The sequence below is a fragment of the Artibeus jamaicensis genome, unplaced genomic scaffold, assembly GCF_021234435.1.
Source record: "Artibeus jamaicensis isolate MK-2021 breed Jamaican fruit bat unplaced genomic scaffold, CSHL_Jam_final contig_60, whole genome shotgun sequence".
Classification (NCBI taxonomy): domain Eukaryota; kingdom Metazoa; phylum Chordata; class Mammalia; order Chiroptera; family Phyllostomidae; genus Artibeus; species Artibeus jamaicensis.
In genome coordinates, this window is record NW_026521900.1 from 3,048,403 (window position 1) to 3,120,491 (window position 72,089).

General features: G+C 42.6%; 2 pseudogenes; both read left to right on the forward strand.

Annotated features, from left to right (window-relative positions):
* Positions 1 to 41,319: 41,319 nt before the first annotated feature.
* Positions 41,320 to 41,768, forward strand: LOC119063621 (60S ribosomal protein L29-like; annotated as a pseudogene).
* Positions 41,769 to 49,932: 8,164 nt separating this feature from the next.
* LOC119064139 (uncharacterized) lies at positions 49,933 to 49,969 on the forward strand (annotated as a pseudogene).
* The last annotated feature ends 22,120 nt before the right edge of the window (positions 49,970 to 72,089 follow it).

Consider the following 72,089-nt stretch of genomic DNA (forward strand, 5'->3'; position numbering starts at 1 on the left):
CCACAAGTGGCTGAGATGACATGTTTTTCCTGGGCAGGCTTCCTTCCAAAGGGGACCCAGAAAGGGCTGAGCTCCCTGGGACTGCATGCTTTGCCCCAACTCATCAATCAGATAAATCACCTGCTTTGTTTGGGTTCCTGGAGGTAATTCCTGAGATAAGGATGTGAGTGCAAGTAGAGCATTTGATAGGGCACTCCAGTAAACATGGAGAGGGCATGTGGCATGAGCCAAGAGTCACAGAGCCTGTCACATACTAGGTGCTTAGTAAACAATCACTGTCCAGTCTGCAGGTAGGTATAGGTGACCTCAGGATGGGGCAGTTTGGCTGCCCCATGATCCTGATGCTTGGGAGTAGGGACAGGTGATATTATTGGCAATGAAGATGCTGGCACTTTGGTGCCCACATCCCTGATCAACAGTGACATGGCAGTGGAGAGTTCCAGTCAAGATGAACGTATAGGGAAACATGGCTCACCTCCTCACACAATCACAGCAAAAATTACAACTAAACAATGAAACAATTATCACCTGGAGCCATCAGAAAATGGAGCTGTATAGAGATCTGATAACCAAGGAATTAAAGAAGTCGCATTTATTCAGACTGGTAGGAGGGGCATACATGCGGAGATGCAGAATGAGCCAATCCCACACCCACATGTGGTGGATAAAAATTGGGAGGGATATCTCAGGAGCAAGAGATCCCAGCCCCATTCCAGGGTTCCAGTGCCAAGAAGTAAGTTCCCATAACTTCTGGCTGTAAAAATCAGTGGTGGTTGGGGTGGCAGAAGAAACTGTGGGATCTCAGGCATTTCCTCCTTTTTAAAAGATTTTATTTATTTATTTTTAGAGAGGGGGAAAGGAGGAAGAAAGAGAGGGAGAGAAACATCAATGTGCGGTTGTCTCTCGCATGCCCCCTACTGGGGACCCGGCCCACAAACCAGGCATGTGCCCTGACTGGGAATCAAACTGGTGACTCTTTGGTTCACAGACCCATGCTCAATCCACTGAACTACACCAGCCAGGGCCAGCATTTCCCCTTAAAGGGCCCACGACAGACTTAGGACTTACTCTAACTCACTCCCTTTGGACTCCAGCACTGAGGCAGCAGCTTGAAACATAAGGGGAAAAACTGAAATGTCTAGCATCAGGGCAAGTGCCAGGAGAGAGCCTCATTCCGGACAAAACTCCAGAGGTCAGGCAGCAGCCATTGTCCCTCTTCTGAGCCCTCCCCCACACAGAGCCACAGAGCAGCAGCACCATATCTGAGACTCCATTAACCTGGTTCACACAGGTTGCCATGCACTGGTAATTACCTAAGGCTCCACCCCATCCAAGTTATAGGTGCACTTTTCTACATTAGGCCACACTACTAAGATAGCGAGTCAAAGTAGCCCTACCTAATACACAGAAACAAACACAGGGAGGCCACCAAAATGAGGAAACAAAGAAATATGGCCCAAATGAAAGAACAGAACAAAACTCCATAAAAAGAACAAAACAAAATGAAGATAAGCAATCTATCAGATGCAGAGTTCAGAACACATCCTGGTTATCAGGATGCCCAAGGAACTCATTGGGTACTTCAACAGCATAAAAAAGACCCAGGCAGAAATGAAGTTTGCATTACGTGAAATAAAGAAAAATTTACAGTGAACCAACAGTGGAGGGGATGAAGCTGAGAATCAAATCAATGATTTGGAACACAAAGAAGAACAAAGCATCCAATCAGAACAACAAGAAGAAAAAACAGTCCAAAAAATGAGGATAGGTTAAATAGCTTCTGGGACAACTTCGAACTGTACTAACATTCAAATGACAGGGGTGCTAGAAGGAGAAGAGAAAGAGCAAGAAATTGAAAACTTATTTGAAAAAATGTTGAAAGAAATTTTCTTAATTTGGTGAAGGAAATAGACATACAAGTCCAGGAAGCACAGAGAATCCCCAACATGACACATGCAAAAAGACCAACTCCGAAGTACATCAAAATAAAAATGCCAAGTGTTAAAGATAAAGAGAGAATCTTTTTTTTTTAAAAAATATTTTATTTATTTATTTATTTTTCGAGAGAGGGGAAGGGAAGGAGAAAGAGTGGGAGAGAAACATTAATGTGTGGTTGCCTGTCGTGAGTCCCCTGCTGGGAACTGGCCTAGCAACCCAGGCATGTGCCCTGACTGGGAACTGAACCTCGATACTCTAGTTCGCAGGCCCACGCTCAATCCACTGAGCTACGCCAGCCAGGGCAAGAGAGAATCTTAAAAGCAGTAAGAGAAAAGCAGATAGTTACCTACAAAGGAGTTCCCATAAGACTGTCAGCTGATTTCTCAAAAGAACTTTGCAGGTATGAATGGACTGGCAAGAAGTATTCAAAGCGATAAAAAGAAAGGACCTTCATCCAAGATTACTCTATCCAGCGAAGCTATCATTTGTGCTTTGATAAAGTGCTTCCCAGACAAGGTAAAGTTAAAAGAGTTTATTGCCAAGCCATTATTATATGAAATGTTAAAGAAACTTATTTAAGAAAAAGAAGAAAATCAAAACTATAAACATTAAAATGGCAATACATTCACAACTATCAACAACTGAATCTAGAAAACAAAGCAAACAAGCAGTATAGAAACAGAATCATAGATATGGAGATCATGAGAAGTGTTATCAGTTGGAGGAGGGAAGGGAGAGATTGGGGAAAATGTGCATGGATTAAGAAGTACAAATTAATAGGTACAGGATAGACAGGGGGTTGTTAAGAATAGTATAAGTGGACTTCCGCCAAGATGGAGGCATAGGTGGATATGTCGTGCCTTCTCACACAACCAAGTTTAGAGACAACTAAATATTAGCAACAGAAAACACAGCCAGAACACAGAAAATTGAACTTTTCGGAAGTCTGTTAACAACAAATTCTTCAGCCTGACCGGTAAGGGGCAAAACCAGCAGCTGGTGGAGCGGGGTTGCACAGGAAAACTCAGTCGGACGGACTCAGGCGTGCGGAATCCAGGCGCAGGGTTGGACCTAGTGAGCGATGGAGCGAGTGACCAAGCGAGCAACTGCGGGGGAAACAGCAAGGGAGCAGGGCTGCGGGTTCACTGTGGTCGCTATTTGTGCGCAGATAGACAAGCGAGGGAGTGGGCGATTGGACCAGAACCCAGCGGGTCCCCACAGCAAGTGGCAGGGAGGGCGCCGCCATTTCCCTGCTCTGACCCCACCTCCACATACAGCATCATAACCCAGCGACTCTGAGTGGCCCGGCACTGGTGAACCACCTAAGACGCTGCTCCTCACTCAGCGGCTCAAAACAGCAGAGGGGGTCGCCCTTTCCTGCTCTGACCACGCCCTCACATATAGCATCACAACCCAGCGACCTGGGAGTCCAAGGCTCTCTTCCTTACACTTAAAGGGCGCGAACAGACCAAAAATGGCTCAAGAAGATCTCAAAGCCCCAGAGCCTATAAATCTAAGCCATGAAGAAATAGCAAAACTCTCAGACACACAGTTTAAAACACTGGTCATCAGGATCCTCATAGAACTGGTTGATTATAGCCACAAATTAGACAAATATATGAAGGCGAAACTAATTGAAATTAATGGAATTGCACAGGAAACCAATAGCAATGAAAAGGAAACTGGGACTCAAATCAATGGAGTGGACCAGAAGAAAGCAAATAATGGCCAAACAGAAAAGAGTCAAGAAGCAAGAATTCAAAGAAATGAGGAGAGTTTTAGGGAACCTCCAGGACATCTTTAAACGCTCCAACATCCGAATTATAGGGGTACCAGAAGAGGGAAAGGCACAGCCACCAGTGGAAAACTTATTTGAACAAATAATAAAGGAGAATTTCCCCAATCTGGCAAAGGAAATAGACTTCCAGGAAATCCAGGAAGCTCAGAGTGTACCAAACAAGTTGGACCCAAGAAGGAACACACCAAGGCACATCATAATTACATTAGCCAAAATTAAAATGAAGGAGAGAATCCTAGAAGCAGCAAGAGATAAGGGGACAGTCACCTACAAAGGAGTCCCCATCAGACTGTCAGCAGATTTCTCAAAAGAGACCTTCCAGGCAAGAAGGGGCTGGAAAGAGGTATTCCAAGTCATGAAATACAAAGACCTACAACCAAGATTGTTCTATCCAGCAAAACTTTCATTTAGAATGGAAGGACAGATAAAGTGCTTCTCAGATAAGATCAAATTCAAGGAGTTCATCATCACCAAGCCCTTATTATATGAAATGTTAAAGGGACTTATCTAACTAAGAAAAAGAAGTTAAAGAAACATGAACAGTGAAAGGACAACAAACTCACAGTTATTAACAACCACACCTAAAACAAAAGCAAACTAAAAGGACAGCTAGATCAGGAGTGGAAACATAGAAATGAAGATCACGTGGAGGGTTAGCAACAGGGGAGTGGGAGAAGGAGAAGGGGGGAGAAGGTACAGAAAATAAGTAGCATAGATGGTAGGTAGAAAATAGATAGGGGGAGGGCAAGAATAGCATGGGAAATATAGACTCTAAAGGACTTGAGACACATGGTCATAAACTAAAGGGTGGGTAATGGTGGGGACGGGGGGTAGGGTGGAGGGGAATGAAGGGGGGAATAGAACAACTGTAACAGCATAATCAATAAAAAAATTTAAAAAATTATTCACAAAATTAAAAAAATAGTATAAGAAATGGAGAAGCTAGAGAACTAATGTGCATGACCCATGGACATGAAATAAGGCAGTAGTTGATGGAGGGAATAGGGAATACCAGGTGGAGGGGAGCAAAGGTGGAAAACTGGGGCAACTATAATACCATAACCAATTATATATATATTTCTTAAGTGAATGGCAAAGATGAGGGTGGGAAGGATAAAGGTGAGGTGATCATAAGGAAGCAGCTTCTATTTGTGACTCAAGGAGGAACTAGAAACACTAACATTAAATGCCTTGGAGACTCCACATTCCAAAGTTTACCTCTAGGTCCTAGGCCTACAGAGTTGACTGTGGTCCAAAATTAGTTTCCCCTCCACACCAGAGATTTTGTAGTGTAGGTAAAGTTTGTATATACACATGTGCACACAAGCATATGTAAATACAGGCACATGTAAACATATATGTACACATATATGTCTGTACACAACACAAACACCCATATTCACAATTAGGCAGCACATGCTCACACATACACAAATACACAGGCACATACAATCACATGTACACATAGTCATTCACCCACACAAACACATTTCTGCTGGTTTCTGTGATCCCATGAGGTAAGAAAGGTTTTAAAAGACAACCCTAGGAATGCAACTTCTTCAACAGCAAACAGCCTTTGTTGGTGTGATGGTCTCTACCCTCCCACACCAACTGGCCACACATCCTGCCCTCCAAACCCCAAGAGCTACTTCTGCCATTTCTGTCACAAATCCACAGCTCAGGAGGCATCCAAAGTGAGGGCCTCTCCCCTGGAACATGCCCTGGTGGCTCAGTAGCTGTGGCATATTCTTTTTCTCCAGGTCAGAGGTTCTCCCCTTATAAGGGAAAGGTGAGAACAAGGTTCAAGGCCAGGACTCTTCTGGGCTGGGCTGGGCTGGGCTGGGCTGGGCTGGGCTCCTGCTCTGAGGTCCAAGCCAGTGTTCACCAATCATGTCCACATTTAGTCATAGGACACTCAGAGATAAATGTGTTTGCCCACCAAAAATCACCAGGGCCAGTCCCCGTCCCTGCTACTGGACAGTGGCTGTGGCTTCAGTACAGTAGACTGGTGTCAGGCATACACCCACCTTATCCAATGGGCAGATCAGCCTTGCTCAGAAATGACCTGGGCCCTATTGCCAATTTGGCTTCAGAAAAGAAATGGGCATTCTGGGGGCTGGCCAAAGGGAAAGAGACAGATACTGGTCATTCAGAGAAAGGGAAGCAAAGATCACTTGCTTTTAGGACCCCCAAATCTAATGTCTTCTCATAAATGAGAATTGAAGGGACATTTTTTCTAGATCCAACTGCTCTAGGTTTCCTTTACTTGGCTGGCTGCACTGAGAGAGCAACTGTCTATTTCGTGGAGAGTGGAGATGGAGTCTAGAATGTGTCAGGCTGGGTCACCTCAGGAAAATTTCCATCAGGCTGGCAAGAAAGGAAGCCACCAGCTTGTGCACTGATTCAATACCCAGCTGCCTCCCAAGGCAGTGGCTCTGCTCCATAGCTTGCATTAAACTCAAACCTTTGGGAGGACTCTTCATCCATTAAAATGAACTTACAATCTGAAGACTTACCTCAAATTAGAAATAAGAAGATCAAAGATTTTTGAGTTCCATTTGTTAGTCCCATCATCAAAAAGCCCCCAGCAAGAGTTAAAAGTGAACTTAGTTTTGCCAGCAGAACATCTGGGTCAAAGTTGGGAACTGTTCGAGGCTGGGAATAAGCCAACAATAGATCATGAGTAACCCATCAAAAGCTCAGGTGGAGGCTTCTCATGGGGAACACCAAAACATGAAACAGTGTGTCAGTTTGTGAAACAAACAGTTGTGAAACAAAGCACCCCAAAACTTAGTGGCATCTATCTAGCTCATGCTCTACAATTAGCTCAGCAGGCTCCATCATGCAGAATGAGGGATAAGTGACAATGAGCATTTACTGAGCACCTAGTATGTGCCTCTTGGCCTGTGGGTTTTCTCTGGCCTCCAGGGCCTGGGTTAGGCTACAGATGAGCTGAAAGCCCCACAGGAGCATTCCTCAATCAAGGACTGAAGAAAGCTAGAAGATAACTAGGTGGCCCTTGTACCCATCAGGAGGCTATCTCCGAGGTGTGGGGTCCTCACTGTTCCCCAGTGATCCCCAGTAGAATTGAGCTCCAGGTGCCCCCAGTCGGGACCTGCTCATAAATGGCATTTCCTTTATTGCCTGCCTCCTATCCTGGCCAACAGCCCATGGTCAGCCAGGAAGCTCTGCTTCTGGAGATTGGCAGTCTGGTGGAGAAAAGGGATAACTGGGCCACAGCTGTTCTCCTCCAGCAGGCTGGTCTGGGCTTGTTCATCTGGCAGCCGAAGATTCCCAAAGCAGCAAGTGGCCTAGCACCATCATGTAAGCACTTTCCAAGACTCGATCTATCTTACATTTGTAACTTGCTAAAGCAAGTCCATGGCCAAGTCCAAAGTCAGAGTGGGAGAACACGACCAAAGGGCAGGGAAGAATTTGGGGCAATTATGTAATCCACCACAGGCAGCATTGCAGGTGTCACCACACAGCCTAGTGAGGAGGGTTTACTGGCACAGTCTTTCTCCAGCCACACCTCTGAGCAACCTATGGGCTTATACAGGACAGGGCTGTGTCACCTTTATATCCCAAGCCCCAATCTCAGCACCAGGTGGCCATGTCAAAATGGCTTGTCATGTGCATGGATAAACATGAAATACACATCACTTCTGGCAGCAAAGTGGGCAGCAAGGAGATTTTAGCCTCATTCTGACTCTCCAAAGACCTCTGTGGCCTGCAGGGGGCCTCATCAGGTGTCCTTGTTCCAGACCAGGGACACCCAGGGCTTGTGCCAACAAATGATTGCTTTCACCTCTCTCTTTTGAAAAATGGCCCATGTTTATGGATTCATAAAACTTAGGGAATGCATCACTGAGCCTATAATGCCATGAGAGGCTCATGTAGAGAATGACTTAAAAAGAAAATTCATCAAACTAATTACTTCTTCCCCCACCTCTGCCCCTACCCCACCCCTCTGTCTGCTTGGTCTGCTCAGAAAGATGTACAATCTCAAAGGCTGGGGCCTGCTTGTGTGGGAGGGGCATGAAAAACCCTTGGCCACAATCTTTCTCCAGCTTTCTGGGCAGACAACAATTTTTCCTGTTCATTCATCCATTCTATAGGCTGAGGGAAGGCCAGGGTACATACATAAGGAGTTGGGGGAGGGAGGGAGGGAACGGCGGGAAATATCAGGATATAGGAAGGCTCTCTGTCATCCATCTTTCTGAAGAAGATTCTATATGACCCTGTATGCTGCCTCATGCCATGGATCCCCTGGACCCACCTCTGGGTTCACCTGCAGCCATGGTGGACCATTCTTGAGCCTGCTGACTGCTTCCCTCATAAAATGACTGCCTCTCCTTTTCTGGCTCCTTGCTTGGGGCTTTCTGTGGATGCAAAGAAACCAAGCTCATTCAAGGTGGATAAAAGACTTAAATATAAGCTGTGACACCATTAAAGTCCTAGAGGAGAACATTGGCAAGAAAATCTCAGATATTTCACGCAGCAACATTTTTACCGATATGTCCCCTAGAGCAAGGAATATAAAAGAAAGAATAGATGAATGGGATCTCATCAAAATAAAAAGCTTCTGCATGGCTAAAGAAAACAGTATTAAATTAAAAAGACAACCAACTGTATGGGAAAACATATTTGCCAATGATACCTCAGACAAAGGTTTAATCTCCTAAATATACAAAGAACTTACACGACTCCACTCTAAGAAGACACCCAACCCAATTAAAAAATGGGAAAAGGACTTGAACAGACACTTCTCCAAAGAGGACATACAGAATATCCAGAGACACGTGAAGAGATGCTCAATATCGTTAGCTATCAGAGAGATGCAAATTAAAACCACAATGAGATACCACTTTACACCAGTCAGGATGGCTATCATAAACAAAGCAACAAACAACAAATGTTGGAGAGGTTGTGGGGAAAAGGGGACCTTAGTTCACTGTTGGTGGGATTGCAGACTGGTACAACCATTATGGAAAACAGTATGGAATTTTCTCAGAAAAATAAAAATCGACCTGCCTTTTGACCCAGCAATTCCACTGCTAGGATTATATCCCAAGAATCCTAAAACATCAATTTCAAAGAACCTATGCACCACAATGTTCATAGCAGCACAATTTACAATAGCCAAGAGTTGGAAGCAACCTAGGTACCTGTCAGTAAATGAATGGATCCAAAAATTGTGGTACATATACACAATGGAATTCTATGCAGCAGAGAGAAAGAAGGAGCTGCTACCCTTTGCAACAACATGGATGGAACTGGAAAGCATTATGCTGAGTGAAATAGGCCAGGCATTGAAGGACAAATACCATATGATCTCACCTTTAACAGGAAGCTAAACAACAAAACAAACAAGCAAGCAAAATAAAAACGAAGACACTGAAACAGAGAACAAGTGGGCAGCGACCAGAGGGGAGAGGGAAGGGAATTTAAGGGGAAAAATGGGGAGGGATTTTGAGGAACAAGTATGAAAGACACAGGGATGAGGACTTGGGGGGGAAATGGGAGGGAGGTGGGGATATGGGGCAGGGGGGGGGGGCTGGGATGGGAGAAATAGACAAAAAAAAACCACTGTACTTGAAAAATAACTAAATTTAAAAAATGATAAAAAAAAAAGAAAGAAACCAAGCTCAGTACTAGGGTTTGACACCCAGCCAGTGAGGGATGAAAGTCTGTGGAAAAATACTTCAGCTTCACATCTGTCGTGGGTTGAATAGTGACCTCAAAAAGATATATCTACCCAGAACCTATAAATGAGACCTTATCTGGAATAGTGATCTTTCTAGATATAATCAAGTTAGACATCTTGAGGTGGGATCATTTGGGATTATCCAAGTGGACCCTAAATCTGATAACAAGTGTCCTTAGACGAAGAGGAGACACAGAGGTGACATGAAGATGGAGGCAAATATTGAAATGATGCATCTGCAAGCCAAGGAACACCATGGATTGTCAACAGTCACCAGAAGCTGAGAGAGAGGCATCTAATGGATTCTCCCTCAAAGTCTCTAGAAGAACGCCACCTTGCTGACACCTGGATTTTAGACTTTCAGCTTCTAGACTTGTGAAGTAATACATTGTTGTTGTAAGTCACCAAGTGGGATGACTTTCAGATGTGTTCAAAACAGTTCCCCAGTGGGATCGAACCCCACTTCCCCACAGGGACAACCAGCTTATATACCTTAATCAGCTTTTCCCCTTCCTTGTCTCACTTCCCCGCTGCCCTACTTAGGTTTCCTGGGATCAACTCCAAGTAAATCACCTGCACCCAAGTTCTTATCTGCTTTTGAGAACAGCCAAACTAAGGGCCCATTCTTCCACACCACTCATTCCTTCATTAATTTATCCCATCATCATTTATAAGGGAGGAGGCACGGAGGGTAACTATAGTAGACCAAACAATTGGCCCCAAAAATATACTTATCTTAATTCTCAGAACTTGCAAGCGGCATCTTACATGGCAAAAGGGACTTAGCAGATATAACAATGTTAAGGATCTTGAGATAGCAAGATAGTTCTGCCTTATCCAAGTGAGCTAGATATAATCACCAGGATCTTTGTAAGAGAGAGTCAGGATGTCAGAGTAGTAGGAGTTTATGTGACCGCAGAATCAGAGGTTGGAGAAATGCAGCAAGCAGTGCCGACAGCCTCTAGAAACTGGAAGGAGCAAAGAACAGATTCTCTCTTGGAAGCTCCAGAAGGAACCAGTTCTGCCAACACCTTGATCACAGCCCCATAAGGCCCATTTCAGACTCCTGACCACCAGAACTGTAAGATGATATGTTTGTGTTGTTTTAGGTTACTAACTTCTGGTAATTTGTTATAGTAGCAATAGGAAATTCATACAGTGATTGAGAATACAGGTGTTGAAATTGGTCACCACCAGGTTGAAGTCTTGGTTCTACCACTCATTGTTATGGACCTTGGACAAGTTACTTGCCCTCTCTAAGCATCAGTTTCCTCAACTGTCAGATGAGGATAGTCATGGCGTAAATTCCTGATGCTGTTATTTTGTGCACCACAGGAGGCAGTATGGCAGGTCAGTATTCAAGTCCATTCTGATGATTCCCTGAAGAGTTACTATGAACCAGTCACTGTGTTCCACCTATTGGGATACAAGGTCAAATATGATATAATCCTTGCCTTTGGTAAACAAAATGCAATGCTGCTCTGTAAAAAGATCATAGCCTAGACGTATGGGTCAGAAAAGCAACCCATACATCTGTGAAAATTTCTGAGCCACTTTCCGCAATGGAACAAAGGTACCTTAGGCTAGAAATTCAGAACTGCAATTTCTCCACATCCCCTCCCCATTGGCACAAAGGCTCTGTAGTAATAATAGTCACAGTGGTAATAGCAGTGGTAATCGTAGTAACAGTTACTACCATCACAGTTCTAACCTCACCAATGCCCCAGCCCTTGGGCTCCAGTATGCTGGTGGATGCTCAGCCTCCCATTGCAGAAGCCCTCCTTGTTGTCCTAGAGTCATTCAGAATGGCAGCTATTTGGGGTTCCTGAACCCAATTTCAATGTTTGTGCATGAAGGGGTCCCCCACATCACCAACAAGCAATGTTCCAGTCACAAGCTGGGTGTCTTACAATTCAACTCAATTCTGACACTACCAGAAGACAACATCACATCCCACAGGTGAAGGGATGGGTCCTACAAGACTGCCCTCCCCTCCTCACTTTAGGTGCCAGTCATAGGCCCTGTGCTTCTGACCAATAGCTATAAATCAGAGGTTCCCACAACCCTTTCCTTCCTTGGGTTTGATGAATTCACCTGAGCAGCTCACAGAACTCAGATGAACATTTCGGTTATTAAATCAAGGATATCAAACTTATTTTCACCAGGAGCCACAACAGCCTCACAGTTGCCTTCAAAGGGCCAAAATAATTTTAGGATTGTATAGATGTAACTACTCCTTAACTGTAAAAGGAGTTGAAATTACATTTGGCCCTTTGAAGGCAACCTCAAGGCTGATGTGGCCCCCGGTAAAAATGAGTTTGATACCCCTGTATTAGATCATTGGCTTTTTATAAAAGGATATAAACTCAGAAACAGCCAAATGGAAGAGATGCACAGGACAAGGTATGAAGAAATGGCAGGAGCCAGGACTTCCCCAGGCACACCACTATCCTGAACTCACCAGGTATTGACCAACCCAGAAGTTCTCTGAACCCTGTCCTTTTGTGTTTTCATGGAGACTTCATTAAAGAGGCACGATTGATCAAATCATTGGCCTCTGGCAATTGATTCAACCTCCAGCCCCTCTTCCTTCCCCAGAGTTTGGGGGGTGGGACTGAAACTTTCAACCCTTTAATGGTATAGTTGGTTTTCCTGGCAACTAGTCCTCAAGGATAGGTTACCTAAGGGCTTTCCAAAAATCACCTCATTAACATAATAATAGACACGTTTATCATTCTATAGCAGGAAATTCCCAGGATTCTAGGAACTCTGTGTCAGGAACAATACCACAGTAGCCATGCTCATTGCAAAGACTGAGCTCTCTAAAGCTCTAGAAATTCTTCCCCAACTAGGGTAAGTCCTATATGTGGTATGGGGGGTACATAGAAGGTTCCAGATGGACATTAGAGCTGCTCGTTCTCTCTTCTTCCTTCTCTGTGTCAAACACCCAACTCTTCCCTCCCAGTGAGTCTGTGATGTGGCACTTTGGAGACGGGAGCTTGGAAACTACAGGGAACACACTGATACATCCCTTTGGTAAATGAAATGCAGTTGTTGTCTTAAGAGACAGATCAGCCCAGAACCATGAGTGAAACAACCTCACCATGTGAAAAAGGGTTCCCAAGCCCCAGGCCAGAGGGACATCTTCTGTCTAGAATCAGGGAAAGCACCATGCATGAAGTGGTATTCACACTGGGAACATGCAGGGATGGTAGTAGGGGGATTGGAGGGCAAAGCACAGAAACAGGCAGAGGCAGGGTGGGATTTGCAGAGTCCTGGAAGGAACTGTCTCAAGTAATCTCACTGTGTCTGGTCACAGAAGGAGGCCCCTTGTTATGGATCCAAAGTCTGTATGCGCAACTCAAAACATCAGAATTTGGAATCAGAAAAGTTTTATTGATTGAGAAGATGCCAATGAGAAGATAGGAGCCTTAGTAGTACCTCAAATCTCTCTTACCAAAGTAGAGAGTCCAGGCTTCGTTCACATCAAGTGAAGGGGAAATGGGAGGGGCAAGAATGTAATTGATCACCACATAGGACTCAGCACCAGCAGGGGTCCAAGGAACACTGTGCTGCTTGAGTTGAGTCTGGTCACAAGGTTCCTGCAAATCTTTGATAAACAATACGTACTCCCCTTATCTCTTCAAGCTGCTAGCCGAATTCCTCTAATGATTAACCTGTCTACATGCAAGACTAAGCAGAAACCATGGGAACAAAGGAGGCTTGGACAAGATGGAGTTAAAGAAACTGAACATTTCACTCTGTTACACCCTGAGCCCATCCCCAATCCTGGCCTTGCATGTCCAAAGTCCAAAAGCCTGGCCACACCACACCAAGGCAGCAGGGATCCTCAAAACACAATGGCCCAGACAATCCAGTGGCTAGGGGCTAGGAAGAGGGGAGCACCCCGGGCAGCCCACTTCATTTTGCTTGGGGCTGGTCTGGCTTGCCAGCCATGGAGATCTCCAGGAAGGGGGTGCAGTGACTAGAAAACAGAGAGAGGAGACTTAAGGTGTGCCTGCTATCTGTGATCTCTGCTCTTCAACTGGTGAGACAGTGTGTCCTCACAAGCTTTCTGAAGCAATGGTTCAAAAACTTTCAAATTGACTCAGCAATTATCCAAAGTCCTCATAGTTGAGCTCATCACAATGTAGTTTATAATAGTAAAAACTTGTAAATGACCTAAACCATAAGAGGTACACTTAATAAGTAATCAACTTTTCATATAGCAGAACACTGGGCAACCAACTCAGTGTGGATTGTTTTTCTTCAGGAAAATACTCTCAATCCATTGTTAAGTGAATAAGGCAATTTCTGAATTATTTCTATGGTATATGCTAATTTTGTTTAAATAAATATGTTTACATGTGTATTTGCAAAAGTGAAAGTTGATGAGATTAAGGGGGAGCAGAGTTTGCCTCGCCAAAATATATCTGTTAGAGACATTCTGTTAATAGGACCTTTCATAAAGGACATTTACACTGTACTGGAACTTTCCACCTGTTAAGGGTGTTTTCCTCACTGTCCCAGGCGGGCCTTCACTATCAATGGAGAAATCTTGGACTTAAATCTGCACAACAATCTTACCCTTGTTTACTGTGCTTTTCCTGGCCCTCACATAACTGACTTTCCACACCCAACATCTTTTGTCTTTAGCTGAAAGTGGTATTTAAGGTGATAACTTCCTTCATTTTGGCAAATTACTCAGTGTTCCTGAGTCTCTCCCATGTATACAGGAGGTATATACATTATTAAACTTTATTTTTCCCCTGCTAATGTCTCATGTCAATTTGATTGACCAGCCAGAAGAACTTAAAAAGGTGGGAGAAAAATTACTTTAGTGCTCCAACATTAACAGGTCATTATTAACATGTCATTAATATTATGTCATTTTAAAAGGCAAGGGTTTCTATCAGTATTTCTTCACCCAATGGCATTTGCATTCTCCTACCTGGGCCTTCAAGGGGGAAATGCCACAATGGGGACCCTGAGAGTCCTGGGTTGACAAGGTGTTTGGTCAGGATGGCCCACGGAGGCCATGAGACAGAGTTCCAGCTGTAGTGAAGGACAGTCATGGCAGTTACTATTGTCTGAGGGGCAAGACCAGGCTGAAAGAGCACACAAATCACACTGACCAGCTAAAATTTGGTTCTGCTCCCTTACAGCAGATGAGTGATTAATTTTATGGAGACAGCATTGCACATGTGCACTCGGAACCAAAGTCTTGCCCTTCACCACAGAACCAAGGATCAGGACATGGCAGGAACTTGAACACAGGAACCCTTTCAGAAGCAAAGGATCTGCTGTCGAGGAAGATCTGGTGCTAAAGCCCCTTGCCATAAATGGCAAGTTCCAAGGTCCACCAATTAAAACTCTACCCATCAGCACATCTACCCACCCGTTCCCCTAACTCCTTAAAACCCTGTGACTGTAAGCCACTGGGGAGTTGGATTTTAAGTGATGCAGCTTCCCATTCTCCTTCCTTAGCACTCTGCAAATAAAGCGACTCTAATTTCTCCACTGCAGTACTCGGTGTTCAGTGTTTGGCTCTGCTGTTCATGGGGTAGTGCGGGGGGTGGTGGTGTACAATCACAATCAACTATCTAGCCGTTTGGTTACAAGGCCATAAACTCAGAGGGAGGCTGGAGGGCAGAAGGTAGAGGCTGAAAGAAAGGGAGGGCAGGGCAGGGGGCCCAAGGCTGTAACCAGCAGTGAGGGACAGAGGTCTCCATATCTTGCCCAGGTCACTCAAGAGAGCTGAGGCCATCAAGCAACCACACAAGCCTGGGCACAAAAAGCTGCTTCATGCTGTTTGAGCTTGGCATCCTCGGTAACTCCAGAGTGACAAAAAAAAAGGAATTAACATCCACAATCTTCCGGTGGAAGCTGCTTGGAGCATGAAGCTGCATTTGTGAAAAATGGGCTCAATTTGATATTTGGAGAGCAATGAAATTGAAATCATTTCAAATTTTAAATGCCCAACATATTGACTCCCACCCTCTGATAGATCTTCCAAATTAGTTTTCAAGCTCTCCATGCCTAGCTCCAGGAGGGGATTCACATCTTTGCCAAAAATATTTCTCTCCTTGAGTTGGAAAACAAGAGGCTTGGGATTGGCGGGTCTCCCTGAACCCCAGCCCTGGGTGTGTTACCAAGCGCCTTCTGCACAGTGCTGGAGGAAGAGTGTGTTTTTCTTCTCTTAGGTAATGAATCTGATCTAATGGGGCTGTCTAAATACCCAGATACCATGGTGATAGGCACCCCGCAAACACAGAGATAAACAGGTAGAGAGATACATGTAGGCGAGCATAATTTGCTTCTAAGTGCCTTTTCACTAGTATAAATAAAGCAAGAATATAAAGTTTTTGGAGGCACTTGCAACACTAATGTAAGGAGGAAATTAAGCACTAATTACAGCATTAAGGATACATGAAAAAGCTCACCCTGTGTGTGTCTGTTTGTGTGTGTGTGTGTAGGGGGGGCAGGGGTGGGAGAGGTGAGAGAAAACTACTGGGCTCTTGTAACTGCATCCATCTCCCTGGAGAGCTCCACCCAGGAAGTCATTTGCAAATAGTCTGTGGCTTCCTGTGGTCTCTCTGCCAGAAGGCATTCCCCCAGCCCAGGGGTCATGCTATGGTGGGTTTAGGAGTCAGGGGCAGGCTAGGTGTTAATGCCCCAGGAATCAGGACCCACCCTCAACCAATGAGGAATGGATGTTGAAAGATAAATACCCCAACTTCCAGCCTCTCAGTAGAAGGATGATTCCCCTGTCTTCTTTGTAGTCCCTCAGAGGCCCCCTCAAGCATTGCACCCCAGGTGTCCACAGGGTAATCCACCCATTAACAGACCTGAGTTGGCTTTCCCCACTTCCTTTTCTCACTTCCCTATCCCCAACTAACAACTTGCACCTTCATCCTTGCCTCAGGGACCCCCTGCTTTGAGGGAACTCAAACCAAGACAGGCAGTCCTGCATCAGCCGACCAGTGAGTTTAGTTAGTCAGGAAGTACCCCCTGAAGCCTGCTGACAGTGTCGTAGAAGCACTGGGTTGGTTCTCAGAAGGGCCCCATGCTTAGTTTAATGCTCTGCTGTCCCCATCTGGAAATTCTTCATAAATTTATCTTGAACCTGTGTTTCATAAGTGGCATCTGGTGGGACAGCGGAGCATGCGTGTGAACAGCTCAGATACATTGGGTGGCAGCTCCGGCTCTGCGGACAGCACAGCCCAAGTGATTCCTGGCAACTCAGGACAGGCACACACCCATGCCTGGGGTAGTCAGGGCACCACAGAGCCCCAAGGCCCAGATTGGCTGTGGTGATGGCAGCAGAAGTAGCAGCCAAGACAGAGGAAAAGAGGAGCAGCTCCACATGAGGTTAACGCTGGGACCACAGTGGGAGATCAACTTGCCCATCAGTGCCTGGACCCCATCCCTGCGACATCTGCACAATTATTAAGTCTCCAGCCTGAGCGCTGGGACAGAAACTGCTGGAGCCCAGACAGTAAACTTTGTCAGTAAATTATTTAAAAATCAAAGCACTCACAGAGATGTTGCAACAAAGCATATCAGAGAGTTGGTAGAGCTTTTCAGAGTTAAGAATCTTAGGTTTTGAAAACCACAGCAACATTGCATGACAAATATCTACAGGCTTAGAAATAGAAATTAAATTTAAAGATCATCAAATTCAACTGAAAAGAACACTATTTTCTTCGGAAGCTTCAGATGAGCCAATTATTAACAACGAAGACAATTTTTGAAATTGATTTTTTTCTTTGTGATTGAAGATACAGTAATAGAATGCATAAATGGGCATTTTGATTACATATAAATCATGAAGCCACTTTCAATTTCCTCTACGACCTCCACAAGTTACAGGAAATGTCAGAAAAAATATTTAAATGCCATTGTATAAATTTACATTTAAAATTAAATTCAGACTTACATGAAACTGACTTTTACAGTTAATTTTTTAATTGTTTTGTGAGAATTACCAGCTCTAGATAGGCTAACACTTTTAAATTTCAAAATATTAGAAATAATTTATTAAAAATTTATTACAATGTTGTCACAGCCTATAAAAATACTCTTAACAGCTCTAGTAACAGTTGCATCAGTAGAAAGAGCCTTTTCAAAATTAAACATCAGTTACCTGCAATCTTTCATTTGCCAAGAGTAACTGATGTCACTCTCAATTTATATTGATTGAAAATGAAATTGCCAAAAGTATAATTTTGATGACCTAATAAATGAATCTGTAAATATGTAAGCCAGAAAAAAATATGATCAAGAGATCACATTGATAAAGTATTATTTATTATATTACATAAAATTATGACACCCAAAATAATTGTTTTGCAATTTGTGTAAATGTCTATTGTTATTCATCTATCACTATTGCTCTTATGGTGTTTTATAAGTAATAAAACATTTTTAAAGGAAGAGGGTTTATATTTCAGTGACTTTAACAGCACTTTTTCCCTGTTTTTTGAACAAGGGGCCCTGCGTTTTCCTTTTGCACTGGGGCCCTACAAATTATATAAACAGTCCTGCCTGCTGTGTTTGCTTACTTATGTTTTCTGACAGCTAGGTTAGGCCTAGCTGTCAGGTTAGGCCTGTGGCCTCCAGGCCTGACCCTGACTTTCTTTTTAATCCAGCTGCAGCACTCCTTCCATCCTTGCTCACATAGTTGGCAACAGTAATTACAAGAGGTAAAGTGTAAGGATCACAGAGAAAGGAGTTCTTGGACCTGAGACCTTCCCTAACTTTTGTTTCACAAACTAGGTGCTTGTCATCCAGTCATTGGTTGTAGGTTCCCCCTGGAAAGAAGCATAACTTTGAACAAGTAACTTCACTGTACCTCAGGACAATTCCCATTAAGGAACATAGCGAGAGGCATCAGCAGCTGGAGGCTGGTAGGTTGGCCCTGAAAGGGAATCTGGGTAGAACACAACACAAAACCTTACTGTATCCCTAATGTAAGCAGCCCTCCTCTGAGAACCAAGACCTGTAGATTCACATTATGGGGACCAGAAGCACAAACTGCCCAAGGGGATCAATGAGATCGATATTAATTGGGCCACTCTTATTTCTCCCTCTTTTTTCCTGGATCCACACATCCTCCTACCAGGGCTATAGCACCATATGATCATTGTTTTTTTTTTTTTGGTTTTTTTTTTGACAATTTTTAACATGATTAACATTTTTAAATAAACATTGCCACTTTCTGGTTTTATTCTTTGTTTGTAATAAATCCACAGATGATTCTTTGTGCATTTCTCTAGCTGTGCCACGCCTATTCTCTTAGATAAAACAAATCGATGTGGGGAGTAGGTCAGCCGTTGACCGAAGGACACAGAAAGCTGACATTAGATGTGTGGTGTATTTAAAGTCAGTCCGATCCAATAATGTCTGTAACTTCACCAGGACAGAGATGATCAACATTTGAAGGCCCACCACCAGAACGACAGTCTATGCCTCATCAATTTGCTTGGCATTAAAATAAGTGTGATCAAAGCCATCTTAGAAAATGCAATGGACTTCTTTTCTGGTGTGACAGAAAAAGACACTCACATCATAATTTATGGGGCTATTCTTCTTACTACTGACATAGAAGCCCCCATGATACCAAACCTTCCTTCATAGACCCTGGGCCTAGCCCAAACATATGTAGCATGCATCATACACTTCGATTTTATGTCTGTGAGCAAAAATAAAATGCAATTCCTTTCAAAAAGCTTAAGGAGGCAGCCTTACTCATTTTGCTTCCCTTCTTCTTCCTCAACCCCAAACTTCCAAACTTCATGAAAATTCCTTAGCATATAGTAGGCTTTAAATTAATATTTTCAGAATATAGGAAGCCTTCTGATTTCTCACATTATACAGAAATGTAAGAAACTGTGAAGAGTTATTTTTTCCAATCTGAAACATGAACTTCATATCTAGTCCTAAAGGATGTTTTGAGTGAGAGGGGAGGTGTCCTGACCAGGTCTCACAGCTTGTGGCCAAGGCAAAAACTACAGCGACGTATCTAAGCCTGTACCCCGTGCACCACACAGGTGGGGAGGCATCCGCTCCCTCAGGGTCAGGAGGCTGATCTCTGACATCACTGGTCCTGACAAGCCATTTGGTGAGAGAGAAGTCTAAGGGCAGGTCTGTGCAGCCCCACAATCAAGCTCACTGGCGCCTCCCAAAGATTCTGGAATTTTATTAATATCTGTTATTACACTCTTTTTCTGATTAACAGTCCCATGCATATTTTGTTACCTTCAACTAAAAGCCCTAATACATACCTAAAAGTGTTGACATTCTACTAATTCCCAGAAGCACAAGTTGAGTAGTAGGGGAAAAGGGTCCATTTCAATAACAATAGCATTTATCCTCACCTTAGCCAACTTTGGCACACCAAGCCACGTGTGCACAGACACAAAATCGGCACTTCATGAAATCTGAAGGGTGCAGCTATCAGCTCCTAAGAATAAAAATTTCACCATGATTTCCTCAACAACAAGTATTTAGTATCTCTCCTGAAAAATAGTTTAGAATAGTTCATTTTATGATAGTAAGTTTATAAAAACTCTTTACTTCCTTTAGCCCTCAGGGTAAATTAAACCAAGAAACCTTAAAATGCAGTCTCCTGAATAGATGTCCCAAGGTCCCCAGTAGGCAGTGTGCTGTGGTGATGAGTGAACAACATGAGCTCTAGAATCACAATATCTGGGTTTGAATCCAAATTCTACCACTTAGTAATTTTATTGCCTTGAACAACATAAATCACCCATCTACACAGCAGTTTCTTTATCTGCAAAACAAAAATAATTCTAGCATCGACCTCAAATAGGTTTCATTCGTATTTCTTTTTTTTTAACTTTTTTTTATTGATTATGCCATTACATGTGCTCTATTCCCCCCTCCATTCCCCTCCACCCTGCATACCCCTCCCCCACCATTTCCCCCTTTAGTTCATGAACACGTGTCTCAAATTCTTTAGATTCTGTATTTCCCCTGCTATTCTTACCCTCCCCCCTATTTTCTATCTACTGTCTATGCTACTTATTTTCAGTACCTTCTCCCCCCTTCCCCTCCTCCCACTCCCCTGTTGCTAACCCTCCATGAGATCTTCATTTCTATGGTTCTGCTCCTGATCTAGCTGTCCTCTTAGTTTGCTTTTGTTTTAGGTGTGGTTGTTGATAACTGTGAGTTTGCTGTCCTTTCACTGTTCATCTTTTTTATCTTCTTTTTCTTAGGTAAGTCCCTTTAACATTTCATATAATAAGGGCTTGGTGATGATGAAGTCCTTGAATTTGGTCTTATCTGAGAAGCACTTTATCTGTCCTTCCATTCTAAATGAAAGTTTTGCTGGATAGAGCAATCTTGGTTGTAGATCTTTGGTTTTCATGACTTGGAATACCTCTTTCCAGCCCCTTCTTGCCTGTAAGGTCTCTTTTGAGAAATCAGCTGACAGTCTGATGGGAACTCCTTTGTAGGTGACTGTCCCCTTAGCTCTTGCTGCTTCTAGGATTCTCTCCTTCATTTTAATCTTGGCTAATGTAATTATGATGTGCCTTGGTGTGTTCCTTCTTGGGTCCAACTTCTTTGGGACTCTCTGAGCTTCCTGGATTTCTTGGAAGTCTATTTCCTTTGCCATCTTGGGGAAATTCTCCTTTATTATTTGTTCAAATAAGTTTTCCACTGGTGGCTGTTCCTTTCCCCCCTTCTGGTACCCCTATAATTCGAATGTTGGAATATTTAAAGATGTCCTGGAGGTTCCTAAGCTTCTCCTCATTTTTCTGAATTCTTATTTCTTCATTCCTTTCTGTTTGATCATTTTTTTCTTCCTTCTGGTCCACTCCCTTGATTTGAGTCCCAATTTTCTTTCCATTACTATTGGTATTCTTTGTATCACCATTCATTTCAATTAGTTTAGCTTCCATATGTTTCTCTAATTTGTGACTAAAATCCACCAGTTCTGTAAGGATCCTGATAACCAGTGTTTTGAACTGTGCATCTGAAAGACTGGCTATTTCTTCATCACTTAGGTCTATCGGTTCTGGGGCTCTGAGTTGTCCTAGAGCCATTTTTGGTCTATTCGTGCTGTTAAGTGAGCGGAGCGAAGCCTTAGTTGTTTACCAGGACGGGGAGACCCAGGTCGCTGGTTTGTGATGCTGTGTGTGGGGGCGTGGTCAGAGAGGGAGCAATGGCGGTCCCCTCCGCTAGCCCAGCGCATCCAGTCACTCCGCACGCCTGGGGTTTATCCGATGGGAATTGTGCGAGCCTGCTGCCCCGCGCCGGCTTCCCTTCTCACTGGCTTCTCCGCACGTAAATGCGCGCGACCGACCAACCGACCGCCGCCGCACCTCTTCCCTGTGCACTCTGGCAGCCAGCTCGCTTGCGATCAGCGCTCTCGGTTGCCACCTGCGCGCACCGCCCCGGGAATTTTTTCTTGCTAACCTGCTCCGCTGCTGGCCTCGCTCCTCGTACCGGTCCAGCTGAGTATCTAGTTGTCCTTTGGACTCCGTATTGTTGATTTTTCGTGTGGCTTGGTTGTGACTGCTGTTAAAAATAGTTGTTCTTAGATTTGGTTGTGCACAGAGGCGAGGTCGTTCCTCCATCTACGTCTCCATCTTGGCGGAAGTCCTGATCATTGTTGATTTAGAGTATGTACAATGTCTTAGTGGATAGTATCCCATCCTTACAGAATATTTTCTGCAAACTGATGTATCAGTGGTACCATTAACACACCAATTCTCTGCTTTATCACACCAGCAATTCCTAGGTGGTACAGAATGTGACAGAACCAGGGCATCCTGTGGTCAAGTGCCCGCTGTCATGTCTCATTTGCTGTAAAGAGGATTTTTCTGTCTCAGGTGATGTTATGTGAGATCCCATGTTAGTGAATCAAGTGCTCTGTAAGCCTTCAGGAAGTGGTACTGGCTGAGGCTCAGTGGATAGGAAAGGTAAACCCATACTGTAAATATGTATTGATCCTAGTGAAGATGAATCATTGCCCTTTCCAAGGTGGAAATCAACTTGCTACCAAGTGGACAACTGGTCTCCTTGAAGGGTGATGCTATAATGGAAGCTTAGCATTGGTCTCTATTAATGACAGGTTGGACACTGAACGGTGCCAGTAGTTAGATCAGCCTTAATGAGGGGGAGTCCATGTGGTTGGGCTCATGAGTAGCCTCTATCACTGTTGTCATGACTACTTCATTCCCATATCTATGATGCTATTGTGCCAGCATTGGGGTGACCAATGACAGAGGATGGCTGATGTCAACTGGCAGAGTCATTTTGTCTGTGTGGTTGTTTAGTGCCTCTTCTGTGGTAGCTTCTATCTGATAGATATTTATGTGTGATACAAAGATTTTCATACTTTGTGCATACCCCCATAGGTCTCTCCACATTCCTCTTCCCCAGATCTGTTTGTCCCTGATCTTTTAATCTTTCTCTTTCCTGGACTCTGATCAACTAGCCTGGCCATTTGCCACTACCTATGAGTCTATTTATTTTCTTACTTTGGGCTATTCTCTTTCTGCACAAGATAAATTATCGAGAGCATCATCTAGATCTCTGCTCACTGAGAGGATTTTTCCTTAGTTCTGTCTTTCAGGGCCACCCCAGACTGAGGGTATAGTGTGGCAGCAATTCATTCTTGGATTGCACCAACACACCCTGTCGACCTATCTGTGATTCAAGCTCAGCGTTTTTCCCTGTCCATCACCTGCTCATGAGGTAGCCCCCAAATATGGCCATTTGAGGTCAGATGAAGAAGAGATGCCTGTGTAACAGTAGTAGGTAACATGTACATCTAGGCCACCTGTTCATGTACTTCTTTACTTGTGCTCTCTGTACCTACTTGTATCCAATCCAAAAGTACAATTTTCATCATCATACAATGAATGGGTTGCTCCTGGGCCTGCCCAAACTTATGATTTGGTATGTCTTACAGTCCTAGCTTTTGATGTGCAGTTTTGGTAATATGGTCACCTAATACTCCATATTTAGGTGCTTAATGTTTATCATGGCCCAGTAGCATGCCAGGAGCTGCTTTCTGAATAGCATAGCATGGCCTTACTCCAGAAGTTAGATCCAGGTAGTTACATTGTTATTCTTCTATTCACATTGAGGCTTGCTATTAACTCCTTCCACCCTCTTTTCTCACTACACTTATCTCAAGTATTAAGCCATATAGCCCAAGCCACAGGAATGCTGGCACCACTGTCCACACTTGCTGCCGAGCTCTTTTCTCCTATGGGTCCCACTCGAAGCTGGCAGCTTTCTGTATCACCCAGTTAACATGTATTCCCAAGTACAGACTATGCTGCCCCAAGACTCTGAGGAGGTTTACCAAACATGTACTACTTTCTTAGTGGTGGAATGAAATGCAATAAGTTGTCTCTTACTTTGCAGGGGATGTCTCAATATGCCTCAACCCACTGGGTCTCTCAAACCTTCACTGATATGGTTGGGTCCTAATTTTCATAGAGTTTATCTCCCATTCTTTGGAGCTCATATGTCTTATCAAGACTTCCAACATGTGTATCACTTCTTGCTCATCTGGTCAGATTAACATGACACCATCAACATGGTAATGTTTTGCAGAATGTCCAGGTGGTCCTGAGCCCTTTGGATTATTAGAGAAGGTAGTAAAGTTAACGTAGCCCTGGAGCAAGACCATCCATGTTTACCATTGCCCAGCCCACACAAATGCAAGGACATTTCCATTAAATATGGAAAAGAAAGTATTTGCCAGATCTATGGTTATATACCATGTGCCTGAAGCAAACATACCATGGGGTAACTAGGTGCAAGTGGGGCTTTTGCTTAACTAAGTGATCTCTTTCATTCACCATGATCCATCCAGTTTTGTTAGGGGTCAAACTGGTAAATTAAATGGGGATATGTTGGGGACCATCAACCCTGCATTCTTTACATCATTGAGGGTGGCCCAAATTCTCCTAGGATGTGATACTGCTTATGATTCACTTTCTTGGCTTGGTGTGTGAGGTGGATATTTCAGAGGCTTCTGCTTCATCTCTTTCATTGTGTTAGCCCCTTACTCCATAAGCCAAGGAACCAATGTGGGTGGGGTTCTGCTAACCAGTGAGTATGTTCATTCCACTTAAACATTCATGGACCAGAGAAATGACAACTTGGTAGGTTCATGGACCCAATGGAACCACCACCATTTTTGCCTGACCTCCCCCACACCATGTGCTTCCCATTCTAATAAATGTGGCCCATGGTAGAGTGTTGTGTACCTGGTATCAATGTCTATACTAACAATCCTTGAAAAGTCTGTGCAGTCTCATTTTTTGGTCTTTTTCAAAACAACTTTATTGAGGTGTAATTTAAATACCACATATTCATCCATCTTAAATGTACAATTCAGTAATTTTTTTTACTACATTTAAAGTGTTGTGGGGAATTTCCACCAAGATGAAGGTGTAGGTGGAAACACTGTACCTTCTCGCACAACCAAGTTTAAAGACGACAAAGTTTTAGTAACAAAAAACACAGCCAAAACACAGAAAATTGATCTATACGAAAGTCCGACAATAATGAATCTTTCAGCCAGACCAGTAAGAGGGGCGAAGCCAACAGCAGAGCAGGGGTGGGCAGGAGAGATCCACCGGACCAACCCAGGTGCAAGACCCAGGCGCACAGGCAGCTGTGGGTGAATCCCAGGCAACGTGTGGACCCACTGAAGGCGAAAAGGCATCAGGCTGACAGTGGTCACACATTCGCGCGCAGATAAACCAGCAAAGGAGTGAGCAGTGAGACAGACCGCGCAGGCCCCAGCAGCGGGAAGCAGCAGAGGGGACCACTATTGCCCCCCCTTTGACCCTGCCCCCACATAAAGCATCACAACCCAGAGACCTGGGTGGCCCCGCCCTGATAAACAACTAAGGCTTCACTCCTCATACATAACAGGTATGAACAGATAAAAACATGGCTCAAGAACAACTCAGAGCCCCAGAGCCGATAAATCTAAATGATGAAGAAATAGCCAAACTTTCAGATGCACAGTTCAAAACACTGGTGATCAGGATGCTCACAGAACTGGTTGATTTTAGTCACAAATTAGAGGAACATATGAAGGCTACACTAAGTGAAATGACGGGAAATGCACAGGAAATCAATAGTGGTGGAAAGGAAAATGGGACTCAAATCAATGGAGTGGACCAGAACGAAGAAAAAAAAATGACGAAACAGAAAAGGATGAAGAAACAAGAATTCAAGAATTCAAAAAAATGAGGAGAGGCTTAGGAACCTCCAGGACAACTTTAAAAGCTCCAATATCCGAATTATAAGGGTACCAGAAGGAGAAGAGGAACAGCCACAAGTGGAAAACTTATTTGAACAAATAATAAAGGAGAACTTCCCCTTTCCGGCAAAGGAAATAGACTTCCAGGAAATCCAGGAAGCTCAGAGAGTCCCAAAGAAGTTGGACCCAAGGAGGAACACACCAAGGCACATCATAATTATATCAGCCAAGATTAAAATGAAGGAGAGAATCCTAGAAGCAGCAAGAGCTAAGGAGACAGTTGCCTACAAAGGAGTTCCCATCAGACTGTCAGCTGATTTCTCCAAAGAGACCTTACAGGCAAGAAGAGGCTGGAAAGAGGTATTCCAAGTCATGAAAACCAAAGACCTACAACCAAGATTGCTCTATCCAGCAAAACTTTCATTTAGAATGGAAGGACAGATAAAGTGCTTCTCAGATAAGATCAAATTCAAGGAGTTCATCATCACCAAACCATTATTATATGAAATGTTAAAGGGACTTACCTAAGAAAAAGAAGATAAAAAAAGATGAACAGTGAAAGGACAGCAAACTCACAGTTATTAACAACCACACCTAAAACAAAAGCAAACTAAGAGGACAGCTAGATCAGGAGCAGAGCCATAGAAATGGAAATCACATGGAGGGTTAGCAACAGGGGAGTAGGAGAAGGAGAAGGGGGAAAAAGGTACAGAAAATAAGTAGCATAGTTGGTAGATAGAAAATAGTTAGGTGGAGGGCAAGAATAGTAGGGGAAATATAGAATCTAAAGAACTTGAGACACATGGACATAAAGTAAAGGGGGGAATCGTGGGGGAGGGGAGTGTGCAGGGTGGAGGGGAATGAAGGAGGGAAATAGAACAACTGTAATGGCATAATCAAAAAAATATATTGGAAAAATATAAAAAATAAAGTGTTGTGCAACCACCCTCATAATCTAGGTCTAGACTTTCATCTTCCCCTCCAAAAAAATCCCGTATTTATTAGCAATAATCCCCGTTTCCCATCTCCCCAGCTCTAAGCAACTGCTGATTTACTTTTTTAAAAATACTTTTTTCCAGTTATAATTGACATGCAATATTATATTACTTTCAGGTGTACAACATAGCTATTAAACACTTATGTACCTTACAAAGTGATTATCCTGGTGACATCATACATAGTCATTATAATACTATGACTAATCTACTTTTGTCTCCATGAATTTTCCCATTCTGGACATTTCATATAATGGAAGCATATAGTATGTACTCTTCTGTGTCTGGCTTTTTTCACATAGCATAAGGTTTTGAGGTTCATCCATGTTGCAGCATTTATCAGTACTTTGCTGCAAAGACTGTCTTTATAGCATTGAAAGAGAAAGCATGAATGACTGATGAGAAAGCTTCTCTCTTGCTCTTCATCTTTAGAGGTTTCTCACTGAAAATCTCAAGATAGTTGGATTATGGATGACATTAGGGGAAGGCAATATCAGGACTGTTAGATCGTCAGAAAAATTCATCAGATCCTTTGTGGAAGTTCAGAAGTACCAGCACCCTTTACCAGTTTATTGAAGGATATGATGAGGATATATACAAACATTCAAATGGAAGAGATACACAGGGCAATGTGTGAGGAAAAGGTGCAGGGCTTCCGTGCCCCCTCTAGATCCACCATTCTCCCCGCATCTCACATGTTCACCAACTCAGAAGCTCTAGTCTCATCTTCCTAAGGCTATATTACCCAAGTAAGTGGCTATAGGACTATTTGGAATAGGAATGTGCCTCAACCAACAAGAGTTGGGATTTGAGCCCTGGCTGATGTGGCTCAGTTGGTTGGGCATTGTCCTACAAACTGAAAGGTCACAGGTTTGATTCCCAATAAGGGCACATGCCTGGGTTGATGGTTCGGTCCCCTGTCCAGGCACATATGAAAGGCAACCTATCTATGTTTCTCTCTCACAACAATGATTATTTTCCCCTCTTTTTCTCCCTCCCTTCCCCTCTCTCTAAGATCAATAAGCATGTCCTTGACTGAGGATAAAAAAATAAAATTTTAAAAAAGGAGTTAGGAATTGATAGCCAAGTACTCCAGCTTGCTTATTCATTTGGGAGAACAATCATGCTCCACACTGTTTCCCAGAGATTCCCTGGTGAAGCTGTGCCCCAGTTACCCACTGAAGTCACATGCTGTTTCACTCACCTTTGATTGATTGGTCTTCCTCCATACTCTGGATCACTTTCCCAGTCCACCACTATGCTTCTTGGGAATCTCTTCCCAAGTGAATGAACTACTTGTATCCACACCCTTTGAGTCTCAGGGAACCCACATTAAGACAATAAGTGCAGAAATAAAATGACCTTAAAAGTCATCCCATCACTTCTTGGTCTTTAGGCACTCGCAGCTTTTTTGCACAGCTCTGCAGAAAAGGTTCCAGCAGCCTTCATGGTGACCCAGTCTAACGTTAAATCCTCATTGTCACTTCTCTTTGTTTTACTTTCTACCCTTAATCCCTCCTGTTGGAATGTAAAACTACTTCATCATCTTATGATTTTTTTTCTTTTTCTGAAAGATAGAGAATAGCTGAGCACCAGCTTCAGTGTAAGAGCTCCTTATATACTTGAGGATGGGTATTAATCTTTACTTCACCAGGCTGAATAATCCAGATTCTTCTAAAGAGTGCCCATCAGTCCTATTTTCTGGGCTTTTAATCATCTTCGCGGCTGTAAGCTGTCACCCACAGCTGCTCACCATGGACCAGCCTGCAGGCTTCTGGAGACCATCAGATGCATGTTTTAACCCAGAGAAGTTCACAGGAGGGGAGCTGCCCCAGGTGTTGTAAATCACCCTTTCCCTTGCCTCCTGCCCAAAGCCGGAGAACAAGTCCCAGCTTGCTGTTGAAGGTCATAAAACTTCTCTTCTTTAAAGGGCCCCTTTGTCAGGCATGTTCATTGTAGCAGGCGTGCAAGTCCACATAGGGCCCATAAAACTTGCCCAGGCTTTGTGCAGATGACCCCACAGGCCTATGGCTTAGGATCCCACCCTTAAGCCCACAATGAAACAGTTGCTGGGTTTGCCCACAAACAGACTGGACTCAATTTGCCTTGTGATTTGTCTGTTAGCTTTACAAATGGCTTTTGAGGCCAGACAATCCCTCCTAACCCTGACTACTTGATGGGTGGAAGTTCAGGGACTTCCCAGGGAACTGTGGGGGCTCCCAGGTCTCCATGGAGATTGCAAAACAATTCACCTCAGGGGAAAATTTTTTGCTACCTTTGAAGGACGAGCCAGCATTCAGATGGTGCTGGGCTGTCCTGTCTCCAGTGGGCAAAGGTGTTTCATCTTTGCACTCACCAGCATGGTCCAGGGCCCATTCCCTAAGAACCCCCAAGGCTTTCACCTTGTCCCTGATAACGAATCCACTCCAGCAATCCTACCAGCCTTGGTAAGCAACATTCACATAAAGTCAATCAGCAAAAGGATGATATTGATCTCATGCACAGAGTAGTAGTTAAGAGCACAGACTTCAAACAACCCAATGTCTATCTGTAATACAATGGATAATCATACAATAGGATATTAAAAAAAAACAAAACAAATCTTAAGAGTTCTTATTAAAAGAAAAAAATTTTAACTGTATGATGACAGGTGTTAACTAGACCTAACATTGATTATTTTTGCAATATATACAAATGTGATTCGTATATATAAATGTGATTATTTTTGCAATATATACAAATATCAAATCATTATGCTGTGCTCCTGATATGTTATATGTCAATTATACCTCAATAAAAAAACCTAAAATATCCTTTAAAAGAACAAAGCATGGACTCAAGCTCAACTTCCAGCCAACATGGAGGCATGGGTAGATACACTTTGCCTCCTCATACAACCAAAAGAAGGACAACAACAAATTTAAAAACAAAAAATAACTAGAACTGCCAGAAAATCAAACTGTGTGGAAGTCTGACAATCAAGGAGTTGAGAGAAACATTCATCCAGACCAGTAGGAGGGGTAGGAGATAGGCAGCCAGCTCAGAGAGGACTCATGGCAAAGTGGCAGCTGGCAGACTGGGCAGTCCCACATTTGCATGCAGATAAACCAGGAAGAACTGGGGAGTGAGACAGACTGTGCAACCCAGGGTGCCAGTGTGGGAAAATAAAGCCTCAAAACCTCTGACTGAAAAAAACCTGTGGGGCTTGAGGCAGTAAGAAAAACTCCCAGCCTCTCAGGAGAGTTTGTTGGAGAGACCCACAGGTCATACACAAACATAGAATGTACACAAACCCACCCAACCAGGAATCAGCACCAGAAGCACCCAGCATGCTTGTGGGTAGTGGGGAAGTTACTGAAAGCCAGCTGAGAGCCAAGCAAGAGGCATTGTTTCCTCGTGGGCCCTCCCCCACAGACAGTGCCACAATGCAGTGATGTGGGTTGGCTCACCCTGGCAAATATATAAGGCTCCGACCCTTAACACATATCAGGCACACCAAAACCAAAAAATATGGTCCAAATGAAAGAACAGATCAAAGCTCTAGAAAAAATATAACTAAATGATAAAGAGATAGCCAACCTATCAGATGCAGAGTTCAAAACACTAGTAATCAGGATGGTCACAGAAATGTTTGAGTGGTTGCAAGATAGAGCAAGGAGTGAAGGCTATGAAAAGTGAAAAAAAAGAAAAATATACAGGGAACCAACAGTGAAAGGAAGGAAATTGGGACTCAAATCAACGATTTGGAACAGAAGGAAGAAATAAACATTCAGTGAGAACAGAATGAAGGAACAAGAATTTAAAAAAATTAGGAGAAGCTTAGGAACCTCTGGGACAACTTTAAAGATTACAACATCTAAATCATAGAGTGCCAGAAGAAGAGGAAGAGCAAGAAATGGAAAACTTATTTGAAAAATAATGAAGGAGAACTTCCCTAATCTGACAAAGGAAGTAGACCTCCAGGAAGTCCAAGAAGCTGAAAGAGTCCCAAAGAAGTTGAACCCAAGAAAACACACACCAAGGCACATCATAATTACATTGTTCGAGATTAAAGATGAGAGAATCTTAAAAGCAGCAAGAGAAAAGGAAACAGTTACCTGCAAAGGAGTGCCCATAAAACTGTCAGCTGATTTCTCAAAAGAAATCTTGCAGGGAAGAAGAGGCTGGAAAAAAAGTATTCCAAGTCATGAAAGGCAAGGACCTCCATCTAAGATGACTCTATCCAGCAAAGCTATCATTTAGAATGGAAGGGCAGATTAAGTGCTTCTCAGATAAGGTCAAGTTAAAGGAGTTCATCATCACCAAGCCCTTATTATATGAAATGTTAAATGGACTTATTTCAGAAAAAGAAGATGATCAAAAATGTGAACAGTAAAATGACAACAAATTCACAACTATCAACAACTGAACCTAAAAAAAAAACAAAAATAAACTAAGCAAACAACAAGAACAGAAACAGAATCATAGATATGGAGATCACATGGAGGGTTTTCAGCAGAGAAGGGGCAGAGCGGATATAGAGGACAAGGTATAGGGAAAAAGAAGCATAAATGGCAGGTACAAAATAGACAGGGGGAGTTTAAGAATAGTATGGGAAATGGAGAAGCCAAAGAACTTATATGTATGACCCATGGACATGGGGGAATGCTGCAGGGAGGGGTAGTACAGGGAGGAGGGGAATAAAGGGGAGAAAAAAATGGGACAACTGTGATAGTGTAATCAATAAACTATATATTTTTTAAAAGAACAAAGCATGGATACACATAATCACATGGGTGAATCACACTTTTTTTGCCAAGTGAAAAAGCCAGACATATAAGAGTAAATACTAGATGCTTCCACTTATATGAAGCTTTAAAACACACAAAATTTTTAAAAACAGACAAAATTTAATCTACAATAGTAAAGAAGTCATAGCAGTTACCTCCTGGAAGCTAAGTGGGATAGTACTGACTGGAAAGGGACACAGGTGATCTCTCTGGGGGTGACAGAAATGTTCTCAACTTGAGTTGAGTTCTGGTCACATAGGTATATGAGGCCTGTCCAGAAAGTACTGAGCCATGTAACATGAAAAATAGAGATATTTATTGAAGAAGATACAAGATACAAGAAACATTGTACATAGGACAATGACACCTCAGTCTCCTTCAAATCTATGACCTCCTGGAAGAAATCTGGTTCATTGGTAGCATTTTGAATCAAGTCATTAGCAACTGCAGCACAGTGTTCCTTCTGCTTTGGTAGCAGAAGCTGCTGAACAAATTTTGCAATAACATGTTTCATGCCAAGATCCTGCATCAAAATCTCGGACACAGTAGTTTTTGGAATCTCCAGATCAGTTTCTAGTTCTCACACTATTACTGGCCCATCTTTGTTGATTACAGCCTGTAAATGTTCAATATTCTCAGGTGTTCTGCTTGTTGCAGGCCTTCCAGAGCATGGATCACTTTCAACAGATACTCAACCATCTTTGAAGCATTTGTGCCACACTTTTATCTGTGCTACACTCATTGCATCATCCCCCAAAGCCTTCTGAATCATCCAAATAATTTTCTCAGAGGAATATTCAAATTTAACACAAGATTTGATGCAGATTTTTTGCTCTACTTGCTCAGTTATTTTTTAATGCAACAACCACACAGTATACATGCTCACTCAATGGCATCTACTGCCCTCACTGACTAGTGCAGGGACTCCATCATTGTTCACACATGTGTATTCCAGTCCACTCTCCTTTTTGCCAGGTTACATCAATGTTGTGCAAACCATTCTCATTATATTAACAATGGCTGGGCTTCCCGGAGGAAGCTCATATACACATAGAAAAAGTAATCAACCTATCTGTTAAGATCTGTGCTCTTTCCAGCATGTAAATTATACATTAGCATAGTACTGGGGGGAAAGCCCCAATCTCTGACCTACAGAACTATGAGCAATAAAGAGCTGTTGTTTTAAGCTGCTAAATTGGTGGTAATCCTTTACACAGCCATAGAAAACTATACATCTTGCTTCTAACATTGGTTCTGCTTCTAGTTTACTGTGTGACCAAGGGTGTGTCACAAGTTCTGTAAGCTTCAGCTGCCACAGACAATGAGAGCAGTAACTCATTTCCTGTCTGCAAGATTAATGTGGAAATCATATTAGTTAATATATGTGAAAGCACTTGGAAAGCTATAAAACAGCTTATAAATAGAAAGTTTATTATTGTCACATTAAAAAATAACCCCTAACTTTGACCACAAGAAATGATTTTGAATCAACCAATCCAGGGCTGATAAGCCTCTCTTTTGTTATAGGCCTTCAGCCATAACATCAGCTGGATGTGGGCTTGTTCAGCACTGGATCTGGCAAGCCTGGGGAATGAATGATTTCAAATGCACTCCTTCTGAACATTGCCACCTGCATACCATTTTGTATCTGCCATGAATGTGACACAGGCAGATGCCTTCACATTTATTTACTACTACATTTTGTTTTTTACTTTCCCAGAGTAAAAACTATAGGAATTTTATTTTCACTTGGTAGAAAGTTCTATGCCTTCTAGAACCCTGCAGCTCTCCCTCTTGACAGGGAAATATTGCCTTATCCAAATGACTTTAACCTAGCCTCAAATCCTATGATTGCTGCCCTCTCAAAATATTATCACTATATATATTTTTACAAATTAAAGTCCTTAAAGGACTGAAATATCTTTCAATTATGATAATCAAATTAGAGCATAATACTTAATCCATCAATACATTTTTTTCCTTAAATTCTTTTCATTTCTCCTCCTGCTTTTTCCACACATGTGCTTTTCCCTTCCCACCCCCATGCTCCCAATAATTATATTGTACTTTTGATTGGATCACTATTCAGTGTTTATCTTATTAAATGCTTAAATGTTTTATAAATATTATTTTATACAGCTGATTCATATTGTGAATTATGGTTATTTTTTTCTTGCACAATCCTTCTCCTGGATTAATAGTCATTTGCAATTTTTTTTTATTTTTTGGTTTTGGGGCTTTTTTTTTAGTTTTCTATGTAGTAATCAGTAACACAACTATAAACTTTGTCAGAGAGCTAAATCTCCTCTGAAGACATTCAGACATGTCAAGTATTCAATCAATTTCATCTTGTGGGAAATCTCTCTTCCGGAGCCTCTCATCTGTCCCACGTGGAGAAACTGCCCTCCAGGCTCAGTACTCCCGTGACTTAGGACTATAGCATAAGCCCTCATTCTATGCCAGGCACTGTGATATTTGAGGATCACTACAACCTTATGAGTTACATATTTCTATTCCTAGGGTAGTAAGTCTCAAAGAGGTTAAATAACCCAATTAAAAGATGCCTAATGAGTAACAGAACCAGGATTTTAACCCATGATCATTTAACTCCACAGCCCTGGGTTGGTTGATTTGAAATCACTTCCTGTGCTCAAAGTTGGGATTATTTTTAATATGACAATAATAAACTTTCCATTTATAAGCTGCTTTATAGCTTTCCACATGTTTTCACATCCTTTAACTAATTTGATTTTCACATTAATCCTGCAAGCAGAAAATGAGTTATTGGTCTCAACTAAGTGTGGAAGCTCAGAGAGGTTAAGTGACATAGTCTTGGTCACAGAGTAAACTTGAGGCAGGACCAATGTTAGAACTGAGATGTATTAGTTTTCTATGGATATGTAACAGATTACCACAAATTCAGCAGCTTAAACCACATTTTCAGCAGCTTAAACCACAGCTAATTTATCAGCTCATAGTTCTGTAGCTCAGGAGTCGGGGCCATGTGTGGCTGGTTTCTCAGCTCAGGTTCTTGCAAGGCTAAAGTCAAAGTGTTGGGAAGGGCTGCAATCTCACCTGGAGCTCAGTGTGCCCTTTCAGGTTCCTTCAGGCTGTTGGCAGGATTCAGTTTCTTGCTGCTGTAGGACTGAAGAGTCCATTCTTTGCTGCCTGTTAGCCAGGGGTCACTGTCAGCACCTAGAGACCACTTTCAGATCCTTGCCACATGGCTCCCACCTTGAAAGTGAGAATCTCCCACCCTGGCTGGTGTGTCTCAGTATATTGAGTGCTAGCTTGTGAAACAAGGGGTTGCTGGTTCGATTCCCAGTTAGGGCACATGCCTGGGTTGTGGGCCCAGTCCACAGGAGGGGGGGGGGCGCATGAGAGGCAATGACACATTGCTGTTTCTCTCCCTCTCTTTCTCCCTCCCTTCCTCTCTCTCTAAAAATAAATAAATAAAATTTTAAAAAAAGAAACTACTTTCTCAAAAAAAAAAAAAAGAAAGTGAAAATCTCCCTGACACCCAATGTCTCTCAGGTGTTGGATCCTTCTCACTAGGAGGGGCTCAGTCCCTTTTAAAGCCTGACTTGATTATGTCAGGCCCACCCAGGATAATCTTCCTTTCTTAAAGTTGACTGTACAATACGGCATAACCTGATCGCAGGAGTGTTATGTCACCTTATGTTTCAGTCCCTCCTACACTCAAGGACAAGGGTTCCTATGGAGTGTGGACCTCTGGGATCCATCCCAGAATTCTGCCTACCACATGAGATGTACTGGAAATAGCATTCTCCTTAGTGTAGACAGGAGTTCCCTGACCACTCATCTTGAGAGCTCCAAGTACATCCTAAGTTATATAAAAAAAGACATATCATTATAAAAACCACTTTTGAGTGGTTTTTAGAGATTGTTGTTGAGATTGTGGAATGTATCTGCTTCAGCTGATTACAACAAAGATTTGTAAAATATTCTGGGGTCCTATCTGGTCATTGCAAATGTTGACAGTCTCAGGGGTTTTTTTAAGCATTATTCACCTGAAATATGCCAGTCACAGAAAGGCAAGTACTGTATGATTCCACTTACATGAGTTTTCTAGAGTAGTCCAATTCACAGAAAGAGGAAGTAGAATGGTGGTTGCCTGGGGTTGGGAAGAGGGGAAATTGTTGTTTAATGGATATGGAGTTTCAGTTTTGCAAGATGAAAATGTTCTGGAGATCTGTCGAGTAACAATGTGAATGTACTCAGCACTACGGAACTGTACACTTTAAAATGTTTAAGATAGTAAATTTTATGTTGTGTGTTTTTTTTTTCTTTTACCACAGTTAAAAATAAAAATAAATAGGAGACTTCCGCCAAGATGGAGGCATAGGTGGAAACACCTTGCATCCTCGCAAAACCAAATCTAAAAACAATAAAGTTTTAACAACAATAAACGCAACCAAACCACACAGAAAATCGACAATACAGAGTCCGAAAACAACAAAATGCTCAGCTAAACTGGTAAGAGGGGCGAAGCCAGCAGCGGAGCGGGTTGTCCAAAAAGATCCCCGACCAGGGTGGTGCGCAGGCAGCCAAAGGTGTGCGGATCCTAGGTGTGGGCTAGCTACGGGCGGACACAGGGAAGAGGCACAGCTGGCTGTCTGTAGTCGAGCATTTGCGTGCAGATAAACCAGTGAAGAGGCGAGCGTTGAGACTGCAAGGCGCAGAGCAGCAGGCTTGCACATTTCCGCTCAGATAAACAGGCAGGGGTGAGCGGTGGGACAGACTGGGAGAGCGGAGAGGACTGCCATTGCTCCCTCTCTGACCCCCCCCATACAGTGTCACAAAGCAGCGACCTGGGTGGCCCCGCCCTGATAAACAACTAAGGCTTCACTCCTCATACATAACAGGCACGAACAGATAAAAAACTTGGCTCAAGAACAACTCAGAGCCCCAGAGCTGATAAGTCTAAGTGATGGAGAAATAGCCAAACTTTCAGATGCACAGTTCAAAACGCTGGTGATCAGGATCCTCACAGAACTGGTTGATTTTAGTCACAAATTAGAGGAACATATGAAGGCTAAACTAATTGAAATGAATGGTAATGCACAGGAAACCAATAGTAATGGAAAGGAAACTGGGACTCAAATCAAGGGAGCAGACCAGAAGGAAGGAAGAAATGACCAAACAGAAAAGGATGAAGAAACAAGAATTCAAAAAAATGAGGAGAGGCTTAGGAACCTCCAGGACATCTTTAAACGTTTCAACATTCGAATTATAGGGGTACCAGAAGGGGAAGAGGAACAGCCACAAGGGAAAACTTATTTGAACAAATAATAAAAGAGAAGTTCCCCATTCTGGCAAAGGAAATAGACTTCCAGGGAATCCAGGAAGCTCAGAGAGTCCCAAAGAAGTTGGACCCAAGAAGGAACACACCAAGGCACACCATCATTATATTAGCCAAGATTAAAGTGAAGGAGAGAATCCTAGAAGCAGCAAGAGACAAGGGGACAGTCACCTACAGAGGAGTTCCCATCAGACTGTCAGCTGATTTCTCAAAAGAGACCTTACAGGCAAGAAGGGGCTGGAAAGAGGTATTCCAAATCATGAAAACCAAAGACCTACAACCAAGATTGCTCTATCCAGCAAAGTTTTCATTTACAATGGAAGGAACAATAAAGTGCTTCTCAGATAAGACCAAATTCAAGAATTTCCTCATCACCAAGCCCTTATTATATGAAATGTTAAAGGGACTTACCTAAGAAAAAGAAGATAAAAAAGATGAACAGTGAAAGGACAGCAAACTCACAGTTATCAACAACCACACCTAAAACAAAAGCAAATTGAGAGGACAGCTAGATCAGGAGTGAATCATAGAAATGGAGATCACATGGAGGGTTAGCAACAGGGGAGTGGGAGGAGGAGAAGGGGGGAGAAGGTACAGAAAATAAGTAGCATAGACAGTTGATAGAAAATAGATGGAGGGAGGGTAAGAATAGTAGGGGAAATACAGAATCTAAAGAACTTGAGACACGTGTTCATGAACTAAATGGGGGGAATGGTGGGGGAGGGGTGTGCAGGGTGGAGGGGAATGGAGGGGGGAATAGAACAAATGTAATGTCATAATCAATAAAAAAAAGTTTACCATCGAAGTACAGTATAATTATAAAGTCATCTTTTAATGTTAAAATAATAATAATAATAATAATAATAATAATAAATAATAAATAAAAAAGGAATCACTCACCAAAGCTTTTTGTGATCTGAAATAGTAAAGAGCTCTTCGAAGCAGCCTCAGGGGCAAGAAATTATTAGAGTGTTGTAGTGGATGTGGAGGACTTGCTGTCTTGACATCTATCCCCTCTCTATTCTGTGTGCCTTTCTGTACTGCAGAGCCTAGAAAGTTAGGGTTCTAAGTGCTAATTGGATTTTACCCATCAGGTGCTCTCATGGGTGATTCAGAGGGTGGGAGTGAGGCCAAGGCCACATGCTGTTGAGAAGAGTGGTTTCGCAGCAGTTTGCTAACACCTAACACTAGACTCACAGGTGTCAATTGGCAGTTGCAATAACAGCATTAAGAGTCTCCTGACTTCTGGATCACAGCTAAAGCAGCATGCTCTCGACACCACTAGTCCCCATAGAACCCTTTAGTCTCCCTTCCTGGTCAAGGTAACAGTAAAGTAGCTGCCCTTGGCAGGCCAGTAATTTCTTGGTGTCATTCAGAGAGTCATTCCTGGAGGGCCAGTGCAAAGCCTGGTGGTCCCATCCTTACAATTTTGCAAATACCCAATACGTTGAATTAAATCCCTTTCTGCTTAAAGTAGGTAGACTGATTACTTTCCCTGCAACTGAGCCCTCAGCATTAGTTATATGTGACAGGCTTTGGAATTTAATCATTATATCCTGTGAGGTTTTGGTGACACCTGATAGAGGCCAGCATCTTTGACTTTTTCCAAGGCTGTGCTGGAGGTCTTCTTTGTACATGGGCCCTGCTTACACTGGGCCCCACTGCCATTGGACAATGCTTTATTTCTCTCCTCTCCCTTTCACAGCTATTAGAGAACTTTTCCCTCTACTCAAGCCCCTACCCTGATTGCAGTAGACCCTGTCCACCCACAGCATTCCACCTCCTCTTTCATGCTAACAGAACCCAGTTTTGTTTGGGCATTAGGCAAAGATCTCTTCATTTGGGGCAGTATATTCTATGATGGGTTTATGACCCAGTCTTGGCTAATAAGAGGGTCTCCTGGGAAGCTTCTAATGAGAATTTTTCTTCCTGAGAAGAGGTGAGAGTAGGGGAGTTTTCTCATTGCCATGACTTACTCTCCTAAAACTGGCACTTGATGCCTGGAGCTATAGCATGGTGTCCATCCTGACACCATGAGGTGATAAGAATGGTGGGGGATGGGGGAGGCCAATAGCAGGGCAGAGTGGCTGACAACGGTGGGTCCTCCATGCAATTAATGAACGATGTACAAAACTGGAACTGCCTTATCTCCAAACTTCTTGTTAGCTAAGCAGTAAAGATCCTTAAAATTTAAGCCACTATTAGTTGGACTTTTGAGCACTCAAAGTCAAAGGCTTTCTAGCTGACACACCTAGCTCATTCCTGATAATTCTCAGCAGATGCCCTTGCCCTCAGCTTTGCAGAGAAAATAGAGTCTGCTTCCTGCCCACCACCCACCTGACACACAAGCTTGTTCCCTCCCCTCCTGTCTCATAGCCAAGGTTCCTCTTACCTGATCTGAGGCTAATCTCTCCCTTGTGCTCCTGAAACCATCCCTACCCTTCTGCAGGGACCTCAGTGGTCCTGTCTTTTCTCTCCTGCATCTTCCATCTCCTGCTCTCCAGGAGTCCCCTCCCAACTGTGGTCTTGAGTTAGCATCCAGGGCTGTGTGTACTCCTAATCGCCAGGTAGCTACTTCTCAGGGGCCCCTTCCTAGTGGCCTGGACAAGCCTCGGAAGGTGAAAGAAGCAAAAGGTAAAGGGCCTGGAACTGTTCCCTGACCCCAGAGTAAGCAGTTATTGAGGACTGCGTATATACGGTGGGTATTCATACCAATGCCTGCTTTCCACTGCAAGGCTTATTTTCCTTATGCGTTTTCTCTTTATTTTTTATTGAGGGCATATTTTCTTTATCTTTAAGGCTTTTATAGCTTTGTATCTGAGCCTTGTTTTAGTATATTCTGTTGTTATGATTTATGTTGCTTTTACTGGCTCTTTACCCCAGCACATAAACATGTTTAAGTTTGCCACAGGTTAAAAAAATAAAATAAAATAAAATAAAATAAAATAAAATAAAATAAAATAAAATAAAATAAAATAAAATAAAATAAAAAACCCTTCCTTGACCTCCTGTTATTGTTGAGTTTTGGCATTCTCTCTGTCTCTCCCTTCTCTTCATTGGGAGCTCTTTGGAAGTCATCTGTACTCACAGTATTTCTTCACATCCCACTCAATCCTGAACTTTCCTCTCCAAGATCAGAAGCTCAGCCCAGACTCGCTTAGCACAATGGGGTTTTATTGGCAGGATGCTGGGAATCTTGCCCAGCTGTGGGAAGAAAAGAAGAAAGGGATTAAGCTGGGCCACCAGGACCCTTGGGACTTTTTTTCTTGTGGCTCCCACAGTCTCTTCTCCCAGCTTCTCTCTTTGAAGTGATGGCATTCTCCTCTCCTTGTGAGTCCCAAGCTCTCTAGAGCCTTCCACCTGCTATATTCCCCTTTAACTCCAGTTTCAAATCGCAGGGAAGGATTCTGATTGGTTCGGCCTGGGTCAAGTATCTTTCCATGGATCAGTCAGCCATGGGCACAGGAGGCAAAGTTGAAGAGCAGAGACAATGCCTCAAGGAGTGAAGCCTCAAGGAGGGGAGTCATGAGCAGGTTTCTCAGCTGGCTTCTTCCTCACCAACAGCACTTGCTTGAACCTTCTCTCATGCCCTTGTTGGTGCCTCACCTCCACGTGGCTCAGGCTTGACCTCTTCCTGTGTGTTGGTTTCTTTCTGCCTGAAGCCATGGAGCTCTGCTCTGCCCATGTATACAACAGGTCAGCAAAATGAAGAGATTGCGGTACCTCCACTTGATTTTCAACCATGATTCTTAGGTGCAAAAATAGATTAGCTTCCTCGGCCCACTAGAGGACAAGTGTAGTGGCCACAGAGATGTGCCCCCAGGTCGCCTTCAAGGAGGGACTTGTTGCCTCAGGGTGAGCAGACATCCTCCAACTGGTAAGAACCCCCTTGCCCTGAGGCACTTCCTCCCCAGAGTAGCCCACATCCAATAACTAGTCATTTCACTCACTGTGGGACAACTCTGACTAGCCACATAGGCTTCAGTATTCTCCAGGGTCTTGGTCTAGGCTTTGCCAGGTCAGCTTTGCAGTTCAAGGCCTCTTTGGTCCCAATCTCACTTCCTCCCCCTCCTTCCACTAATGTTGTTTCTAATAACTATCTCCCATGCCAAATGCCATTTTGTTTTCTGCCTCCAGAGAACCTAACCTGTGATAGATACCCCTGAGTTCTGTGTCCTACGCCATCTCCTGAGGCCCCTGTAGAACTGAGCAGCAGTTGCCCATAGTGGAAATCAGCTTGGTAATGTTCTCTTTATTGGCTGCCTTCCTCCCCATCTCACTTCCCCACTCACCTTATTCTCTGAATCTCCTAAAATCTACTTGCTCTAAAGTACTTCTCTTGGGGACAGCCCAAACTCAGACACCAGGATTATTCTGTGGGGGAGGAAGAAACTTTCCTCTACCCTTCTAGGCTCTTTTTGCTGATCTAACAGTTAATTCTACATGAGACAGATTAACAAGAGAAAAATGACCAAAGTTTCTTCCCAACCCAGGCACTTCAAGAGCCACGGGCTCGGGTGCAGAGATGACCAAGTCCAAGAGCCACACCACCCACAACCAGCCCCCAAAATGGCACAGAAACAGCATCAACAAACCCTGACCACAAAGATATGAATCTCTTAAGGGGGTTGACCCCAAGTTCCTGAGGAACATGCACTTTGCCAAGAAGCACAACAAAAAGAGCCTGAAGAAGATTCAGGCCAACAACACAAAGCCATGAGCACATGTGCTGAGGCTATCAAAGCCCTGGTCAGACCCAAGGAGGTCAAACCCAAGATCCCAAAGGGTGGGAGCCACAAGCTCAGTCAAGTTACTTACACTCCTCACCCCAATTTTGGGAAACATGCGCATGCCTGCATCGCCAAGGGTATCTGGTTCTGCCAGCCAGAGGCCAAGGCCAAGGCTCAAACCAAGCCACAGGCTGCAGATGTGGCTCAGGCTCCAGTTCAGGCTCAGGCTCCCAAAGGTGCCTAGGCCATTGCAAAGGGTCCACAGTAGAGGCCTCTGTCTACCGATGTGCAGACGAAGGACTGGTGTGCCCCCTGGGCTGCTGTCTCCACAGGGCTGGGGTCCTCCTTGTTATCTTTGTGCAAATAAACCTGAGGTACAGTCTGTCCATTGAATAAAAGAAACAAAGGAAAATGACCTAATTTAATTATATAAGTACATATGGAAACCTCACATACATGGGAGATTCAGAGACAGAAGGGAAAATGGGGTATACATGATGTATCTAACATTGGGATAAGGCACCTTGGGGCATCAGAGGGGAGGTTGGCCATTCACAGGACAATAGAAGAGCAGATGTTCAGTCATTCAATGTTTGCCCTGCCCTATAGATAGAACATAAAAACTTATTTCTAGTAATAACTCTTATGACAGGCAAGGCCCTCAATTTGAATTCTTTGAGAGGCAAAACTTTCTCTTAAGCCCACACAGTCTCAGTTGCCTTCAGCTCAAAATAATCCACATGCCAGAGTGGCACATCTTAGAGAGGTCTGTTCTAACCCTTTCAACTGTGACTTGTGTTTTGTTATTGTTGTTGTTGTTGTTTGTAAATCCAGAGTACCACTCTTTATCTGCAACATGCACCACTGTGACCATGAGCTCTTCCTGAAATGCTTTCCTCCCTCAACTAGCTGTGTTTCCTGCCTCCTCACTGCCCACTGCTTTACCCACCCTTTTTCCTCTGCCCACTCCCAGGATTGTGGCTTGGCTTCCTCCTACACTCAACACATTCCAGGGGATCTCAGTCAGACCCCTGGAGTCTACCACCACTACACAGGGATGACCCACACTGTCTGTCTCCTGCCCAGCTCACTCTCTTGAGCTCTGGACTCAGATATCCAACTGCTCCCTGTTCATTTCTATGTGGATGTCTCACAGATGTTTAAAATTAACATGGCAGGGCTGAACTAACTCATCACCTTTTCCTAAGCCAGCTTCTCCTTCTATATTCACCTTCTCAGCAAATAGTATTACTGTTTTTGTCCCCAAAGTCAGCTCTTTAGGAGTTACCCACCCTCCTACCCATCTCCCCACTGCCCTATTAGCACTTTCTGGTCCTGTTTGGGGTGGAGGGTGTGTTTGCACACCCTCTAGCCCAAAGCAGTCTCCCCAGCTTCCAGTCTCTGCCCTTTAAAACCATGTAACCTTGAATAACTCATCAAATCTCTCTTGGCCTCAGTTTCCATATCTAAAAATGGGCTGTTAATAAAATTGCCTGCTCTATATACTTGCTGTGAGTTTCAAAAAATTTTGCACATGTAAAATGCTTAGAAAACTATATGGCACATAGAAAGTACTCAATGATTGCCAGCTTTTTATCATTGTTTTTTTTGTTGTTGTTTATCTTTACCCTTCTATTTCCATCTCGTACTATAGCTGCTGAGATGCCATCTTTAAATGCCCTACTGGTCTGCAGGATTCTTGAGGGCAGTGATTATCGTACTCATCTATCTGTCCAACTATGACCCATGTCCTTCCATACCTACTTCCTGTCAGCCATACTTCCACTCAGAAATGGTAGCATTGGAGAAGCTAGGGAAATTTTTTATAGCCAGCTATGGGGAAGTTGATTTTGGAACATATTCAATTTGGGTTTGGTGGGATATTTTGTGTGTGTTTGTAAAATGTCGCTAGCCACTATCCTAGTGTAAGAACAGCTTTCAGGAACACTCTCATGACCCACTGGGCTGACTCCCCAGGGGATGTAACATCAGGTTTCAGGCTCAGAGGTTGTACCTCAATGTAAATATGTCCTATGTTGCCCAGAACCAGAAAAATATGGGTAGTAGAAGAGAAACAAGGTTTGAAAGGTCTGAAGTCAAAAGTGACTCTGTGAAAAATTCTTCCAATCATCAGACATGAAAAATCGTAAGGGGATTTAGTTCTTATTCATCCCTAGACAAAGGAATTCTCTGCTGTCAGGAATATATTCGGCAATACAATGTATACAATTCTGAATGCACTATATATTTCTTTTTCCTTTTTCATGGAATGTATGTACAGTAGAATTTATCAGAATTCCTGGTTTGTAGGGCACAAACCTATAGCAGAGCAACAACCAACAGTGAGTAGGTCTGTCTGTGAAGTCACATGTTTTATCCACCTTGGTGAATTGGACCATATCTTAGAGTATCTGATGCCTCTAGTTCTGATGAAGTCTGGCAGTTCCAGATGCAACAGCAGGCAAAATTGCCACTGACAGCAAAATACCCTAAAGAAACATATTTATCAATGAGTCAATTTTTATCCCATAAGAGTAATTCGATTACATAATTATGTAGCCCAGTACCATGTAGTGGCAATTTAAGAAGGCATTTCAATTGCTCTTGTATGCCCTAATTTCAGAGTAATTTTATATATTTTTGGAATTATTGATCAAACCAAAAATCAATCACTGAGTATGCAGCCAAAAGTTTTCAGACAAAAAGCATTGTAGAGGTGTGTCAGGCAGGTAAAAAATGTTACCTTGTGTGGATTTTTATGAGGTTTAGGTATCTATTAACTCTTAAAATTCAGAATTTCCTGTGATTTCTCAAGTCACCAAACTTTGTACCTTTTACTTAAAGAGGGACCTCAAAATTGTGTAACTTTCAGGCCCCACATGCCTGGAGCCTTCTGTGTTTTTACCCCATGACCCTACACATGTGTATGCTACCATCAGCACTTCTGGTACCTACCACACTCCACAGACACTTCCTCAGCTGGGCATGGTTGGGAGTGTCTCTTGACAAAGGGGAGAAAGGGCCAAGTAAAAATGGCTATGGTTCTACCATGGAATAGTGCCAGCACTTGGAAACCACAGAGGTGAAACAGTGGGGCAAATTCAGTGAGCTGACTCCCAGTTTGGGGACTGAAACACAAGGATGTTTGGCAAATAGGAAAAATCCGGGGAGCTTCATTTCCCACTTAAGCCAGGCAGAATTGCTCCTGAAAAGAAGAGTGGTGAGAAGAAGAAGGGCTATTCTGCCATCAGTGAGGTAGTGACCAGACAATACATTATCGATATTCACAAACACATCCATGGAGTGGGTTTCAAGAAGCATGCCCCTTGAGCAGTCACAGAGATTTGGAAATTTGCCATCAAAGAGGTGGGAACTATAGAGTACCCATGGACACCAGGCTCAACAAAACTGTCTGGGCCAAAGGATTAAGGAATGTCCTGTAGCATATCCAGATGCAGTTGTCCATAACACAGAATGAGGATGAAGATTCACCAAACATGCTTTATACTATTGGTTACCAACATACCTTTCAACGCTTCCAAAAATCTATAGTTAATGTGGATGAGAACTAACTGCTGATTATCAAATACAGTTATTGGAAAAAAAAACGAGAGGGGGAAAGAAAAGACCCAGAGTGGGCTACAGTTCTATGTTTGACCACAAGATGGAGGTAAAAGAGTGGTCCCTCTAATTCAGTCAAAAACTCATTAAGAGCTAATCAAGGTAAAGAGGGTTTTCCCATGTTTCCAGCAGGTGCCTTCTTCCTTTTGCCAAGCCTCACTGCACTTACTATTGTTCCATTCTTTTTCGGTTAAATTCATCAGAAATCTGCACTTTTGTTTGTTAACTCAGCTGTAGCCTGCAGTTTGTCTTCTAGACAACTTCCCTGCTTCTTATGGTTAAGGATTATGTTCTTATTAACTATTATTAGAAGAATTTTCTGACTTGAAAGTTTTGGGACTTAAAGCTAAAGTCTTAGCTCAATAATTGCCTGATTATGTGCTGCTGTGCTTGGAACTTTCATTACCTGGCTTCTATTTTGCGTGCAATTCTCCATACCCCCAGTCAGGTTCTGTAAAGAGCACTATCTGAGACACCAGCCCCCATTCCCATCTGTCTGAGAGAGATATGGGTTCCTCTAGTTTTACTGGGGCCCCCTGAAGGCTGAATTCCTCCTATATTAACCATAAGAAACTGTAGCAACTTGCCTAAGACAATAATCAAAATAGACAGAGTCAAGCTTCCTATATCCAACCCTCCTTTTTCCAAGCTGCTATTGGACACTATCACCTTTCTTCCCCCGAAAGATTTTGGTAGGCCTTCAGCCCTTTGGGCCAACACCACTAGCTCAGAACACTTCACACATAAAGCACAGGGCAGTGACCATAGAATAGAGTTGGGACCTCTTCTGAGAGCTTTGCCATCTCTGAGGGCCCTTACCCTGGACATGTACTTGATATATTCATGGGGGCTATGGCAAGAAAGTCATACTAACAATGAAGGGGCAAAGGGCACAGCCCAAGAGACACCTTGCTGCTATCCTGAGGGCTCAGATACATGAGCTCCTGCCTCTCCAGCAGTGGAGACTAGTGTTTGTCTTATGGTGATGATGCTGCTGCCTGCTGCTGGAGATTGCGGCTGTGTGAGAGGACATGACAAAGCTGACTGGGCCATAGTCACAGTAGCTGTTGGCTGCACCCATAGTCAATTTCCCTTGTTTCTTGACTGCTCTCAGATTGACATATCCCATGGGACAATGGGCATTTTTTCAAAGTGGGCGAAGGGACAGAATCAGAAATATCATGGCCTATTTCCCCTGCAAAGTGCCTCACTGGCTCCAGATCCTGGTTATTCTGTTTTGCTTTGTAGAATTGTCCCACTCCAGACAGCATCTCGGGTTCTCTGGTTGGGCAGAAAGGAGAGAAACACCTATATGACAGAAATGTCCATTGTTTGCCTCCTGTACGTGCCCCAACTTGGGATGAAATCCGCAACCTAGGTATGTGCCCTGACTGGGAATTGAATCCACAGTCCTCTGACATAAGGGATGACACTCCAACCAACTGAGCCATCAGGCCAGGGCACAGGGTTGATGAGGTTTAAGCCTGAACTCACAGGTTCTCGCTGGCCCTCACCTCTCAATTCTCCATAATTTAGGGGTAATGCTGCACCTGCCACATAAAGCAGGTATAAGACTATAACAAGATAACATCCCCAAAACATCAGAGATGCCTGTAAGTTTTCCAAAAACAATGGCTTTCTTACCATCTCCCAACCCTACCAGCAGTTAGCAACATCATCCAGATTCAAGGCTCATAATGTTCAAAAGCGTTACCAAAGACATCTTTATTTTGAGTTGCATGTGTGCACCTCATACAAAGTCCTGACCAATTTTCTAATCCCAGTCAGGAAAGGAAGCATTTGGAGAAAGGTATAATGCTACATGTTCCTGTAGAATGTAAAACATTTAATTAGATGCCAAGGATCGAAAATCTTGATTCAGAGCCTGAAATGGCTAATAAGGTTTTATCGTTGCTATTACTTAGAATTTTTATAGAACTTTAGGCTGGCAGAGTGCTTTTCAATCACTTGAGAGAATCTAACTTTGTTAACAGTGAGATGGAAAAAATGTTCTATTCATCAGGAGAGACAACATACATAATATTTTAAGTATTTAAGAATTACGACCCTGCTGTGAGAAGTACTGAAATTACCTTCTACGTGAATGTAAGAGTCTCGTTACAGTTACAGGCACAGGACATTAATGCAGACACCAACATTATTACCCTGCTGAATGTGCAGGGTGAACTCCTGCAAGTCAGGAAGTAGGGAAGTTTCTAAAACAAACACTAGCTGGCTCCAGCTACACAGATGGAGCTTTTTGTCCACACGTGATTTCTGAACATTTTTCTAAAGGAACTCTTAAGGTTTTATGGGTGATCATATTATAAAACCATATGTAGTTCCAACACAGCTTAATTTATGACTGCTCTGGGTCACTGAAATCTCTCAGGATTCTGCTGTTGGGGCTGCTGCAATCGAAGACAAATTCGCACCAATTCTTCTATAAATATTATCAGTGGGCAGCATCAGCTAGAAAGCATGTGAAAAATAGATTTCTCTTCCCATATCTACTGAAGGCAAATTCAGGCCCTCTAGCTTTTTGGATATACCAGTTAGCTTCTGCTGCAATGATGCCACCTAACAACCAAGTTAAAACTCAGTGGCATACAGCAATCGGTACTTGTGCTCAGTGGCATACAGCAATCGGTACTTGTGCATCTGGAAGTTGGCTGAGTGTCTCTGCTGAAGTCAGCTGAACTCACTCACGGTTGGTAGGTGGCTGGCCTCGGCTCTGCTCTGCTCCACACGTTTCTCATGGTCCAGTGGGCTAGCCCTGGCATACTATCGTGGAGATGGCAGATGCCCAAGAGAGAGCAAGCTCCAATGCACAAACCATTTCCAGCTTCTGTGTCACACCTACTAGTGGCCCATTGGCCGAAGCAAGCCACCTGGCTGAGCCAGTATCCACAGGTGAGGTAAATCAACCCACCCATTGTCAGAAGGCACTGCAAAGTCACATGGCCAAGGGATTAAAGGAGGGGTAAGAATTGTGGCCATCTGTGTGAGCTACCACAGGTGAGACTGCATAGAATACTTTTCTTGAAATGAAAAGGAAGGCAAAAACAATAAATGTCATCCATGTATGCATCCATTCTGACAGAAAAAGTTTTTCACTGGCAACACCAAGCTAATGTCAACCCACTTTCTAGCCTTACCTCTTGGAACAGTTCCTAGGCCAAAGGTCATGGGAAATTTTTGACTAAGCAGTAATGGGCACATATTGACAGAGTGTGAAGCAAGAATGCTTTTCAAATGGACCACTTTATAAACAACACATAGGTGAGTAGTCCACGGCACCCTCCTGCCTGTCTCCTTATGGTAACCTCCATTTACAGCCGGAAGCAGTGTGTAGAATTCCACCTCAGAAGACAGAAAGACAGGAGTTACAGGGCCCTGTTGTTCCACCTTGACCAGGTTTGGGTGGTGGCCACACACACTGAGGAGAGACTGTACTCTCTGCCATTAGGCCGAGCATCAGCTGGCTCCATGCCAGGCTCACATTCGTGCCCATCTGTCAGGGTGGCACCTGGCCCTCTTCTAGAAGCAGATGGTTTCAATTGATCTTTCCTTGCCAGTCTTTCCTGCATTAACACTCCAAACCTGCTCTGCCTCATCCTGAAACTTAATGTAATCCTCACATGCTGTAGTTTCCTGTATCTTTTCCCTGGTAGCCAAATTCTTTTTCTTTCTTTTTAAGTTTTTAGTTTTCTGCAATAGTAAGGTTATAAGTGGATTTGTATATACAGAGGGAAAAACCAATTAGCCTGTACTTTCTAGGACCAAATATAACCTACAAAGCGCTGACAATTCAAAAAAAATCTTTTTTTTTTCCATTTTACTGACCTTGACATACAGCTCACCTCATACTCCTAGACCAAACTGACTTTGGCCTTCCTGGATTTGGCCTAACAAAAACCTGTCAATATGAGACAGAAAATATGAAGCCCTGTACCCACTACACGTTGAACCTCATGCTGACAATTTAGTGGCCCAGAGGACAATATGAATTTAAACATTATTTTGTTTTTAAAGGACAGTCATGAGTTAGGGCAGCTAAATGTTACAGATATTCCAAAGGCAAGACTGCACCTCAGCCCTGAGGATCCAACTAGGAAGGGGACAGATGGTCCTAGTGACCTCTGACCCAAGGACAATAGGGCACCTCCCCCACCCCCATGCTCTGGCCTGCTGATCTCTGCCTGTGACCCAGCCCAAGGAGGTTTAACTCTAGCCAGTGGGGCTGCACAGAAGCACTTGGCAATGTACAAATCACAGCTTTACTTGAGTGTTTCTCCTGCTAAATGCCTGAGATGCCACCATTTGGATAAATAAAAGGAGGAAGATCTATAAGCAGACACTTCCAATATACATGGAATAGCTCTGACCAATAGAAACATTGTAGGAGCTACAGATATAATTCAAAGTTTTCTAGTTGCTGCATTAAAAAAAAGAGTAGAAAGGAACAGGTGAAATTAATTTTAATAAGATATTTTATCTACCTGCACAGTTATCATTTGGTTAGAGCATCGTCCCAAGACTGCGGGTTCCATTCCCTGGAAAGGGCATATGCAAGGATCAACCAATGGATGTATACATAAGTGGAAAAACAAATCTCTCTCTCATTCTCTCTCTAAAAAATCAATAAGAAAAATTTTAAAAACATATTTTATCTGACCCAATATATCAATATTGTATCATTTCAACATATAATCCACATTCTATACATTCTATTTTGTATATTGTCTTGAAACCCAGTGTGTATGTTATACTTACAGCACATCTCAGTGTTGTATGAAAGGAGAGAAGGTTAGCACATCTCAATTCAGAATAGCCACATTTCAACCATTCAATAACCATGTATAGCTAGTGGCCACCATATTGGACTGTGCAGATCAAAGGTATTTCCAGAAGGGGATTCCAGAAACAGTAAACAGGAGTTGCTTCTCAGGAAGAGAATTAAGGAACTGGGGGATGAGGACAACAACCTTACTTTTAATCATAAACCATGTTAGCCATGGCTGAAGTGGCTCAGTGGGTTGAGCGCCAGCCTGCAAACCAAAAGGTTGCAGGTTCAATTCCCAGTCAGGGCACATTGCTGGGTTGCAAGCGTGGTCCCTGTTTGGGGGCATGTGAGAGACAACCAATCAATATTTCCCTTGCACATCGATGTTATTCTGCCTCTCTTTCTCCCTCCCTTCTCCTCTCTCTAAAAAATAAAATCTTAAAAAAATAAAATAAAATAACCATAAACCCTTTTGTATTGCTTGAATTACATACCAAGTATATGGACTGCATTTTTTTAAAAGACCATATGCCCCGATTTTTTTTTTGAGTGGTAATACTCGGTATTAGCAAGCAGAATGAAATAAGGTATGCCCCTCTACTGTTGGTGAAAGTGTATGGCCACAGTGCTGTTCTTGGGGTAGGGGAGTGGTGGGGTTAGCACTACTCTATTGTGTTAGTTGGGCTTCTCCAGTAGGACAGTATTCCTTCAAATTGCACTTAAATTACTATATCAGCGCCATACTAGTTGCTTTTGATGTTCACGAAAACCTCAAGGTGGAAAGTGTTGTGGACTCCATTTTACAACATGGGAACCACGACTCTGAGAGGTTAAGAAACTAGCCAGATTAGTAAGAAGTGAGATTTGAGTTTGAGCTGGTTCTGTCTGACTTCAAAGCTAGCAGATAAAGATAAGAATGAACACAGATGGTCCAATAAAAAAGATTTATTATAAGGAACTGGATCCTGTGATTCTGGGGGCTGTCTCACGATCTGCTGTCTGCAAAGTGGGGACTCAGGAGAGCTGGTGGTGTAAGTCCCATCCAAGGGCAGAAAATGGACGTTTCAGCCCAACAGTCAGGCAGAGAGCAAATTCTTCTTTTCCTTGGCTTTTAGTTCTACTGAGGCCCTCAACAGATTGGATGAGGCCCACCCACATGGGGGGTGGGCAATCTGATTTACTCATCCAGATTCAAATGCTGATCTCGTTTGGAAACACCTGAACACACACAATCAGAAATCATGTTTAACCAAGTGCCTGGGCACCCCACAGCCCAGTCAAATTGACACATAAGATTAGCCATCACATCTCTAGATTTCTCTAGAAATCTATTCTAAAAAAGTGACTAGACAAGAGGGTGGTATGTTATGGACAAGAATGTTCATCTCAGTATCTCCGTTCTTACTGGAAAATTGAAAACATCCGAAATATTACAAACAGATGTGCAGTGAAACTGCACCCTCTGGAGGGGGTGGCTTCTAAAAACAGGCAATAAGAGGAAATCATCAACAGTCAAATCACCTTTGAAAATAACTTGGACAGCAACATATTGGAAACTCGGCACTAAATCCTCCCCAGCAAGGTCAGTGTTTCTCGGGGTGAGCCCGATGAAGTAGTTTACTTGCACATGGGGGTTATAGTGTGTGAAAAATATGTGCCCTAGACACTAGTATCACTTGGCAAGATGGGAGAGACATATCTGAACTAAGCAACTGAGGCAGAGAAGATTGGTAGCTTTCATCTCATGCTCACTATTCCAGTAAACTAGTGGACAGAATCACCCCTGTTATTTAAATTGTCTTCTCTTGCTCTGTGAAGTATATATGGTTCAATTGACAACTGACATACTTTTAAAGGGATATATAGTATGACTGTGCTGCATATTGACAAGTACACATAAAAAGTAAAGTATATAAGGGTATGCCCCCAAATGTTATGTTTTTATCTATAGTCAGGATAACAGATTACTTTTTTCTTCTGACTTCTTTTCTTGCATTTGCATGCATGCATGTGTGTTTAATCTGTATTTTTTTTTACATTTTTCTCCAATGGGCAGCCTGAAGGTAGATTCTGCATTGCTTCTGTAATAAAAATAATAATAATTTTTAAAGCCAGTGATAGCCTACCATGAAGTGACTCACCCAAACCAGAAAAGTTGAAAGTTCCTAAAAAGGGAAAATGGTGTGCTCCAGTTCAAGCACAGGTGCATGCTCTGGCCACCACGCTGAAAGGGATTAAGGAGGCATTAGACTTGGTGCTTGTGCTTATAGAAAGTTGAGGTCCTGCTGGGGACCCCTGAGGACAGCAGCTCCTCCAGACAGCTCCCCTGCCCTAACTCCCTGACACTACCCCCTGGGGCTCAAAAAAATGAGAAATATACTGCAGCGATGGCTTCCCACTAAGGGACCCAGCTTCCCTGCCCCTTCCCTTCAGAGCTGTGGTGGGGCTTCTCCAGCCACCCTGTAGATTGTCACACCACACACTGAGCTGGCACAGGTGAATCACCAGCCCTGGCACAGCAGGAGGGACTCCAGCAGACACAGGACACACTGCAGAGGCACAAGTATGGCCTGGCAGCACTCAGTGAGGCGCAGGTTTAAAGCACAAAACAATCCCTTGCAGCAACTTGCTGTCATTTCCAGTCAGCAAGCTCCAGCCTGTAAACATACTAATGAGAATCACTCCCTTGTCCTGGCTGCTCACCCCAGACAGGACTGTACAGACGGGTCTCATTTCATCCACATCACAAGCTTCCAGAAAGGCGTTGCCACAGCTATCACATAGATGAAGGAAGCCAGACACAGGGAGGCAAATTAACTCACTTAACTGTCTCGGATTGGATTCCTGGGAAGACTCTGAGGCAGAGGTGAATGCTCAGGGTGTTTATTAAGTCCCCTTGGAAAGGAGGAGAGGAAGCAGGGGTAGGAAGGCAGAGGATCATGCCAGCCATGAAGCACACCCAGTGACAGCCTCAGTCACCCCTATGGGAAGCTCTGGAGTGAGAATAGCCCTTCAGGGTTGTCCCGAGTTGCACCTAGATGGCCATATTTTCATACTCCCGAAGCCATCAATCAATGGGTAGGGCCACCCCTGAAGGCCATGAGCTGGGTGAGGCACCCTCTGGAGCCAAGGCAGACCCTGAAGGGGCTGAGATCTGAGGGCTGTCTGCCAATCACACTGCTGAGAGTATTGCACCTGCCTGCATCTTGCAGTCAGGCAAGGACACATGATCTGTTCTGCCCACTGAGCTGCAAGCCAAAATGACAGGTGTCACTCCCCAGCCCAGAGTCAATGTGGGAAGGACTGCACAAGGGCATGAATGTGGGTGGGGGAGTTCATTAGGTATCACCAAGTAGCAGCCTACCACAATGGTCAAACAATCATTCATTTATTTCAAGCATTCATTCACTCATCAAATCCTTTCTGAGCACCTTTCATGAGCCTAGCACTGTTCTAGGGTCCGGGGATTAAACTATGAATAATCAGGGTCATTACCTTCAGGGTGCTATATATCACAGTGGACATAGATGCAAGCAAATAATTGCCATATACTGTATTCATTTCTATAGGAGAGGGGAGCACTGTCTGGAGGAGTCCAGAGAGGCTTCCTGGAGGAGATGACATTGAACTAGCTCTTAAAGGGCAAGTAAGTGATTACCAAGCAGACAGGGGTCAGAAGAGCTTTTCAGCAGAGGAAGCCACATCTCTGAGGATACCAAATGTTGCAGTGTTTGGGGAAAGAGGTTCAGAGAGTCTAGAGAATAGCATTTGTGGAATACAAATGCCAAAAGAAGGCATTTTGATTTGACGATGAAACCTGGGGAACCAAAGGAGGTTTTCCAGCAGAGAAGTAGTGTGACACAGTCTTTTTAGGAGAATAATTCCAGTGGGAGGGTGGAAGATGAAGTGGCAGGGGAAAGACTGAAAGTAGACCAGATAGAAGGCCACTGCATGAGGCCTGGAAAGGAACGATGAGGCTCAAACCAAGGCACAAGGGTGAGGATGGAGGCAAGAGACCAGATTCAAACAGAGTTTCTGGGGTATAAGGAATGGGGGCCTGAGGATGACTCATTCTGGACAATTGGCCTGAGTTCTTTAGACAGAAGCCTGGAGTGAAGAACACCAGTCTATTAGTCCTCCGTAGCTTGATGGAAATTTGTTTGTTCTAATTCTCCACTTAATGAACAGTTTTCTGGTCTATAGTTTGATCTATGGAGCAGATCAACTCTCCTGAAAGAATGTCCTGTGCAAATCAAAGGCTTATGTTCAGGACCGAGAGAAATATCAAATAAAAAAAAAACACAAGCTATTATTACCTCTTACTCTGTTGCTAAGGAATTAAGTCTCAATTTCACATTTTGGCTGATGTTCTTCCTTCTGAAACAGATTGGTACATTTTCTCTTCTACCTCAAGGATATAAGCATAAAGGTTACATCATTTGCTGATAAGCTAGCTGAATGTAGGATATGAGTGAAAGAGCAAAAGTCAAGGTAACACTAGGCTTTGAGTCTGAGCAATTAGAAAAATGGAGTTACCATTTACTGAGACTGAAAAGGCTGGGAAAGGAGCAGCTTGGGGGAGGTAGGAGTTTAGTTTTGGACTTGCTATAGTTGACATGCTATTAGGTGTGCAGGTGGGAAAATGGAGAAAGCAGTTGAATATATTAATATAAAGTTCCAAGACATTACCCAGAATGCAGCAAAGGAGAGATGAAAAATATAAAAGAGTGGTTCATAGACATGGATGATAGAATGAGACAGTCTAATAAATGTTCGATTGACATCTCAGAAGGAAAAAATGGAAAGGAAATATTTGAGAAGATAATGGTTGACAATTTTCCAAAATTAGTGAAATATATGAATCTTCAGATCCAGAGCCCAACGAATTCAAGTAGTATAAAAAGAAATCCATATTGAGACACATCACAGTGAAACTGTAGAAAAGAAACAAAAAATACAATTCTAAAGCAGCCAGGGGGGGTGAGTGGAAGACAATTACTTATAAAAGAATGACAGCTAGACATTCTAGCCCTGGCTGGTGTGGCTCAGTGAGTTGAGCACTGGCCTATGAACCTGAGGGTCACCAGTGTGATTCCTGGTCAGAGCACATGCCTTCTCTCCTTCTCTTTCTCCCTCCCTTCTTCTCTCTCTAAAAATAAATAAGTAAAATCTTTTTTAAAAAATAATGTTAGTATAGTTTCCAACAGGAACAGTAGAAACCAGAAAATAGACAAATGGTCTTTTAAAATAATAATAATAATAATAGTAGTAGTAATAACAGTAATAATAGTAATAATAATAATAATTCCCATACCATGCAATTAAGTAGTTTTTTGTATATTCACAGTTGTGCAACATCACCACTATCTAATTCTGGGATATTTTCATCACCCCAATACACTGCCCATTGGCAGTCACTCCCTATTCTCCTCTTCCCTGGCAAGCACTAACCTACTTTCTATTTCTATAGATATACCCATTCTGAACATTTCATATAAATGGAACCATACAATATGTGGTCTTTGTGCCTGGCTTCTTTTACTTACCATAATGTTTTCTAGGTTCATCCACATCATAGCATGTATCCGTACTTCATTCCTTTTTATGGCCAAATAATATTACACTGTATGGATAAACTACATTTTATTTATCCATTTGTCAATTGGTTGGCATTTGGGTTGTTTTTATATTTTGGCTATTATGAATAATGCTACTATAATCATTCATATGCAAGTTTCTGTATGGACATATGTTTTTATTTCTCTTGGGTATATACCTAGGAGTGGAATTGCTAGGCCATATAGTAACTCTATGTTTAACATTTTGAGGAACTGCCAAATTGATTTCCAGAGCAGGTGCACCATTTTACATTCTCACCAGCAATTTATGCTGGTTCCAATTTCTCCACATCCTTGTGAACACATATTATTATCTTTCTCTTTTATGATAGCCACCCTAGTTGGTGTAAAGTAATATCTCATTGTGGCTTGGACTTGCGTTTCCCTGGTGGCTGATGATGTTGTACATCTTTTCATGTGCTTATTGGCCTTTTGTATATATTCTTTGGAGAAATGTCTATTCAAATCCTTTGCCAGGTTCTTTTTCATTTTATTTCTTATTTTTAATTATATTTTAGTATTTATGCTATTACAGTTATCTCAATTCCCTCTTTGCACCCCTCCACAAAGCACCCCACCTAACACTCAAGCAATCTCCACACTAATGTCCATGTCCATGGGTCATGCATATAATTTCTTTGACTACTCTATTCCCTATACTGTACTTTATGTCCCCATGACTGTTCTGTAATACCTACTTATACTTCTTAATCCCCTTACCTCTTCTTCCATTCCCCCACACCCTCTCCCATCTGGTAACCATCAAAATGCTCTCTGTATCTATGATTCTGTTTCTGTTTATGCTTCTTCATTATGTTTTTTAGATTCAGTTGTTGATAGATATGTATTTATTACCATTTTATTATTCATATTTTGTATCTTCTTATTGTTCTTTTTAAAGAAGACCTTTTAAAATTTCATATAATGTTTTGGTAATGATGAACTCCTTTAGCTTTTTCTTTTTTTTATTTTTTATTTTTTGAACTTGTATTTCATTGTTTGCTATTTTTACTTTCTTTTTTTTTTAAGATTTTATTTATTTATCTTTAAAGGGGAAGGGGGAAGGAGAGAGGGAGAGAAACATCAATGTATGGTTGCCTTTTGTGCGTCCCCTGCTGGGAACTGGCCTGCAGAGAACCGGCCTGCAACCCAGGCATGTGCCCTGACTGGGAATCGAACCTCGATGGTGTGGTTCGCAGGCCCGTGCTCAATCCACTGAGCTACACCAGCCAGGGCTCCTTTAGCTTTTTCTTGTCTGGGAAGTTCTTTGTCCTTTGATTCTAAATATTAGCTTTGCTGGGTAGAGCAATTTTGGTTTAGGCTCTTGCTTTTCATCATTTTAAATATTTCTTGCCAATTTCTTCTAGCCTGCAAAGTTTCTTTTGAGAAATCAGCTGACAATCTTATGAGCGCTCCCTTGTAGTTAACTAACTGCTTTTTTCTTGCTGCTTTTAAAATTCTCTTTGTAGTAACCTCTGTCATTTTAATTACGATGCGCCTTGGAGTGGGCCTCTTTGATTCATGTTGATTAGGACACTCTGTGATTTCTGGACTTGTATGTCTATTTCCTTCATCAAGTTAGGGAAGTTTTCTGCAATTATTTTTCAAATAGGTTTCCAATTTCTTACTCTCTCTCTTGTCCTTTGGGCACTCCCATGATGTGAATATTGGTACACTTTAAGTTGTCCCACAGGCTCCTTACACTACCCTCATGTTGTTTGAGATTTTTTTCTCCTTGTTGTTCTGATTGCTTACTTTCTGCTTCCTTAATATTCCAAATTACTGATTTGATTTTGATTCCTGGCTTTATCTACCCTACTGTTGATTCCCTGTAAATTGTTCTTTATTTCTTTTTTTTTAAGGTTTTAGTTTCTTTTTAGAGAGAGGGGAAAGGAAGGAGAAAGAGAGGGATAGAAACATCAATGTGTGGTTGCCTCTCACTTGCCCCACACTGGGGACCTGGCCTGCAATCTAGGCATGTGCCCTAGACTGGGAATCGAACCAGCGACCCTCTAATTCACAGGCCCATGCTCATCCACAGAGCTATGCCAGCCAAGGCAATTGTTCTTTATTACAATTAGTGTACCCTTCATTTCTGACTGGATTTTTTTTATGCTGTTGAGGTTCTCACTAAGTTCATTGAGCATCCTTATAACCAGTATTTTGAACTCTACAACTAGTAGATTGCTTGTCTCCATTTCGTTTAGTTTTTTTTTCTGGAATTTTGTTCTGTTCTTTCCTTTGGGCCATATTTCTTTGTCTTTTCATTTTTGCAGCCTCCCTGTGTTTGTTTCTGTGTGTTATGTAGAGCTGCTATGTCTTTCCCAGGCTTGGTAGAGAGGCCTACTATAGTAGGTGTCCTATAGGGCCCCCCAGCTCTTGCCCTAATGCCAGAAAAGTCAGTTTCTCCCTGTATGTCTCTGATGCCTTTTAATCTGCCGCTGTCGTGCTGGAACTCAGAGGCAGTGAGTCCCAGTATGTCTGTGTGCAGGCCCTTTAAGAGGAACTACCTGGGACTCCAGAAGTTTCTGTCTTCCACAGCATTAATCCCTCCTGGTTTTTACAGCCAGAAATTACAAAGACTTATCTTTCTGGCACTGGAATCCTGGGCAGGGTTGCCAGATGTGGGGCTGGGACCCCATGCTACTGAGATATCCCTCCTAATTTTTATCTGCCACACATGAATATGGGACCAGCCCATTCTGCATCTCCCCTCTCCTATCAATCTTGATGTGGTTTCTTCTTTAATTCTATAGTTGTAGGACCTCCAGTCAGTTCAATTCTGATGGTTCTGAATGATAGTTGTTCTATAGTTTAGTTGTAATTTTAATGTGGTTGTGTGAGGAGGTAAGCTGTATTTACCTAAGCTGCTATCTTGACTGGATCTCCTTTGATCATTTTAAATTTGATTGTCTTTTTATTATTGAGTTGTAAGAGTTCTTTGTATATGATTGATACTAGACCCTTATCAGGTATATGTTTCTCAGATATTTTACTCATTCTATATATTGGGTTTTTTACTTCATTATTAGTGTTCTTTGAACCAAAAGCATTTTTAGTTTTGATAAATTTTTGTATGTAATTGAAGGAAGGAGTCCAACTTCATTCTTCTCCATGTCGATACACAGTTGTGCCAGCTCTATTTGTCAAAAAGACTATTCTTCATGTCATTGAATTATCTTGGCACCAAATGCTATCTTTAATGTGCTGAGAGAAAAACATCAACTTAGAGTTTAATCCCAAGATAACTGTATTTCAATAAAAAGAGTGAAAACAACATTTTCAGAAAACAAAAACTGAGTGGTTTCATCAGCCACTGACCTCACTTAAGGAACTCCTTATGGGATGTACTTCCAGAAGAAGGAAGGACATTCTGAGATGCAAGAAGGGGTATTTGAGCAGCATCTATCTATCATGCTAAAAAAGCAACTCAGGTCAGCTAACCATATCTTCCTGCAGCCCGCCAGGCAGTCACACCATGAGTCAGGTTCTCTGTGGCAAGGTGAAGGCTGTCTGTCTTTAGACTGCACACATTCCTGGAAAAAATCAAATGACCCTTGGGCTAGCACACTAAGAGATCTCAAAGAGAATGGCATGCAGAGGAAGCCTGCCAAAGACCAGCTAGCAAAGCCCATATCTCCTGGGAGGCAAGAGAAACACATCAATCAGAAGCCTACAATCAGAGTTGAACGGTGGGTGGCCTGTCCAACCATGCAAGCATACCCTGTGAGCCTTAAGCAGTTGTAAGGAAATGGGGCATCTCTCCCTTCTCCAAGCTGGCCTGGTATGCTTTGAACTGAGCCTACTTCCATTTCTGTATGGTGAGACTCTGTCAGGCATAAACCATGTGTCTCCAAATCCCTTGCTCCCTGTCTTCCTGTTTTCTTCCTTGTTTATGATACAACACTAAATCTACTGCAAATGATCAGAGACTTACTCGTACACCTTTTAAAAATATTTTCCACAAAATCCAATGGTATTTAACACCAGTAGAATGGACCTTAGGTATTATGATCACAAATTAGGCAAAACCATGTGAAATTTCCAGAATTCAGTTGAATATCATTTTAATATATGGAAGTTCTAGGTTGTCCTGAGACCATGAAAAAACTGCAGAATTCCTGTAAAGTTCAAAGTCCTTTAGACCTAGTTAGGCACATATGTACATAGCTTTTAAGAGTAAAAAAAAAAAAAAAGAATCAATTGTCTGAAAGGAGACTAGGCTTGGGGTGGTGAGTACATAAAAGAGTATATAGGTATATTATAAAGTTGTACACCTGAAATTTATAAAATGTAATTCACCAATACAACCCCAATAATTTTTTTAAAGAATGGCTAAAATAAAATTTTGAAAAGTAAAAAAAAAAAAAAAAAAGAATCTATTGGCTTACTCAGCTTGGAGTGGGGCTTGCAGACTTAAGTGAGAAGACTGAAAAATTGGGTACAATATCAGGGGCCCATGATCACCCCTTGAAGTGATAGAAGCATTGACTTAGCAACTGAAATGTCAATGCATGTTCTTTTTGTGACCTTAAGCATGCTGAACAGATGATATAGTGGTTTCCTTAGCGGAAGTGAGAGGAATTGCCTGGCTCTCTGCAGCTCCAGAGCTTATGTGTGGCCAAAATTTCTGGTCAAAAGTAACTTCATTTCACTGAGATGATAATCACGTTCCTTAGTGCATAACATCTTTTGACCCAGGGAAGATTTTTGATAAAATTTAGAAATGTTTAGCAGTAGCCCATATTTTCTCATAAAGAATCTTAGCAAATTGGGTATTTTATATACTTGGAATGTTGAAGAAGATTTAGCCTGTTTGGGTACATAATAGTAATGTGACTCTAACTTAAAATATGTAACTGATATAGAGTTAGAATTTTAAGTTTAAATTGTACTGTCTATGTATGGTACCAAAATATTCAGGAGAATTTGAAGTTCACTGGATTTAAAAGTTTAATTTGTCCAGTCATGTTACTTAATAAATTTATTAACATTTGAGAGTTTTGTTCCTTCAACAGATGAAGCACTTTAAAAATAAAGAGAATATATTGCATTTTGATGCATGTGGTAGTCTCTTGAGTGGTAGGTTATGACAGGTATTACTGGTCCCTTACCCAATCACTTACAAAACAGAGATTTTATTTCATTATAGAGGGCCTTGTGACTCAGAAGAAGCTGGGCCCCTCCCCAGCCCGGGGATGAATGCTGATGAGTCAAAGCCAAAGGTAATAATTCCATTCCCCTTGCCAATGATTGGTTCAGGAAAGGAAATACAGTGATGTTTCTACCAAAGATTAAGAGGGAGAAGTCTGCTAGGAGGCTTCTAAGAAGGTTTGGAAGGTTTTCCACTCAAAAAGGAGTACAAGGAAAGAGAGATGACTCCTCCTTTCTGACCTTGGGATGTAGTGTGAGGCTGTGATGTCTGGAGGTGATGCAGCCATTTTGTGAGCATGAATGGAGGCAATAGCAACTGAGGATGGCAGAGCAAAAATGTAAAATGAAGGCGGGTCACTGAATCTCTGAATTAGAATGTTTACAAAATACATTCTTATTTTTTAAAAATGCTTCATAAAATCCAACTTGTAGTACTCCTCTCCCTATATTCAGGATTCCTCTTTGGAATCCTGAATCATTAACTTTATTTTGCATCTTCCCCTTCTTAGATAAAATATTTGCTTATTCTTGTTGATTTGTGTAAAATAAGATATTTTCAAATCTCCAAAAGGATAGAGTTATTTGGGCTATTTGTCCTTGTAACTTTCCAATTCTACTTTCTAGTTTCAGATTTTTTTTAAAGGCTAAGTCTTGGTTAATTTTTATAAAGTTTAAATAGTATATATATTCTCTTTTGGCTATAACATCTTATATATTTTCTATTAAAGGCTGGGACTAGGGACATCTTGAAGGCTTATTTACTTGTATGTCCAATGTCTGGGCTGAAGAAGACTCAGCACAGCTGGCAGCTGGCACTGCTGGGCTCATTGGTGTCCCTCAATCCCTACATGGTCTCTCTACATGATGGCTTCGAGGTAACTTGATGTCTTATATGAGGGCCCAGGGATCTAAAGATGTGTGTTCCAAAAATGGATAGGGTTAGGAAGAAGTTGTACTGACTATTATAATCTAGTCCGGAAAGTCTCGCAGCATCACTTCCACCGAAGTCTATTCATTACAAGTACATCTCTAAGCCTATCCTATGCCCAAAGACAGAGGCACTGGACTCCATCTCTCAATGTGTCAAAGGACTTGCAAACCTGTTTTAAAATCGCCACACCTGCCTAACATGTCTATAGAACAGAAAAACACGGGCATATGTTTATGTTCCCATCTTTTTTTTTTTTTTTGAGAGAGAGGGGAAGGGAAGGAGAAAGAGTGGGAGAGAAATATCAATGTGTGGTTGCCTCTTATGTGGCCCCCACTGGAGACCTGGCCTGCAATCCACACATGTGCCCTGACTGGGAATCGAACTGCGATACTCTGGTTCGCAGGCCCGCGCTCAATCCACTGAGCTACGCCAGCCAGGGCCTATGTCCCCATCTTTAGTCCTTTGGCTTTTCTTTGAAACCTCTAGTTTTCAACATCACCCAGGCTACCATGTCACTTCTGTAGCCAACTGTGCCTTCATTCCCAAATTGTGCCCCTCTCTAGTCATGTTTGCACTCTCTAACCCTCCTTACCCACCCCCTTTTGCTGAGTCCTGTTAACCCCAAGACAAAAATGAGGGATAATACAATGATTACTGTTATTTTAAATCACAAAGTTTTGAGATGATTTGAAAGGCAACAATGTCGTTGAAAACCCCTGCCTTATTTTGAAGACTAATTTTCTAGCCAAAGATCAGAGTGGGGATATTATCCTAGTCATTCAGAAGGGATAAGGTTCCAAGCTTGTGTATGTGGTTGAAGTAGGGGGTTTGGAAAGGATGTCTAGGAAAGACAATATATATATAGGTTTTTGAAAACAGTCTAGTGAATGCCAAGCACCAGTGTACCTTCCATACTGAGAGCCATATTGGGGTTACTATATTGTGGGGGTGAAAAAAAGTAATTTTTCTGCATTTTCTTCTAGCTGGGCTAACAATCAAATTCACAGAGACGGATTAACAGGAGAAATTATACAAAGTTTATTGCAGATGCACATACCAGGGACATCATAAGATGAGACCCAAGACACATTCAGCAGTTCAGGCTTATATGCCATGCTGAACAAAGGAGAAGGGGGCAGGAGTCTAAGATTTCAAATGGGGAGGCAATTCACAGGTAAATGAGAAAGACTGGACCGTGTATGGCAAACAAATTCCTGCAAGGCAATCCACAAACAATAGGACAGTGGGGAGGAAACACACTGCTAGATTTCTTCTGTCTGTCTCCTATATGCTAGAGTGAATATGCTAAGGTGATTATGCAAAGTAATTTTCCCTTCTTGAAACAGGTTTTTAAATCTGAATTCCTCTGGGCAGCAAAGAAGGAGGGTCAAAGTTTCTTTCTGAGTCTGGTTTCTGTTTTCTTTTTAACATATGTTTTATTAATTCTAGACAGAGAGGAAGGGAGAGAGAGAAACATTGATCAGCCACCTCCTGCACACACCCCAACCAGGGATCAAAACCATAATCCAGGCAGGTGCCCTGACTGGAATGGAACTGGTAACCTTTTGTTTTGTAGGACAACACCCAAGCAACTGAGCCACACCAGTCAGGGCTACAAATTCTTTATCTCGCATAACTGCAATTTTATACCCATTGATGAGCAACTCCCTGTCTCCCCTCACCCCCTGAGGTTGAATCTTAATTTTTTTAAAATTAACAAAGTGTGGAAGAAAAATATATCCCCATTTTATGTTTAAGCTATGTCTAATCTTTTCAAAAATAAATCAGCCAAAAGTATAAACTTCACATTTCTTATTAAGGAATTCTTGAAGTGCCCTGGCTGGTGTGGCTCAGTTGGTTGGCGCATGGTCCAATAAACTGAAAGACTGTGGGTTCAATTCCTGGTCAGGGCACATGCCTGGATTGCAGCTTCAGTCTCAGGCAGGATGCCTGCTAGAGGCAACTCATCGATGCTTCTCTCTCACATTGATATTCTCTTCCTCTCTCTCTCCCTCCTTTCCCTTCTCTGTAAAAAAAAATATATCAATAAGCATGTCCTTGGCTGAGTAAATAAATAAATAAATAAACAAATAAATAAAATCTAACCTTAAAAAAAAAGAAATCCTTAAAGTTTAATACTATAGGATACCCCCCAAAAAACATGCTAAATAACAAAATTCAGCATGAATTCTTCTGGATATCCATTATTTTTGGAAAAGAGACCCCAAATACAAGTTAAATCACAAAAAAGATGGCAAATTCTAACTAATTTCAAAGTTTTCTTAGAAAACTAAGGACATTAGAAAATATTGAATAGGTTTTTAAAATAAGACAAATTTTGTAATCATACTCTCTCTCATATACCTTTACTAATCAAGGCACTTATATTTAATAAATACTTTTTGAGTGGCTAATATTAATAATAATTTTGAGTCTTTTTATATACTGGGTACCATATTATATCATCTTGTCTAATCCTTTTAACTGCATGCAGGGTATATTATTTTCTATATTCCAGTTGCACAGATGAGGAAACTGAGGCAGAGAGCTGAGTAACTTGCCCCGTTACTAAGTGGCTATGCCCAGATGTGTGCCGCAGGCATTGTGTCCAGTATTCTTCCTTTTAACCACTATCCTCTGCTGCCTCCATGTGCCAGCAAGAAACTCAGGCACTGAGACAGAGATGTTTAAGACAAGCTCTTTGATTTAGGGAGTTGATGCTAGAGTTGAAGAGATCAAGGAGCCCAGGAACAAATACTGTATACAGAGGAACAAATACTGTATACAGTATGGAGCAAAATTAGATTTACAGCTATGAATATGTGAAACAGTTTATTCTTCTACTATTATTTATTAATTATTGTATTATTTTCCATAGGAACAACTGTAAACCTATTTTTCCCCACACTGTACATCTCTGGTAGTGATATGGGAAGCTTTGAAGAACCTTTGTTTACCCAAACCCCAAGCACCCTAACCCTAGGAGGAGTGATAGGGCCAAAGTAAACAGCAGGATATTCACAAGGGCTAGGACTAGCACCCCCGCGGTTAGAACTAACTTCCGCACTCCGCTTCTGTATCTCGCTTTGCTACGTAGACAGGAAGACCCCGTAGACTATATAAACCCCAAGAATCCTTTGTTCGGGGCTCAGAATTTGGAGATTGACTACTCTAGGCCCGTGCACGTTAATAAACCTCGTACTCCAGAATCCCTCAGTGTCTGGTTGCTTCATTTTCCTGTAACAGTAGGACAGATTTTACTAGTTTGGGGTTAAATAAGCTCGTGTGGCCTTTTTAAAAAAATTTTAATGTTTTCTAAATGAACACAAAAAGAGAGTAATATAATGAAGTCTCATGTACCCACCACCTAGTGTACTAAATATCAATTTATGGCCCATATCAGTTCATCTATGCCCCACCTACTTTTTCCTTCCCCCTCTTCCTCCCTTTTGATTTTTTTAAACAAATGGCGACCATCATATTCTTTTATGTACGAATTCTTCAGTAGTATCTTTTAAAGACAAGGAATCCTTGTAAACATAACAACAAAACTAATATCACCCCCAAAATAACAATGACACCTTAATATCACTTGGTCTGTAAAGGAAAAACAATTTTCCCTCTACACGTCTGGGTTATTGACTCAGACACCCCCCACTCCCATAATAAAAGAAAGATTAACAGGAGAAAAACAAAAAGACGTTTAATCACATGTATACCTTCTCTCTACAGGGGATAGCCAGGAAAACTGAGTAACTTCTTGAAATGGCTGAAGCACCACCTTAAATACCATCTGCAGCTGAAGACAAAAGAAAAGGCTAGGAGCTGGGAGGCAGTTATGGGAGGTTATCAGGCAAAGCACAGTAAACAAGGCTATGGTTGTTATGCAAATTTAGGTCTAAGCCTTCTCCGCTGAGAGTTTCTAGAAACTTAAGAGTCATCCTCCTCTACCTGCTATACAGAGGGAGACACACTTACAGATGGAGATTTCCCTTCTACAGGGAAATGTCCCTTACAAAAGGTAACTTCTATTCCATTTTCAGTTTTTTTTCTGTCTGCTGTTTCTTCAAAATAACCAGCTTAAAGTAAGCCTTATGCCAAAGAGACATATGTTGGGGTGGCAAATTCTGTACCCCTTCAAGTCTCTTATATTTAAATAAACTGCTTGAGGGTCCACATGTAACAGGGTGCAGCCAAGAGGGGGGCCCCCCAAAGGGATTTAGAATGGGGTCCAGAACTCAAGGTGTCCAGGAAATACTAGAAAGACATATAAGATGTCCTCACCCCTTCCCCCACCCCACCCCTGCCACAGGTGTGAGTTGGGGGAAGGGACACATGGAGAGCTGTTTTGCATAGTAACAGCTTTGCAGCTAACCTCTAGAATGGTCATTTAACATACCTATAACCTTTAACTGATTGCATAGATATGTTAAATAGCTGTGGCTATGCTTTGAGCCAGGGAGAAGAGAGTAACTTCCACCTAGGTTGTAACCGGGAGGCAACTCCCTCTGGTTACAGCACCGGTGTGAGAGCTTGGAGATGATTGGCTCCACGTGATGGGGCCACACCTGCCCAGACTCAGGATGGTTGCCCAGTAAAGATGGAAGGATAAGGGAGCGCTGGCAAGTGTAGCTGATTGTGAGAGGAGTCTGAAATGGGGGTACAGAGGAAGGTTGGAGTAGGGATTTAAAACCCGGACTCCGCAGCCATGAGAGGGAGATCCACGCGGATTTGCCATAGTGCAGACGTCTGCAGCTTTGGTAGTGGGGGAGTCACGCACCTTTGGCCAGAGTGGGGACCCCCGCAGCTTGGGTGGAGAGAATCACCATGCAGCTTTAGCAGAGAACCGCCACTTGGCTTCGGCAGAGTGGCGACCCCCCCCCCCCGGCCCTGCAGCTTTGCCGAGAAGAATCATGCAGTTTTGGCCAGAGTGGGGACCCCTGCAGCTTTGGAAGAAGAGGACCACGCGGCTAGGAAGTGCTTTGGGGTGCTCTCTTTGGCCACATGGCCTAGGAAGCAGGAGAGACTTTGTGTGGAAGAAGGGTAAGGGTGAAAGAACTCTTGCTAGTAGGCCATGAGAAGGTGCCACATGGCTTTGGATTAATTAGAGATCCTGCCTGGACAGCGACACAGCTGATGGTGCCGGCAACCCGAATTGTGGAAGCCTACTTCTTTTCCTGAGTTATAGTACCCCAAATTAGGGCAGAGGGAGAAAGAAGCACTGTGGGTGTCTGTGGGTATCCTAAAGGACTTTGATATTTTAATGAAGACATTAGGTCACTACTTTAAGTCTGTATAGCTAGCTTTAAGTAAACATCTCCTTTCCTTTTCACAAATCTCTGGCATTGAGAGAGGTCTTTCATAAGGCGATGGACAATTGAACCTAGTGGGGGGTCCTTTCAGTAATAGTATATCGTATACCCCTTTGGCCCTGTGTGTGTCTGTTTCTGTAACACACTCAGATTAATAAAAAGCCAGTTTCTCTCTTGGGGCTCCTCTCCAGGTAATTTATCCAGGATGCCAGCCCAGTTCCACCCCAGTTCTGCTTCCAAACCCCCGCAAAGAACTAGACGGGGGTACCCTCTTTTTATGCTGCCATAGCTGCCCCCAAGTTTTGCTGATGAATACTAGAGATCTTGTTCAGTTTGACCACCCAAATTCATCCCTAGTGGAGCTCCTGTGCAGGCTCTCTGAGGAAGGCTGATCTCCTTCCTCTGGGGACTCCTGGAATAAGCTGCCAGGGGCTGGATCCCAAGTGTATTGCAGTACTTGGCCTTGAAACAGCCCTTGTTTCTACAATACACTTGGGGCTTTGCAGGCCCTGCCCAGGCCCTGGCCAGAATCCACCTGCCTTACCAGTCAGCATCAAGGTGTTAAACCAAGCTTCTTCCTTCCTATTGCATTTACCCAAGGGTTCCATGTCCTCTCTCTGGCCAGCAGGCACCCACCAGGACCCTCTCCACCCATCAGAGAAGGGAGACTCCTCAAAGCTGAAGGACTCATGTTTAGTTTCCTGTAATCTCAGGAATCTCTTGAGGCCCACAAAATTTTCTTCACCTGAATCAGTCACTGGGCCTACTGGGAGAAGCAGGCAACATCCAGCCACAAAAGAAGGTCATTGTTATATCCCTCCCCCAGCCTGTCTGTCACTGTGCACTTACAGAGCTAAGAGAGGTGGCTCAAGGACCTCTTAAAACCTATTGGATATTTCTTACATCAATGCCCCCTTCTTCTCTCTTTAGATTCAGTGAACATGTCCCCAGGTAAGGATTGAAAAATAAATAAATAAAGCCCTCAAGACAAGAACCCAGCGTGCCTCTCCCCTTCAGCTTTCCCTTTTCCCCTTCTTCCCCACAGGTGCAAGGTGGCTAAGAAAGGACCCAGAGCCAGTTAAGGGCTTTTATTCAAGGTGGGACTCTGCAATTAAGTGGCCTGGGTCCAAATGGATGGCAGCCCCAAGGGAAGAAGTAGAAGGGCCTTTAAAGCGAGTAGCAAACCCCTGGGGAGAATGAGTCACCCTACTGATCTGCTCCAGGTGTCCTGGGTATCTGATCAGGGAGAGCTGATTCTATAGAAAGGTCCAGGAAGACGGGAGGAGGCAGTGAGGATTCAATCGGTTTCCAGCAAGATGTGGGCAGCTGTGCCTCAGTTGCTTCTGATATAGGGAATCTCGTGGTTGGGTATGTAGCCGGTGATGTATATACCTTCTTTGTTCCAGCAAAGGCAGCACCTTAGGTCCATGTCCCAGTACATTCTAACAGTGCGCATCTCCCAAATTCTAAGGGTTTCCACAAACTTGCAGCCAGGGGAGCAATGGGCAGTGGCAGCTTGTCCTGGGCTTACCCCCTTAACCTGTCCCCAAGTCTCCTTTTCCCCTGACTCTCCAGTGAGCTGAGAGCAACTCCACCTTGGCTCACTTCTTTGCTGTAATTTTTCTAGAGAGCCAAAGCAGCCCTGCCTGGTTTCTCTCTTACTGATTCTTCTACCCTAGGCCCTTCCTTGTTTCACTGTCCTGAGCTTTAATAAATATAATCTGAAAATCACCTGGACTTGTGTTGTGAAGCCAAGAACCCACACGCTACCCTGCTGGCCTGAGGCAGACCCACTCCCAGTCGGTCCCTGTCGGTAAACAGTTGTTTGTGATCCTTTCCAATTACAAATAATACCGCACTAGATGAACTTACAAACAAGACCCAGACAGCTTTTAACAAGCAACTTCTCTTGCCTACAAACAAATTAAAATTCCAACTGAAGAGGCACCCTGCTGTAAAAGATAAAAAATGATAAAACACTCTAGAGGATCAGAAAAGATAGAACTCACTTTTGGCTAGCTGGGAGCCGGGGAGAAGAGATGTGTGGAGTGGGAAAGACTGAATCTGCAGGAAGGAAAATCACACATGAATTCATTTAGAAAAAATTAAGTTACATTGAACTATGTATAGGATTTTCGGTGGGGGGGTGTGAGTTGTTATTTCAATTAAAAAAAAAAAACTCCTCTACCTTAAAACTCCAGTATTAAAATGGCATTATATATACTACTGCCTAGGAATGTAAATATCAGACACTCTAAAATACGTTACAGACATAATGCAAAATCTGACCCAGTTCTTAGGAATACAGACCATAAAACACTATAATGAAGGCAAAAATCCACATCAAAATCTCCATTGTCTCTTTAGATGAAATTTAAAGTTTATTCAGTGGCATTATTACTGGTAAATTAGAATAATACTCTCACTGCCCTTTGTTATTAATATATGCTTGCCAGTTCTTGGTAAATGTCTCTGCTTTTTGGTGGGTGGGTGAAAGGTGAGTATAATGCAGTTAAGGTAGCACATTTTCCCACAAACAGCCAATGCAGTCATAATATCTTTCCACATTGTACTTGATGCTCTGAATTATTAATTAGGACATTAAATATATTGTTCAGTGCATGAGGTTATATTTACCTTCATATACTGACAATTTGATCTTGGCACTTTCCTGGGTTTGAAAATTAGATTGTAACAACAGTATTTCTTCTGTTTGTTCAGAAATTCATACCTGTAACGGGTGGAGAATCATTTTCATCTGACCCTGAGAGGTGAAAAGTCATATGAGGTCTGGTGTGGAATCCCCAATCAAACAGGAACTGGGAAAAGAGCAAAATCCACATTGAACTACTGGCATTTTGACTCCCAGGTTCAATCTTTCCAAAAATTCTGTCTAGAAGTACTGGGAAAAAACTTGGGCTTTGGCCTTAACCAGACATGCATTTAGATCTAGATTCTGAAACCTAAAATACAAAAATAAGGGATTAAATTAATAAATTAGGGTGCATCCACACAATGAAATATTATGCAATTATTAAAAGGATTTATATAAACCTGTGAAATATATGGTACTGCATTTCATGTAAACACAAAACACTGGAAGCATTTGAAATGTCTGTTCAGACAGGTTTGGAAAGTGAAATTATGATAATGCTGTGAACTGACCAAGACCAATTTATTAATCAGGCTCTTTTATAAGGCCCTGTAGTAGGCAGCATTGGTCGCGGGTAGGTGGGGGGTACTAATTCCCCACCTTGCTACCAGGTTATAATGAAAGCAGATAACAGGTCCAAGTCAGCCAGCTGTATATTAAAAGCAGGCCTAGCAACAGTGGTACAGCTTCTTCTGTGGACTCACTAAATTCTGTCCTTGCATGCAAGGTTGATTGGAGGTGAAACAGTACTCTAGATGCAGGATCCTGTTAGCTTAGTAGGAGGCACCAGGCAGGTGATATCAGGCAACGAGAATGTCCAAATTTATGTCTAGACAAAGCCTGACTAAAGATCTAGCCGCAGGTGCCACTGAGTACAGGTCACATATCTGTCCAGTGTCAATCATCCTGTTTGTACAACTGTGAGAAACATCTCTAAAAATAGTTCAGCTAATCCATATACCTTGAATACTTACTTCTCAATTTGACAATAAGAACCCATTTCTAACATCATTGTGCAGATTCACGTGAACAATCATTTTGCTAATTAGTAAAACATCTGATGTTGATTGAAGATAAAAGTAGATACAGCACTTAGAACAGCGGACAGTTCCTCGAGTGTGAATTCCTGTAAAGGGCAATGTAAAGTGTAGCCTAAACTAAATAACACACACATCTCTAACACACTGTCCATCTTTAAAAGTAAATGACAGGCATAATAAGATGGACAAATAGAATACTATGCCCCTATTAAAGAGTATGAGACATCTCTATCACCTGCCATGGCAAGATAGTGGAGCCATTTTAAAGTAAAATAAGTGAGACTATATAACATGATATATTTTTATTAAAAATAAAATCAAGTCATGTATATGATTGAATAGATAACCATAGAGGAAACTCTAGACAGATACAGAACTTATTGTTACCCCTAGAGAGTCTGATTAGAAGAAAAGAGAGAATCTTCTCATTGTATTTTATGCACTTCTATATTTTGAATTTTTTAACAATGAGTATGCATCACTTTGATAACATAGCCTTTTAAAATGAACACTTTTTTAAAAGATTTTATTTATTTATTTATTTTCAGAGGGAGGGAAAGGAAAGGAGAGAGGGAAACATCAATGTAAGAGATAAACATTGATCAGCGCCCCATCCCTGTCCCTGAACCTCACCCACTGCACACCCCCCGACCAGGAACCAAACCTGAAACCCAGCTATGTCCCCTGACCAGGAATCAAATTAGTGATGCCCCAACCCCATGGGACGATGGCCAACCAACTGAGTCACACTGATCAGGGCTAAAAATGAACACTTGTTATAAAAGGATGCTGCAGAAGAATAAGTGTGAAAAATGTTTACAATATATTCTTGGGTAAAAATATATTCTTGAGTAAACTATACTAGATGGTATTATATTAGATATGTTAATCAGTGTCTCCTTGTCTATATGAAAACCCCCTGTAACAGAGTGTATTTTTCAAAGATGGCTGCTCTAATAAATATCCCACCTTAAGGCTCTTCTTCCAATGTGATTTTGGCAGGCCTCCATTGACAGACGGGGGGGGGTGTATCTTTGTTCCCTCCCCTTAAACCTGGGCAGAACTTCCTACCTGCCTTGATCAAGCAAGTGATGTGATAAGCAGGTGAGCAAGGAAGGCATGCTTAGTTATCTTCTGAGGCTAGGTCATGAAGGGTTATATAGCTTGCACCTGGTTTTTTGTCCCTCTTGGACACACATGGGAGCCTTTGGAGTCCTGAGCCACCATGTAAAATGTCTGATTACCTAAATCCACCATGCTGGACTATACATATGGATAGACCATGTAGAAATACATACATATATACAGAAGCCCTCCTATGTCTCAGCTGTTTGAGTCTTCCTAACCTAGGTGCCAGACAAGTTACAGAAGCCTTTGAGATGACACCACCTCCAACCACGACCAGACTGCAATGCCATGAGTGACCTTAAGCCAGAATTACCCAGCTGAA